The sequence below is a fragment of the Eschscholzia californica genome, unplaced genomic scaffold, assembly GCF_041429995.1.
Source record: "Eschscholzia californica isolate CP2 unplaced genomic scaffold, dmEscCali1.0.p SCAF_5, whole genome shotgun sequence".
NCBI classification, from domain to species: domain Eukaryota; kingdom Viridiplantae; phylum Streptophyta; class Magnoliopsida; order Ranunculales; family Papaveraceae; genus Eschscholzia; species Eschscholzia californica.
In genome coordinates this window covers 18,663,818-18,735,906 of record NW_028238472.1, presented here as the reverse complement: position 1 = coordinate 18,735,906, position 72,089 = coordinate 18,663,818, and the positions used below count along the sequence as shown (strand labels likewise).

At 36.7% G+C, this 72,089-nt stretch overlaps 3 protein-coding genes, 1 long non-coding RNA gene, 1 other non-coding gene and 1 pseudogene across 10 annotated transcripts; 2 read left to right on the top strand and 4 right to left on the bottom strand.

The window, feature by feature from the left end:
• Positions 1 to 1,615: 1,615 nt before the first annotated feature.
• Positions 1,616 to 3,207, bottom strand: LOC147537637 (uncharacterized; annotated as a pseudogene).
• Positions 3,208 to 22,730: 19,523 nt separating this feature from the next.
• On the top strand, positions 22,731 to 25,436 carry LOC147537636 (uncharacterized). Its single transcript, XR_015225838.1, has 3 exons — positions 22,731 to 22,920; positions 23,522 to 23,879; positions 24,682 to 25,436. It is a non-coding gene; the product is annotated as an uncharacterized LOC147537636 (long non-coding RNA).
• Positions 25,437 to 28,134: 2,698 nt separating this feature from the next.
• On the top strand, positions 28,135 to 33,543 carry LOC147537635 (bifunctional riboflavin biosynthesis protein RIBA 1, chloroplastic-like). Of its 3 annotated transcripts, none has more exons than XM_086640794.1 (7): positions 28,135 to 28,580; positions 29,379 to 29,700; positions 29,789 to 30,010; positions 30,569 to 30,891; positions 31,168 to 31,297; positions 31,763 to 32,059; positions 32,943 to 33,543. In XM_086640794.1, the coding sequence occupies exons 1-7, from the start codon at positions 28,528 to 28,530 to the stop codon at positions 33,186 to 33,188; spliced, it is 1,593 nt and encodes a 530-aa protein (XP_086496920.1). In that variant the 5' UTR covers positions 28,135 to 28,527; the 3' UTR covers positions 33,189 to 33,543. The 3 variants fall into 3 exon arrangements, 2 of the variants coding, with proteins under 2 accessions (XP_086496920.1, XP_086496921.1); XR_015225315.1 differs by having other exon boundaries at positions 28,258 to 28,580; positions 31,763 to 32,277; positions 32,331 to 33,543; XM_086640795.1 differs by having other exon boundaries at positions 28,291 to 28,580; positions 29,388 to 29,700.
• A 500-nt stretch (positions 33,544 to 34,043) lies between these two features.
• Positions 34,044 to 35,447, bottom strand: LOC147537634 (blue copper protein-like). The gene is made up of 2 exons (XM_086640796.1): positions 34,896 to 35,447; positions 34,044 to 34,643 (listed from the first exon to the last, which is right to left on the bottom strand). The coding sequence occupies exons 1-2, from the start codon at positions 35,059 to 35,061 to the stop codon at positions 34,246 to 34,248; spliced, it is 564 nt and encodes a 187-aa protein (XP_086496922.1). The 5' UTR covers positions 35,062 to 35,447; the 3' UTR covers positions 34,044 to 34,245.
• Positions 35,448 to 39,629: 4,182 nt separating this feature from the next.
• Positions 39,630 to 50,933, bottom strand: LOC147537632 (uncharacterized). 4 transcript variants are annotated; one of them, XR_015226072.1, is made up of 6 exons: positions 50,565 to 50,933; positions 50,344 to 50,427; positions 50,176 to 50,261; positions 48,359 to 48,561; positions 40,072 to 40,173; positions 39,630 to 39,918 (listed from the first exon to the last, which is right to left on the bottom strand). XR_015226072.1 is itself a non-coding variant. In XM_086643678.1 (5 exons), the coding sequence occupies exons 1-5, from the start codon at positions 50,762 to 50,764 to the stop codon at positions 39,817 to 39,819; spliced, it is 675 nt and encodes a 224-aa protein (XP_086499804.1). In that variant the 5' UTR covers positions 50,765 to 50,925; the 3' UTR covers positions 39,630 to 39,816. The 4 variants fall into 4 exon arrangements, 3 of the variants coding, with proteins under 3 accessions (XP_086499804.1, XP_086499806.1, XP_086499805.1); XM_086643678.1 differs by lacking the exon at positions 40,072 to 40,173 and having other exon boundaries at positions 50,565 to 50,925; XM_086643680.1 differs by lacking the exons at positions 39,630 to 39,918; positions 40,072 to 40,173 and adding an exon at positions 40,744 to 40,768 and having other exon boundaries at positions 50,565 to 50,931.
• TRNAE-CUC (transfer RNA glutamic acid (anticodon CUC)) lies at positions 40,297 to 40,369 on the bottom strand. Its single transcript has one exon. It is a non-coding gene; the product is annotated as a tRNA-Glu (tRNA).
• Positions 50,934 to 72,089: the final 21,156 nt, after the last annotated feature.

The window sequence follows — 72,089 nt, the reverse complement described above, 5'->3', positions numbered from 1 at the left end:
CAACTACTTCGTCCTCTTTTCTATTTAACACATCCTCACTGACTGCCCGAGTATCAAGATTATTCTCCTCCGTTTCTTCATAAGTTTCGATCCCTTTGATGCCTTTATTACCAAATTCTCCCAAATTTATAGCAAATGTTCCAGAATCTCTACTTGTTTCTCTTTCGATATTGTTCCAGGTCCAGTTTTTCTTTTCATCAAAAATCACGTCCCGACTGACTATTATCTTCTTAGTCATAGGATCATACAAGCGATAAGCCTTCGAACCGGGTTCTGTTCCCAGATGTACCAGCGTTCTTGACCATCGTCTAGCTTTCTTCTCCCAACAGCCTCTGTTCTTGCATATCCGACACAGCCAAACACTCTAAGATGCTCGAGATTTGGTTTCTTCCCTTAAAGCATCGCATACGAAGTTGATTTAGTCAGCGATCTTGTTGTTATTCTGTTGATCAGATATGTAGCATGTCTCACAACCTCTCCCCATAGATAGTTTGGTACTTTCATATGTTTCAAGATACTCCTAGTCATCTCGAAGAGAGTTCTATTACGTCTTTCCACAACTCCGTTTTGTTGAGGAGAGTACGGGGCTGATAAATGTCTCTTGATTCCATATTTATCACGGTAAGCTTGAAACTCATGAGACACAAACTCTCCACCTTGATCTGTTCGGAATGTCTTTATCACAACCTCTGTTTCTTGTTCAACAAGTATCTTGAAAATTTTGAATTTTTCAAATGCTTCGCTCTTCTCCTTAAACAAGATAGTCCACATATATCGTGAGCAATCATCAATGAGAACAAAAATGTACCTCTTATGAGTCGCAGTGGGAGGTGTGATAGGCCACAAAGATCTCCATGAATGAGCTCGAGAAGTTGAGAGGCTCGATATGTGGTTGTTTGTGGAAAAGATTTCCTTGTCTGTTTTCCGAAGAGACATGTCACACACATCTCGTTCTCTACTGTGATCTTTGGTATACCACTCACTAGCTCTTCATTGATCATCATCTTCATTGTCTCCAAGTTAACATGACCCATTCTTACATGCCATATTGATGATTCATGCAACGTCGTTAGTTGTAAGCATTTAGTATCTTCGACTTCCAAGATAACTTTGTATAAACGATTTCTCGATCTGGTTGTTCTCACCATCAATTGTCCCAAACGATCATATAACATCAGCAAGTCTTCTTTCATTCGAACCTCACACTCTGCTTCCGTGGCCTGACCCAAACTTATAATGTTACTTCTTAGCTCCGGAATAAAGTAAACATTCTTTAATACTTTCTTCTCATCATTGTCGAAAACAAAACGAATTGACCCTTTCCCTCGTATATCTATACGAGAGTCATCACCAAATCTCATTTTCCCATAATTGTCTCATCAAGGTCCATGAAGAAGCTTCGATTTCCACACATGTGATTGCTGGCTCCATTGTCCAGATACCACACATTATTTATGTCTAAATTGGCTTCAAATATTTTGAGGTTTACATTCTTCTCATTCAGAAAGACCACTTCGTGCATCATTAACTCATCAGCAGATTGAGTATCTTCATCTTTCTTTTCCATTGCCTCTTAAAGCTTAAGTAGTCTATCAGGACAATCAGACACGTAGTGTCATTTCTTATCACAACGATAGCAAGTTATCTTTGACCCATACTCCTTGTCTCGACCCTGTTGATACCCGAACCGACCACGTCCTCGACTTTTCCAGGAAGAGCGACCTCCACGTCCTCTTCCTCTATTGCCTCCATAATTATACTGAAACGGTTGTCGTGATGAATCACCATCGGCATACATAAGCTTACCATGATCTTCATGTTGCTCTTCTTCTTTTTCTTCACTGATCCTTTCTTCATAGGCTTTTATTCGACCTATGATGTCTTCAAAGCTTGTGTTATTGAGGTCTAACACTTGCTCGAGCGATGCTACGATATGTATATTTTTTTTCGAGGAAGACTTGACATAAATTTCTTGACCATCTTAGGTTCTTCTATTTCCTCCCCTACTGCAGCTGATTTTGATGAAATTTCTGATAATTTTTCGACAAAGTCATCGATCTTCTCTGTAAGTGGCGAAGCCAGAAATTTTTATGAGTGGGGGCACCTTTTTGTTATAGCTAATAAAAGAATTTCTTAGTACGCGATTAAGCTAGAACCGAAAAGCAAATATAACAAATTTTATTTATAGTTTAGATATTCAATAGTAATTTTGATACATAACAAGCAATCTCAAATTTTCTCATCAATATGGTTCAAGGATCTTTCCCCAACTGGATTCCCAAAAGATATTGAAATAAAAAGTAAAGGAGGGGATGAAGAGATATTGGTGAAGATTGAGAAGAAACGATGGTAGATGATGACGAGGAAGTGATCGTAATGGAAGAAAAGACGAGGATAAATTTTTCTTTCTAATAACATATTTACTATGACAAAAAATGTAAAAAAGACAATTTTGAAGTCCAAAATACAAGTCATGGAAAAATCACACAAAATCAAAATTAATGGGGTTGTTTAGAAAACTCTTCATATGCCATTTTATTTAGTTGGTGACTTTGAGTAGGTCAAAATTGAGTTATCTCAATTAATAAGAAGCAATTTTAAGCCAAGCATACCCTTCGTAATATATTTTTAGTGAAAATTTTCAACTAACTTAAGTAGTAGACATTCTAGAGAAACATATGTTAGTAGAAATTCTAGAAAAAAAGTGATTTGCATGGTTCTCGATCCCTTAACCTTTGTGATGTAACTCCACTGTTTCACCACCTAAGCTAAGAAAGGATGGTAGTTAGAAATTGAAATAGAGATATATATATAATATAGTAGGACATGAAGTATAACATAAGCGAGTCACATTAAGGTCGTGGGGGCCTGCGCCCCCACGGGCCCCTATGTGGACTCGCCCCTGTTATCTGTGTCTTTCATCTTAAGTCGGTTGAATTCTGCCATTAGGGTCTGTAGTCTTGCTTCGTTGACCGTGTCTGCTTCTAGATGTCTAGTTTTTATAGCTTCCCGCACTTCCTTGGCTGTCTATAGGTCACCGACTTGAAGAATAAGAGCTTCGGGGATCGATTGAAATATTAAAGCTATAGCCATATCATTCTTTTTCTCATCGAAGTTTCCCTTTTCTACAACTTCCCAAGCTTTATGAACTTTGAGTAGGATCTTCATCCTCATGGTCCACACCGTATAATTACTCGAATTTAACATGGGACACTTAATTGAAAGAGATCCTCTTTCGTCTTTGACATCGTCGATGTCTCTTCCTTCTTGTCCCCGTCTGCCATCGTTGTATCTTCCTAAAGTCCTGATACCAATTATAGAATCTCAATATGAACTCAATGAATTTAACAAGAATAACTCTCTTATTAATCGTAAGGAAAAATCACCCAAAAACCTTAAACTCTCTTATATTATTCTGCCACATCTTAGCACATCCTTATATAGAGAACCATAACTCAAAACCCTATTTCAGATAACATCAAAATAAAAGGAAACCTAACTTTAGGTTACTTCTAAAAAAAAAAGGAAAGTTTCACAAAACTATGTATATTTAGATTCTCCTAAATATACTTTATCTTGAACCCCAAGATGTTTTCAAGCTTATAACAACAAGAATGTGTGAAAATTTTCAAACTCCGGTCATAATTAAGTTATTATCTTTACGATAATCTCAATTTTTAAATATTTAACAAACTCCTCACAACAAATGAACTTTTGGTATATATTTAAAAGCTCATGAAACTTTTAGACAAATCAATTGAGTACTTGAATAAAATGACAATATATTTTGACAATGATAGTAATTCTTACAGAAAAAATAAGAAGAAATGAAAGCTATAAGAGAATGTTGAAAATTCCAAAAAAAAAATTAGATTTCAATTTTTTAATTACAACCAAAATATAACAACACAAAGGAGAAAAATAAAATGTTAGAAAAGTGCAACGGGCACAAACAAGGGTTCATTTAACAATAAACATCTCAATCTCACACGAATTATCGAAAATTAAACGAAAAAAACTAGAGAAAAAAGGGGCCCGTGACTCGAACTAGCAAGGTCCCAGATGAATATTAGCCGAGCTAAATTGAATTTACTGTTAGAAAAGGTACTTCTAAGTTCAACATAAAATGTTCAAAAAAAAAAAAAAAAAAAAGTTCAACATAAAATACATGGCCACAACCTAGTCTTTTCTACTCGTAGTTTCTCCTATATCTACTAGTAGCCCGTAATATAACGGATTAAGTTACGTAAAAGAAAATCTAAATTTGTTAATATATGTAAATCTGATTTTCTAGAACAGACAAAAAATTTGCAAAAAACAAACAACATTTTATATCTAACAAACAATAGAAGAACAATTTTGACATTATTAAATATATGAACTTCAATTAAGTTGGTGAAAAAATTTATTGTGAAAACTTCCATTTAGTGGTCTAAACTGCATTTAAACTGTATTATTTTTGCTTTTTCTGCCATATTGAAATACCAATGGCTTATTTTGTCTCTATACCAAATTATTTTGCCTCAAAATGAAATATTTTTCTATGAAAAATATCAAATAACAAATTTTGTGTTATTAAAATTTGTTCAAAACTTTAGTAGACAATCACAATCTCTTGAATAAATCAAATATTTAGATAAATGTAATCTTTTTAATTAGTGGTAATAATGAGGAAATAGATGATTTCCATTTTTTGTTTTAGATTGCGATTTTAAATTCATAGCTTATACATCTCAAACAATTTCAACAACAACAACAAAAAAAACCTAGACGGGAACTACTATGAAGCAATCGGTGAATTCTATATACTAGGTGGCCCGCCCCGCTCGACGGGCGGGGTAGATCCCTCTTGGCTAACGCCGTTGTGGTAAATCAAAAGACTACTATTCACTTCTCCAGAAAAGTAGATGACAAAAAAAATAATTTTTTTACAACTAAAAGAGGAAAACAAAAATAAATTTGTCTAAAGACATAGACGACAACTAATGTAAACCAAAACAAAAATATTTAAATAACAAAGAAAACAAAAGTACAAATAATAAAGATTAAAGAAAATATTTCTACATTTTTTTCTCTACTTCACTGATCTTTTTGTGGTTGAACAAAGAAAACAAAATACTAAATTGAAGTTGACCGGGAGATATAAAGTAGATGAAAATGTTGAAACTCCTTGAAAAAGATACAAAAACTTTGTTAAGATAAAAAAAATATATATAGCAGCAAGTGATATTCACTTGAAAGCGGTTACAAAAGATTTTCTCTCCACGAATCTCTTAATCCCACGATCTTCGTAAGAAAGAAATATCAAAAGACTTATAAATAGAGAAAGAAATACGTGGGTAGAGAGAAGTATGTGGGTAGTAGTTATTGTAGAAATATTTTAACCAATTTTAATCTATTTACATAAAAAGGAGTTCACATCATCCGTTGGATCTCTAAAATAAAAGGGACGGTCAGACTTATCCACTGAATAACTGATTGAGTTGTTTTAATATAATAGATTTTAATCAATTTTAGTCTATTTATATAAAAAAGATTTTATATCATCTGTTGGATATGTTTCTAACCAAATCTCTAAAATAAAAAGGACGGTCAGACTTATTCCATAGATAACTGACTGAACTGTTTTAAAATACGGGAATTTGGCCAAAACTCCCTAAGAAATTATGACTTCGGTTAAAAAGGATTCATCAAAGTTTTTTAGGCTTCACCTCCCTGATGGCAATTATGTAACTTTCAATTTCAGTAAAAAGACCAACCTAACCCTAGTCTAAGAAAATACCTTGCAAACACCTTGCACTGCCTTGCAAACACTTTGCACTGCCTTGCAAACACTTTGCACTGCCTTGCAAAGCCTTGCAAACACCTTGCATGATTTTTGCAAACACCTTGGATAGCCTTGCAAACAAATTGCAGAGCCTTGCAAAAACTTTGCAGAGCCTTGCGAACACCTTGCATGATTTTTGCAAATACCTTGCACAACCTTGCGAACACCTTGCAGAGCTTTGCAAATACCTTGCAGAGCCTTGCAAACACCTTGCAATGCCATGCAAATGGTTTGCAAATTAGTTTTTGAATTGATTTAACATGAAATTTGTTACAAATTATTATATATTGTCTAATAGAATGTTGTATCGAAAAACTAGCTAACACCCCTACAAATTCATAATAGTCATTTTATAAGCTCTAGCACCATCATTTTACATTTCTCCGAAAAACTTCCAAAGCTTTCATGAAATTCTCAATTTGAACATAAATACCAATCATGATTGTCCAAGAAAAAATATTTCTCACAGGCATTTCATCTAACAACTTTATAGCTATTTCAACCAACCTAAGTCTTGTATAACCAACTAACGTTGCATTCCAAGCAACAACATCTCTTTCAAGCATTTTATCAAACACATTGCTTGCATCAACTATACTTTCACAACTTCCATATAAATCTAACAAATAAGTTTGAACATAAACATCAAAACTAACAAATTGTCATCCATCATTCATAACTCAATGAAAATAAAGCAATAAAGAAGTTGGATTACACCTTGAAACACTATCAAATTCTCCTTCCATTGAAAGTATATAAAACTTTCTCTCTTTAGAATTTAGAACAAAAAACTAAATCAAACCCTTTAAAAGCCTCTTCAAACAACAAGCAAATAGATTAAATCACCAAAACCTAACAACATCAACCTATCTTATAGCCAAAATCGATTCAAACCCCAGAAATTCTAATCGACGTCGACAATCCAACTCGGTTCGTTCATGAGAAAAACTCAAGTTCCTGATTTATTAGTTAGATTATTACTAGGTATTTTTAATTGAATGAAGAGTACTTTTTACTCTTAAAAAGTTGGTACTTTTAAAAATGTCTTTCAAACATATTTTTATAACTGACGTGGGGCCTTACTAGTTAAAAAGATGAGATGTTTTTTTAACAAAAAATACAAGAAATTGGGCCTCCGCCCCAACTTCGTGTTTAAAATAATAGATATAAATAGATATCCCAAAAAAAAACAATAAAAATAGGCTAATAGAATTTGGAACAACCTTTCAACATTTCCAAAGTGGACAATTTCTTTTCTATGTCGGTCAAAATATTATTATTTTTTCTTAGTTGACGTACTGGTCAAAATATCCTCTGTTCAAACAAATACTTCTAGCGGCCCACGTTCTTGTGACGCTTTCAGGTTGCCACGTCCCCAACATCATGTGACTTGTAAAATTGGTTTCCATCCAATCAAACAAACGCGCCCATCTAACTTTATGTAGGCCCACCGCCCACCACACAACTCTTACCAATTCAAATTGGATAAATTCCGTTTTGCCCCCTAAACATAATCAACCACCAAAATGGCTCCTTACATGTGACCTACTTCCAGTACGACTCATTTTTCTTTTTTCATTTTCTCATTAGTCCATCAGTCTATTTTAACAATTGGCTTTACTTTTATATATTTACCCTTATTTTAAGAAGTGTTCATCTTTCTATCATGATCTCTATTCTTCGTTGATCAAATGCTAGCCGACCTCGACAACCCTTCATTTAAAAAATTCTTCTTATGTTCCTTCTTCTCCTCCCCTCTTCTTTCCACCACCATCGTCCTCCCTCTTTTTCTCGCCCGTAAAAGCCAACATATCTGAGATCAGCTAGGGGATGAATACAAAGGGGACAGTCAAAGCTATAGATACGGCCCACTCTAATTTAATCAAGAAATCTTAGCCTTGTAATGCAAATTTAGTAGATTCCTTTCAATTTACAGCTCGATTTGGTCATAAGAAAAACATTCAGCTTTTTTGAGATTTTTATATAGAATGATTAAAATCTTAAAAGGAAAAAGGGAGATTTTAAAAGGCCTCCCCGTTTTTGTTAAAAGGCCTCCCCATGGTTTCGTTGACTTAGTAAAATACATTTGACTTAGCTTGGTTAAAGGACCCCCCTCTTTGAATGGGTGAAAAAAACCCCCTTTAAAGGTGTATTTCACCCACATTTTCTCTCCATCATTTGACCACGCCACATCATCATCTTCTCCGGCAGGGTCGCCGGCCGGCCAAACTTCCGGCCGGCGACCTTCAATTTTTTTTTTTATTCTCTCTCTCTAAAAACAAAATTTTTTTTTTTTTTCTAAACTCTCTCTCTCTCTACAGAGAGAGAGAGAGAGAGAGAGAGTCCATTGAAGGTCTGCGAACAGACCCTTTGAAGGTCTGTTCGCAGACCCATTAGAGGTCTGCGAACAGATCCATTGAAGGTCTGTTCGCAGACCTTCAATGGATCTGTTTTCTCTCTCTCTCTAGAGATCTAGAGAGAGAGTTAAAAAAAAAAAAAATTTGTTTTTAGAGAGAGAGAATAAAAAAAAAAAATTTTGAAGGTGGCCGGCCGGCGACGACCCTGCCGGAGAAGATGATGATGTGGCGGTCAACATCACCGGTCTTGGGTTAAGTTTGACCTAACGGCGTTAACTTTGCCGTTAGGTCAAATATTGATGAAGGAGGTGCTCTTTTGTAGAGGGGGCCCTATAACCAAACGGGTTATAATGAGGGGCGCTTTTAGCGGGGAGGCCTTTTAACAAAAACGGGGGGGCCTTTTAAAATTTCCCTTGCTCCCATTTTTACTTCGTCCAACTCCTGGCTTTTTCTTCAAACCCTCTTATCACTGATGTGCAAATGATCCAATACCATTTCCAAAAGGGACATTGGCCTTAGATCCAAAACAAAACCAAAAAAGGGATTACTCCTGTCGATCCATACCCGCATGGGCAGAGAACCCGTCACTGTCTCGGCTGTGCTACCGGAGGCTCTGGGGAAGTTTACGCCAAACATAATAGAAAATGGGTACCTGACCCTTTTGCCTTTCCCATTTTACCCTTATTTTTGGATTTCAAGACACGACTATCCACATCTAGTTTATTCTTCTCAGCCCTCTTCTTTCTCCCACCAAACCTTCTAAACCAAGAAACCACTTTCAAACCACCTTCTTATTCTCTTTCAATCAAAACCAAAAAAAGGTAAGTCATTTTAGTCATCTTTATCACCTTATCTCTCTTCTATCTAGGGTCAACTTTCATCATAACTATGTGTTCTTACCTCCATTAGTGTTTTTTCTTTTCATGTTTAAGCTTTGTGTTCTTACCTCCATTAACGGGTTTAGAAATATCGTTTACATATTTAAATTTTCTTTGCTTGATGTGTACAAATTTTTTTCATATATGTTTCTTTGTAAAGAACATCATTTATATTCAGTTGTATTTTAGTAAGATAAACATGAGATTTGAAGTAAAAAAACAAAAATGAGCAAGTTTTGATCGATTTTGTTTGTTTTTTTCTAGAATTTCTCATACTAGAAATACTTGTTTGCTTGAGTAATAAGGGCCACATAAGACAATAAATGGTTTTGTTAAATTTTTATCTGATGCCCCCTCCCCATTATCGCAAATTTGTATGTTGAAAGGGAAATAGCATGTCATGGTTTACAATAAGCACCCTTAGGTTAAAGCCCTTATGGCGTTACCGCTTACACTTTTTGTCACAGTTTGGGGCATCTGAAATAGTTTTCGGGGTATAAAGACTCGGTCAATCAGGGTTGACCACTGGTAATCCAAAAATAAACTTGATTATATTTTTTCTCCTAATCTTCAACTCACCTCCACTACCACAACTTTCGATCACCACCACCACCATTTTTTTCGCCCTCTCTCTTTCTTTCACCATACTAAAACACCCCCTATCAGCTCTTTTTCACCATATTACAACTAAATTACAACTTCCATCACCTCCACATATCACAATATTAAAACCAACTTCAAACATATAAGTGCAAACACTTACTGAGTCATAATCACTTAGTAAGTGATATCAATTGTAAATACGTCGTTTGTTTTCATACCACTTCTAAGTGCATGATTTTTTTAAAAAAAAAAATTTCAAGTGTTATAAAAAGAGTCATTGTCTATTTTGGTGTTGAAATATTTAAAATATTAGCATTTCATACGAATTCATTAAGTTCATGATTTTAGCTAAAATTTATAAATACTTTGTGTTAATTGCAGAAATTGAAAACAATTAAGAATTAGGAGTAGGGCGTCAACGGGTCGGTTGCGGTTAAGATATCTAACTACCCAGAACCAAAACCATTAAATTTCCCGGGTATCCATCGTGTGACGCCCCAAGCCCAGCAGTTGCCGATATTGTCCTCCCTTTCACCAACACCCTCGCACGGATGGTAGGAGGTTTTGTTCTTGGCAAGAGCACCACAGACTACCCCCAAAAGGTCTCGATACTTACCAAGCATGAGCACACACCTATAGCCCAGGCTCCGGATACTCTCGTGAGCGCTGTGGGACTATCACAATCCCCCACCCTCAGAGAAGAACCGTCCTCGGCTCTGATACCACTTGTGACGCTCCAAGCCCAGTAGTTGCCGATATTGTTCTCCCTTCAGCCACCACCCTCGCACGGATGGTAGGAGGTTTTGTTCTTGGCAAGAGCGCCACAGACTCCCCCAAAAGGCCTCGGTACTTACCAAACTTGAGCATACACCTATAGCCCAGGCTCCGGACACTTTCGTGAGCGATGTGGGACTATCACACATCGGGTATCGGGTGCCCATTGGGTATTAACCACATTAATTTAAATATTGTATTATTTAAGTTAAAATAAAAGGATTTGCATGAATCCGACAAATAAAACATCAATTTTTAAACATTAAAACAAAAAAAAACATGAACCACATAAATTCTTAAACAAATATTACCTGAATGGGTAACATAGTACCAATTAAACAACCAAATGAGTAAAGAGCGTGCTAAATTGACAAAAAAATCTAACGTTTTGTTGCAGCTAATCTACCCGCTACCATGATATATTTTGGCGAAAAGAAAACTTTAAATTCTTGTACTTTTCTATATGGTGTATTGACAAAATAATCACCAATTCTTGCAAAAAATTCAATTACAACTATATTACTACTCCAAATAACTAAAAAGGTTAACAGTCATAACAATATTTATATCAAAAGGAGATTGTACCTCTCTAATATAAGCAAGTGCCCCTTTAATCCTGTAAAAAAAACTTCATAAAACATAATATGTCCAAAAGAGTTATCTATTTTCACCGACTCCTGCAAATACAACATAAATATGCGTACTTAGTTATGCTCGAAATCAACAAATATAAGTAACAAATCTTAGTTAAGTAAAAAATGAGAATTATCTACCAAATTGCATAAAAATGTCAATCTAACAAATTGGTAGAATCATTTGGTGCATCAAATTCATTGACATTAATGGGATTATCCCCCACAACACAATTCACTTGTATTGTACTCATCAACAACTTCTACCAAAGTATCGAAATCAATATTTTCTTTAGCACGTAGCTCTTCATCTAATATAAAAGAAGAAGTTCAGTAAGTTGACGTAAAAAAATATAATATTTAAATTACGTTAAAGTAATGGCATACCTTCTAAGTCTTTCTGAATCCTTTTAACTTTGACGCAAAAGAACTTTAAAAACTGATAATTCTATTATTATCGTAAATTATTGTTGAACTTCCATTACCATCGCTACTAACATTAGGTACCTGGTCTGAAGGGGTATATCGTGTTGTGTACTCATTATAAAGAATCGTTAACACACCTTTCACTTCAAGTACCTTACCCTCTGTGTTATCACCATAAATTGTGGGAAGTAGTAAGTGATTGATCTCATTTTAAACCGTGGGTCTAGTATTGAAGCTATAGCAAAAGTCATACTGGAGTATTTTGCAATATTTCTCAAACTTTTCTTGCATTCTAAAGGCCATCAATGAGAGAAAAGAATCAATTGATTCACGCCACTCAAGAATTCGTATATATGTACATGCTATGTCAAAGTATCGAGTAACTATTACATACTTGATGCTTGATAGAAGTAAGGTTGCATCATAAAATACCTTCAAGCACGTAGACAAAGTGGATGCATTTTTCCAGTCCACCTCAGAAGGATTACATTTAAACTCATATTCAATTTTAGCATACCTATAAAAGGCACTCCTAAACTCAATAGTAGTTTCAAGCATCATATATGTGGAGTTCCACCTTGTAGGAACATCTTGAACTAACTTCTTAGTAGGCCTCCCACTTGGATGCATATGCCTTCGAACTTCACTTGCCTATGTGACGAATACCTAATGAATTTGATTGAATCTCGAATATTTTGTGTCACTTGTTCTATTTCTTTAAGTCCATCTTAGACAATCAAATTAAGAATATGAGCACAACAATGCACCTGAAATAACTTACTATCTAAAAGTAGAACTTTATTGGTTATAAGTTTTTGAATACGTGCCAATGCACCATTCATGGTACAATTGTCTAACGTAATTGAAGCTAATTTTCTATATATGTTCCAATCATACATCTTTTTCAACAATACTTTAACAATATTTTCAGCAGTATCTCGTTCACCCCGCATCGTGCAAAAACTTAAGATCCTTTTCTGAACTTTCCATTTGTCTTCAATGTAGTGAGCTGTCAAAGACATATAATCTATATTTTGTTCTGAAGTCCACATATCACAAGTAAAATTTATGTGACTTTGAACTTTTCCCATGATCTCATACAAAGTCTTCTTTGCCTTCTCTTATATTTTGATGCAATTTGACTTGCATTGATTGTATTTCGTGGTTGCTTCGAATTTAACGCCCTCTTAAATCCAACATAATGAACTATTGAAAACAAAAACTCATGCAAAATAATCATTTATGCTATAAACCCACGAGTCCTTTCTTGACTAAATCTGAAGTTAAAACTTCTTATTGATCCACCACCTTTATCATTAGCTTGTATGAACATTTAACCTTATTTTTGCTTGCTTTCATTGAAAAATTCCACAACCCTTTAAATGCTTCCGCAAATTACTTATCCCTTGCTTGCTATCTGCCCCGTGACTTTAGAGCAATGCATACATTTATTTTGTTACCTTCACACCTTCTTCAATTTCCTCAAAGGCAGTCCATACATCTGATTTCTTTTTTCTTTAAATCGGAGCTTTTGGAGACTCTGTGGGGTTGATATCTACTCCTTTACCTTCTGTCATTGTAAACTATCTAAGAAAAGCGACGATAATATGTTATCAATAATGATAATTAACATCTAACAAATAATATGGAAAATGTTACAATTAATTTAATCAGGAAGAAATACTTCAACACATCGGTGATCCATATAATAAATAAACACTATCAATTTTTGGAAAGAAACTAACCCAATATTTCATTATAACATATCTTTTAGCAAGAAAAAAGTAGTTCTATTAAACTAACTTAGTATTCCATATCCTTGAAACATGCTAGAATGATATCAACTCCACATTCTTACATTCTGTAGACTAGGGGTGAGCAATGGTCGGTTTTTTCGATTTTAGCTTGAGCCGAAGTCGAACCAATAAGTGGCGGTTTCACTAAATCGTCGGCCGAAGCCGAGTCGATTATTCGACCGACATGGTTCGACCTGATTTGGTTCGGCTCGGTTGATTTCGGTTAATCGGTTTAACCGAACACAATTTCATTGCATAAAAAATAAACTTCTTATTCTTGTTTAGGGTTCTTTTAATTTCTTTTCCTTTTCAGTTTAACACTTTTTAACTTTACTAAACTATTATTAACTTAAGATAATAAAGATAATTCGGAACTTCTTACTATGGTTTAGTATTTTTTACTCTCTATTTCTATATATAATATTTTGGTACGTTAAATTCCTTAAGGTTCAGTCGGTTCGACTTGAGCGGTTTCTAGAAACTCAAGCCGAAGCCAAAACAAATCGATTTAAGTTGTTCGGTTTTCCGACCGAACCGAGTCGAATAGTGATCGCTTCGGTCCAAACATTGATGAGTCTGAAGCTAAATAAACCAAATGTTAGGTTGTATTTGTCTTTATTTTATGGAGTAATAAGATTGACATGTTTTAAGTCAAATTGTCTCATTGCATGAAAATAAACCAAATGTCTTACGAAAATAAGTCAAATCCCATTAAGCTAAATAAACCAACTCCTCAAATTCTCAAAAAATAATAATAAACTAAATTAACCAACATGAAAATAAGATGTAGTAAATTTCAACTTTCATCTGAACTATAATTTCCTCGTTCGACTAGTTGTAAGAGTTCCCCAAAGTTGAAATTCGGTGACGGATACATTTCATATTGTGTTTCGACCTATTACAATAAAAGACAATTGTATTATATTAACTTATAAAGATCTTAAGGATTATCATCTATGTATTGATATAATATAGAAACACTCCAACTTCCATAAGGATAGAAATGGATATTGTCCATATGTTTGATAAATAATTGTTTCCTTGAGTTGATGATGCATCATTGCTTCATTGAGTAGCTAATGCACCCGAAAAGGTTGCACACCCAAGCGGAGGTATCAAGTAGTAATCCGGCAAAGCCGGGATCGATCCAAGGATAGGAAGGTAGTTTGGATTCGAAGGGTTTTATCCCTCGGTCTAGCTATTAAAAGCTAACTTAGACTAAAAAGGAAAGGAAACAGATAAATGGGGGGTTTTGATTGAATAAGCAATAAGTAAAACTTTAAAACAATCAAAGTAAACGGGCGAGAGAGATTCGAGAGAAGTGTCGGAGGAAACAAGAGTCGGGAGGCAACAAGAGTCGGGAGACAAATAAGTGAGAGAGGGTCGAACCGAGAATCCGATAATGATAAACCTACGACTACGTGTAGTCCGATCTAATGTTTCAAGGTATGATCGATGTTCGACTCCTAAAGTAGATGTCTCTAAGTACTACGTATATCCAGAGATCATACTTAGTCAAACAAACGTCTAAATCAGTTGATCCCGAGTCAAAGAAAGTGTTGTCTAGTCGCCTAACTTTGTGAAATGCATGACAAGACACATGAAAATATGACTTAGACTACAGTCGAAATCGAATACTTCATTTCGTCTATTAACTATGTGAAGTGTTTGACAAGACACATGAAAATACGATCAAAACGATAATCGAAATAAATGAACATCAATTTATAATCAAAACACCAAATCATGTTAAACATAATCACAAATTCATCACATTTCATCTCATATAATCGACACACTAAAGTTAGCTAAACATGGTGAATGAATAAGAAATGGAAAGAAGATGATGAGAAAATCCCCCTTTTTCGATGTGGTTTGAGGCTAAGATCGTCGGAAAATATGAGTTTTTAGTTGCAGCCGATCTCCCTTAGAAATTTTCTGGGTTCCCACATAGCGACCACCATCATCTTCTCCATTTAGAACACAACCTCCATTAAAGCTAACCCTAACTTTCTCCCTCTAGAAATTTGTAGCCCAAAATCAAATCAAACCACATGAGAAGCAAGCCAAGGACATGAGAAGTAAAAGCCCCATGGTTTCAGATCAAGAAGGTTGCCAGAAAACTCATAAAAAGTCTGGCCAAGATAAGAAAAATCCGGCCAAACACCAAGAAGATCCGGCCAAAATAGCTCCTGCCCGAGCCAAGAGCTGCTGTCCCGTGCAAGTGTGCGCGTCCCTAGCAAGCAGCCGCATCCTCCATAGCTGCTGCGGAGCAGCTGCTGCAACTCGGGAAGCTTGCTCGAGCTGCTGCTCCAACTCGAGCATCCGGCCAGCTGCTTTACCCGAGCTCTTGCCGTGCTGCTGCTCCATCCCGTGTTGCAGCAGTCCCGAGCTACTGCTCGTATTGCAGCTCGGGCTGTTGCTCGGCCGGCCAAGCTAGGCCGGCTTATGCTTGGCCGACCCTCCTCCTTCTTCCTTCTCTCTTTTTAGCTCTCAACCCTTTAGAATCTTCAAGAACAAATCCTAGAACAACCCTAGCCTCTTTCTCTCTCTCTCTCCTCTCCAAGATAGAAGATGATGAATAGTAAACTCTAACTTGTATTTACTACTCAAACCCTAAGGTCCCTTGACTTAGTCAACTTCTTTAGACTATGTTGACTTGGATCCATAAAGAGAGGGTGCCCATATAATTCTTCCTTGTCATTCTTCCTTGGGCTCTTGGGCTTTGATTTAGAAACCAAGAGAGTGCCTCCATCCTTGTCTCTACATCTTCAAATTCTCACAAAGGACTAGAATACCCTCAGACTTCTTTCTTTCATATCTTCCCCGTCCGAACTCCGAATTGAATACCGTTTTCACCGTCAGACTCGTCATTGACTATACTTGTCATTTGATTTGCTTGAAGTATTTTTATCTCATTTTTGGCACATGAAATGATAGTGATAATTCGCTCTCTTTATTCCAAATTACATGTTTAAATCCAAAATAGGTACCTAACATGAAAAACACATAAAATATTATCGATAACACTCGAAAAAAACTAATTAGTCTAAGTTAGGCGCTCTAAATGTGACATTTTCGTGTCACATCAGTAGCCGACATCTTAGATGGACCACCATGATTCTACAAAAAAGAAAAGACATTCTAGAGTTACATGTTATGAACTTCAAAATAAATAATCGAAAAATTTTCGATTAGAAAAACATTACCGAGTCTTTCTTTTTGGACGCTTTGGAATTGAAACGTGTAGATTTCAACAGTCTAGACCTAGGATTCCCCTTACGGGTACTGCATTTTGGATCACGCAATGTGACTTCAGCATCATTAGCATTAACATTAACATTCAAAGGAGTTGGATCACCACTAGAGCTATAAATAGGTATTGATTTCTTTTTTTTCCACACCATTTAAGGTATCTTTGACATCGGTTGTCGTCGTCACAAGATAAGTCAGCTAGTTCTTCAAATGACCTACATAGTTGATCATAACGAATAAGATCGGGACTTACCCTCTAATCTTCACCGTACATGCATCTTTGTGTGTGCTCTCTTCACATCTTTTCTCTATCGACGTAGAATAACTTATCTGGAAGGAGATCGCAACCAATGTTTACCATCAGATATATATCATGCCTACAATATATACCTTTAAATTCGAACATACAACAACTACATGACATTGTCTGTTGTGGTTGACTAAATGAAACAGTGAATGTCACTGTTTTACGATATATTTCTCCAATCAAAACTTGATCTAGTATGTCATATCCTACATACTGGTTTAATTGACGAACTCCCCGTAGAAAAATATATAACAACAAAGTTAATTCTTGTTGGAACTGTTGGAATTCTTATTTGTGTAGACTGCTTGAGTTTGTTTCTCCATTCAAAATCATGTCACACATGGGATCATCTGTGAGTATGATTTAAAGTTAGCTAATGCTCTATTTTCTGCTTTGTCTCTTGCTGCACGACCTTATTGCTCAACAAATTGGTGTAAAGATGTTTTATGATGCACATAACCATAAAAAAATGCATTTACACCTTCACTTCTTTTCGTACTTGACATACCGGCCAAAAAAAAAGTTCTTATACTTGGACCCAACTATGTCTTAACTCATAAATTTCATAAAGCCACCTATGTTGATGCAAATAATACTTTTGAAGCATTTAAACCCAACCTTGCTCAAAATCAGCTTCGTACTGTGAATCATGTACCAATTCGTGTATTGTCTGATTAATAACCTCATAATTTTTGTTATTACCTAATTTTCCAAGCAACTTTTTGGGAATATGCCATAAATACAATTTATGCCTAGTTCTAGGAAACACTTATGCAATGGCAACTTTCAATGTTGCGTCTTGGTCGGTGATTATTCCTATAGGATGATGACATTCATGCATGCAAGTAAGCCAAGTCTTAAATAATCATTAAGATGATTTGATATCCTCATGCGAGATTAGACCACAACCAAGTAAGATTGTTTGACTATGATGATTAACTCCAACAAATGGAGCAAAAGGCTTGTCATACCTGTTAGTGAGATAAGTCGTATCGAATGTGAGCACATCTCTAAATTCTTTACAACAATTCCTGCTCTTTGTGTCTGCCGAAAACACTCTTTTCAGATGACCATGTTCATCATGGTCCATGCAATAGAAGAAATCATTATTTTTCGACTGCATCTTCAAAAAATAACTTTGTACTGTAGCAACATCACCTTCCCCGAGATGGGCTCGCCTAAGAGCATTTATATAATTTCGTTCATCTCTTTTTGTGATAGGTAAATTTTCATACCCATGTGCCTCTTCAACAATCACGCCGAAACTCTTATTTGTTCGAATTCTTACTCTTTTGTGTGATTCTAATTTTCTTCTGACGAAAGCATTAATGACTCGATTGCATTTGAAGAATATAGATTGGGTAGGACAAAGAACATGGTTGTGATCAAGCTGTGATGTAATAATTCTCCATCTCATATCTACGCCAAAAGTGATTCTGATCGAAACTTAGAATTTGTATGACACTTTACTCCAGGTCCCAAGATATTTTAAGTTTTCCTAGGTCTATTTCCTTCTCGACCACAAGTGAAAGCAATGTATGCAAAAACTCCATCAACATTTCTTTTACTACTTCACCTCCGGATTGGAAATCCCATCATAGTCCCATACTTTCTGAAATTTTCGTACACTTCGGCGGGATCATCATATTGTGTTCCAAATTGGAAGGTCGTTCGTAAATCCTCTAAACTAATCTTTGAACCATCCACGTCTTTTTCACTTCCATCAAAATCTTCTTCTACCTCTAAATCATCATCCGACTTTTCTACAACTAACGATTTCCCACGTACATACTCCATGTATGTTATCTAATCTACAAAATAAAAACAATAAAATAACATGAAAATGTTGGAAATACAAGAAATTGCATGAAAGGTTTGAAATAGAAAGATCATATAGTTTATGTAGCATCTTTGACATACAGAATGGAAGAAATTTTAACAAGTAGATTTCAAATGTTGAAGAAAGAAGAACTTGAAGTTATTAGATTAAAAAACTAACTTTTGGAACAAGGATGAGTGATTAGAAGAAGGATGAGTTGTGACGCCTCAAGCCCATCAGTTACCGATATTGTCCTCCCTTCCGCCACCACCCTTGCATGGATGGTAGGAGGTTTTGTTCGTGGCGAGAGCAGTCCCAGCTCAACCAAAAGGCCTCGACACTTACCAAGCTTGAGCATACACCTATAACCCAGACTCCAAACACTCTCGTGAGCGATGTGGAAGTATCACAATCCCCCACCCTCAGCCAAGAGCCGTCCTCGGTTCTGATACCACTTGTGACCAAGCCCAGCAGTTACCGATATTGTCCTCCCTTTTGCCACCACCCTCACACGGATGGTATGAGGTTTTGTTCGTGACGAGAGCACTCCCAGCTTCCCCAAAAGGCCTCGGCACTTATCAAGCTTGAGCATACACCTATAGCCCAGGCTCCGGACACTCTCGTGAGCGAAGTGGGATTATCACATGAGTGATTAGAAGAAAGATGAGTGTTATATAAGTCTGAAATTTGCATAAAAAAGAAAAGAGTATGAAAATTGAGTTTCAATCGAAGCCATTGATTTCAATGATCACAATTGAAAATAAAAAATCGATTTTTTGGTAATTTAACATCAATGCTTTTAATCCTAGCCACTGATATAATTAGTGGCTAAGATTAAAAGATCTTTAGGTCAGAAAAGGACGGATGGTACATGATATGACATAAGTGATTTGACTTCTCTGAAAAGAAAAAAGAATAAAAGAGAATTGATTTGACAATTACACAAAAGGTCATAGATACCCCCCAGATCCAGATATATTCCTACACATGGCCTCTGTTATCTCTTGAAGATTGTAAACAACCGGACTTGACTTATCTCCATATTGTTTATTTGCTTTAGTCTTAAAAGTAACAAATTAGTTTCTCTTTTGTCCAACTCACTCATGGAGTATACAATGGAGTCTCCCTATCACTCTCGTTTGTCATTTTGTGTAACTAATTTTTTTTATTTTTTCTTTAAACTTTAAATCTATATAACTTTTTCTTGAGATGTCGGAATTCTATGATACTTATATATTTAGATAAAATTTTTCATCATCTTTCTAACAAGATCCACTTTCAATACCTTTTTTTTTAAAAAAAAAAATTCGGAAAAAATGACGTTTTTCCTTTCCGTTTTTCTGCAAACTGCTGTTCCAAAATGTAAATTTCAAATTTGGTTTGCAAAATGTAAATTCCAAACTATGGTTGCAACATGTAAATTCCAATCTGGATTTGCAAGCTTTGCAGAATGTAATGTCGGACTACAGATCTTGCAAACTCGCTTCGCAAATTTAGTTTGCAGATTTTGCAAACTCAATTTGCAAATCGATAATAAAAAAAACCGAAGTTTCTAATTCAAATCTGAAAACAATTATTTTTCACTATCATCAGATAAATTCATCATCAACATAATCATTAAAATTGTTTGGTAGTTCTTCAATGTTTAGGGAGCAGATACACAGATTGATTAGAGAAAAAAAAAACTCGAATAGATCTACAAATTCAAAGATGAAAAACTCATAAATTTGAATTAAGAAATATGTTGATCTAACAAAACTCGAGTAAGTCTAGAAAGTTAAAGAGATCCTCAAACTAAAAAGAAATCAAACAGTTTTCAAGCACTTCATCTTCGTCAAACGAAACTTTATTTCAATCGCACATTGATGAACTCATCTTCGTTGAATTTGCTCTAAACTCGGATATATCTGGTTCATTAAAACATAAATCGAGTTCTTTCAAGACTTAGATAGATGTATATTTTCTTCAATTTAGTGTTTCTAATCACTTCATCTTCAATCTCCCAAACTCAATTTCAGTGACGATCTAGGTTTTAATGGAAGATGGAGAGAAACAAAGAGATATCAACTAAGGAGAAGATGTAATTCTCAACCTTGCAAGCTTGGTTTCTGTGATGATCTACGTTTGATGAAAGATGGAGAGAGAGAAAGGATGAAAGAAAAAAACGTCAAAGGGCAAAGGAAAAGAACAAGATAGCTGGGAAAAAGATGAGAATAAACCTCAAATTAATTTAACATATGGAGGGGTATATTTGGAATGAGAAAAATTCTAAAATGGCCTTAATGACAATTAGAGATATTATTTTAAACCTAAACTACAACTACCAATAATAAAGATGACAACTTCAGTTATTTCAAAATGTTGTTGGATTTTTTAGTTATTGTGTATTTTATTTTGAGCCAAATAGCCATTTTCCCTTTCAGTAATTAACATATCTATCTATAATCTCTACAAACTACAAAGTATGTCACTATCTCTAAAAATTATTCAATTTTTAAGATGAAGACTAACATATAATGTACCATTCATCTTTGTTCCCTCTTTAAGAAGCTAATATTCAATATAAAAGAAGAACAGTGAAGAATATCCTTCATCAAATCAACATAAATATTAATTGGGGAATATCAATTTTTATTGATTTAAAAAAACCAATAGTATAAAACAAACATGTATATACAACCAATGTAAAAAATATAGTATATTCTTGAGTTAAAATATAAATAAAATACATACCTCATAAGATGATGCTAGATAATTAATGAGTACATAAGATTAAACCTTTAACGTCGGTTTGGTACGTGTGAAAATAGGATGGGGAAGTCGACTTTCCTAAGAAAACCCATTTTCCATTGTTTGATTGAGTCCCTAGAGTGAGAAAGTACTTTTCTATTGGAAAAAGCTGGAAAATACTCTTTTTTTTTACCATCAAATAGGTGAGAAAGTCACTTTCTTCCACACCCTTTTTGCGCTCTCTCTCTCCTCGGCTAAATAAATTTCGCTCCCACTTCGGTGCTGTTTGTTTTTTTATATGTCTGAATCTGAATTGGCTGAATCTGAAATTGGCTGAATCTGAATTTTACAAATTTAGTGTTTGTTTTTTAAATCTGAAATGTTAAATCTGAATTAAAATAATGACATTTATGCCCTCATTTGGTATTTTCAAAAACAAGAAACCCTAATTTCTTTTTCTCTCTCAATAAATAAAAGAATGCCATAAAAAAACCCTAATCCCTCCCTCACCTCTTTCTCTCTCTTTCTCAACAGCCACTCTCTATTGCCGGAGATGGGCAAAGCTCTGGCGAGGGTTCAATCACGGTGACCCCCACCAGATCCGAAAACCTCTTTCTTCTTTTCCCTGTCTCTCTCTCTCTCTCTTTATTCTTAATCTCCCTCTCTCTCCCTCCAAACCGGATCCCAGTGGAGCAGTTCAAAGGAACCAAAGCATACCATCAACGAGTTATCCGGTTAGTAATCCAATCATAATCACAACCCAAATCGATTCAATACATAGTAAAATGAGTGAGTGATGTTTCAATAATCGATTCCATAAAATCTCTCTAAATTCCTAATTCCGTTTCTCTCTCTACCTTCCCTTCCAACAAAAATAAATCTGGTGGTGATGTTGTGGTGGTTATTGTTGTGGTGGTGCTGGTCTATGGTGATTGTGTGGTGTTGTGGTGATGGTGTTAACTGTGGTGGCGCTAACTGTGGTGGAGCTAACTGTGGTGGCGCTAACTGTGGTGGCGGTGGTGGTGGTGGCGTTAACTGTGGTGGCGGCGGTGCTGGTGGCGTTAACTGTGGTGGCGGTGGTGGTAACCGTGGTGGTGGTGGGGTTGTGTTGCTGGATGGAAGAGGGAAGAAGATGGATTTAATTAGGTATTTTAAAGTTTAACAAGGGTATATATGTCTTTAGCATGTTTTCAGATCTTGGGCTCAATTTTCAGACTTGTTTTGTAGTCTGAAATGTGTGGGTCTTTATTCAGCCAATTCAGACCTCTAATAAATTCAGATACAATTTCAGATCTAACTAAATACAAAAACAAACATCTGAAATCTGAATTGGGTGAAAATTAAAAAAAACAAACAGCACCTTTGCGTCAAGTTTCATTTCTGCCGCCTAAATTACTATTTCCTTCTTGAAATCTCTAGACTACCAATCATAAATCTCTGTTAGATCTCCATTATTAATGGCTTTCTTACCTTCAACAGAAACAAAGAAGCCAAAAAAAAAGGAAGATAAAATCAAGTAAGCATTTTACCTACCTCTCTCTATTTCTAAACCTCTCTCCATTTATAAATCTCTATCTCAAAATCTCTAATTTCTCTTTATGTTGCCCTAAACTTGAACTAACTTTATATATTACTTTCGTGGGTGCTTCTTAGTAGTCATTTAACTTAATTTGAGATGGATTATGGTGAGTTTTTTGCCAGATTTACTTCATACTAAAAATTATGAGATTTTGTGTTTTTGGATGCTTATAGGTGATTGTTAAATTTACTCAATCAATATTTGGACAAATTTTGCAGAACAATATGTGCCTATTAGGTGTTTGTTAAAAGTAACAAATGAAACTTTAGACAAATATTCAGGATGAGTGGTAGCTTCATTTGGATAAACTATTGGATAAACTATTGCAAGAGCATTGAGCTAAAATTATTAGTAATGTAGATATGTAATTAATCTATTTTCTTTGTGGCAAAGAATTTCATATTAAAGAGTTGTCATATATATATTTTGATCTTTGAGCCAAGTATGGATAAAATATAAATTTGTGTTTCATTGATCTCATGTAATCTGCATTATACGAAAGTCATCGCAATAATCTTATTTTTTCCTTGTCTCATAGATGCGGACAATGAATATGGACCAGACGCATCATCAACCCTTGGTAGATGGCAGCGGAAAGGGGACACTTCATGTATGATGGACTAAATGGCAGGCTCATGATTGATGTTCTAATTGAGCAACTTGCCCGTGGAAACAAAGGAGACAATGGGTAGAAACCAGTTGCATATCACGCAGTGTGTGGTAATATAAAAGAGTCAGTCGGCATGAACAATACAGTAAGTAATATACCAAACCGACTTAAGACATGGCGAACACATTATTTATCAGTAAAAGAACTGGTCAATCTCGGATTTGGAATTTGTCCACTAACTCATACACTAAAAGCTGATGACTCCGTTTGGTCCGACTATCTCAAGGTACGTTTTAATATTATGTTATTTGGGCCCTAATTTAGTGTATTGGTGAAAAAGAAATAGATTTTTGTAAGTTCTTTTCCTCTTCTCTGTTTTCTTTAAAGGACATCAGGGCCGGCCCAAGTATATCGGAGGCCCCAAGCAAAATTAAAAAATGGGGCCTCATGTAATGGATATTAGAAAAAAATTAAATAAAATTTAAACAATGCAAAGGGTAAGATTCAAACCCTTGACCTTTTATCCAAGATCTAAACTCTTTATCACTAAGCTACGTCTTAAATTATGTTTGAAATTGGTTTAAAGTATAATTAGTTTTTCGAAAGTTACATACGAAATAGGAAACACGAGGCCCTTGATTATTTGGGGCCCAAAGCGACCGCTTTGGTGGCTTTCGTCACGGGCCGCCCCTGAGTGACATGTTTTAATGACAATTATGATGATGAAAAGAAAAGTTGGACCAAGTTAGGAATTAAGAATTATGATTACAACGTTTCTTTGTTGATACAAGTAGCATAGTTGTAGCAAGAAAATTATACTGTTTTGGGTTGTTTCCTTCCTTTTCATGTGGATGCAAAGACAATGGACACGGGTTGTTTAACAATTACAAAGTCACTGCTATTGTGGCCAGTGTTTGTTAGTTGTATCTTTTTTAATTTTCTGTTTTAGCAAAGAACACACAGGTTGTATTTATTGGTTGTCAATTTCCTTTTTAGGTTGTTGGACTTATGTTAGTTGACTATATCTTTTTTCCTCATAACCAATATTTGATGATTGTGTTTGTTGATGATTTTCTCTTGAATCACAGGTTCATCCTCAAGCTCTAACTACCGAAATATGAACTTGACAAACTGGGGTGAGATTGCTTCTTAGTTGGTTCCGATCAAGCAACTGAAACATTTTCAAGACACCCGGACAAGCTGAAGTCGACATATCAGATGTGCCTGATACGCCTATCTCTGGTCCAAGTATTGAAGAAGTGGGGATTGATGATGTTAGGAATGACTCACCTACTCACTCAGATTCTCCTACTTCCCCAGTTCAAGTCGGGGAGAAAAGAAAAAGAAACAAACGGGACAATGTTGAAAAAGAATCATCGATGATAGAATTGACAACTTCTATCGAGACCATTGGCAACCACATAGCTGAAAGGTATAAGAAGCCTGATCCCGAGGTGTTATTGAAGTCTCTACGAAAGCTTTCACATATCAATGCTACCTTACGTGTGAAGCTAGTTGAGGCTCTTGGACAAAATGATACAATGACAAAGATATTTTTCATGATGGATGAGGTTGAACAACTTGAATGGTGCAAGATACGGTTTGGGTCATAGATACTTTCTGAATATCGAGGAATACTTTTTGTGCATAGGATCATATTATATGATCGAATACCTGTTGTGGAAATATCAAGTATTAGGGGGTTTTGTAGCATTTTGTGCAAAAGACTGTCATATGATAGGCGTGCTTTATGTATAGCACTAGCCTGAAAAACTACTTGAAATTGAATATTAGTATTTGATGTATTAAATGTTTGTTTTGTGTTATATATAAATTTAAATGATGATATATTATGTACAAAAGAACGACACTTAAATTCATGGATGCAATTAGTTAAACCACTTCCGATTTGTCTCACACGTTCAAATTAACAAATGGTTTAACATTTTATTCATAAAAGTTATTTCATAGTTTCAGATTTGTTACTCATAAAACACTCAAACTTGGATTTCTCGGGGAAATATTGAAGTCGTATCAAACGCTTAACTTTGATTTTTTTGTAAGAAATACATTTTTTTTCAAGTGGGAAAGAAAATGACTTTCTTACCCCACATGTTTTCACAGGTATCAAATAGACCCTTATATGAAATTACTCACTTTTAGGGTTTAGAACTTCACCTTCAACTTCAACTTTCAACTACGGGACAAAAAGAACACTCTTCCAAATTGTTACTTTTGGAAGATTTTAAACCCTAATATAAAAGAAAGTCGCGACTTTGGGGAATAAAAAAAATCTCTGGAGAATAAAGATTTTCTACAGTCAACTGAGATTAACTTTTTTGTTCCTATTTGTTGTTACAGGGCTTTCAATTTTGGGAGTTAAAAAATTAAACTTTTAGAAGATCCCATAAAATAATTTAGAAGGAACTTTCATAAACTTAAACATAACTTTTCTAGGAATCTAAACCCTAAATTCCTTCCAAGTGTTTCTCATTTTCTTCATCTTCTTCTCTAAATCTTTGTTTTCTTCTAATCACTAAACCCTAAAACACATGGAGAACAAACCTAATGATAATGATTCGAATCACAAGAAAAATGGTCCAAATCACACAAATTTCTAGGGTTTAGAAGTGATGAAAAACATGTTTCAGGACTCAAATTAACTGATTTCTGGGGTTTAGAATGTGTTTACCTCTCTTGGGAAGGTAATGGATGAAAAAACTTGCTTTGGACGTCCCATGGAAGATGTATTAAGAGCTTCAAAAGATTTTGTTTGATGATTTCTAGGGTTTAAAATATTTTTTTTCCTCTTTATCTTTCTAACTTTCTTTTTGACTTTAGAGAAGTAAGGGTAGTAGGAGTTGGAGATTTTGGGAACATAAGTAAGAGAATTGATGGAGAAAAAAGAACAAAAAGTATGGCTAGTTATGGAGGATATGAGATGGATGCATTTTTTTCCAGAGAAGAAAAAAGAGGAGAGGGAAGAAGAAAGAGGGGGAAGGGAGTTAAAATAAAAAATAATTTTTTTTTTTACTTAAAGTTAATTTTGTAAATCGTAAATTTTTTCTGCATTCCCCTTAAGAAAATATGTCTTGGAATTTTTACAAAGAAACATGGATTCCCTAGAAAATTTATTCCTCAGAGATTTTTCTTTATTCCCAAAAGCCGCGACCATATAAATTACCCTCTTTTCTGCATTCCCCATAAAAAAATATATCTTGTGTACTCCCGAATATAATTATGTTCTTTTGTCTTGTGGACATACTCGATTAGGACCTGCCTCTACTTCAGACATCCGAACGATCGACTTGATCTTCCGCATTTCATGTCAGCTAAGACCTTCTTCAGCTGTTAAGACGAAGAACTGATTGTCCTTTAGACTAGATAGATAATTGGAGCTTTTTTTCCATTTCTTTCTTTGGCTTAATGTGGAAGAGAAAGAAATTTACTTGAGAAAATTCCACACTCAATTCTGTTTTAACGAGGTCCTTATATAGAGACTACTGGAGACAAAATCCTGATGAAATGGACTTAAAATTCTATTATGAGTAGAGTTTCCAGATGGGAAGTTCTCCCATCTAGGACTTTATATCCAGGACGACCAGGCCAGTACATGGGCCGCCAATGCTCTGGCCCATGCCTTTATAAGGCTGGTCAACTTTTTGATACTTTTGCCTATCTTTTGCTATCTTTGTCCGGGCTTCTTCCGGACCTTTTGGGTACTTTTAGGCGCATCTAGTTAGAGCCCTTTCGTCTCATTCACTCTACTCGTATCTTTCCGATCGAGTCACCACTCTTTGGTGTAACCCGCTGTGGGATATGATCGAAGTTAGTTGTGATTCATCCGAGTAATTCATCGATCTAGTTGATTTCTAGCTGAACATTACAATCTCTAAATTGACTGGATTTGATGATCTTCTTCATCATTTGTCGTATTTGGCAAATGGATTGCATTGTCATCGTGGTGGAAGGACGTCTCTTTCAAAAAGAATGTAGGAGAAAGGTTTAGGTGAAGGATTAGTAATGAAGGGGATGAGTATTGGCTAAAGTCATAAATACGTTTTTTTTATTAATCAACTATTTATTTGTTGTTTTTAGTTATGAATATACTGACTTATTATATTAGAAGAAGGATGAAACTGTCATTTTTGCAGTTACGAAATTAAGAGCAGAAAAATAAGTTCCAAGTTAGAACTTAGTTTTTTCACTTGTTTTACCATGCACCACTTAAAAGTGATTTCACTTACTAAATGAAAATCGAATAAACTAAAATTGATGGTTTATACGTATAACTAAAATCACTTAATAAATGTAAAAATCAAACACCGTTCCAACCTCTCAATCCCATATCTATTTTTTTTGAGAAATCGACTACGATCTACGTTAGTCGCTACAAGGCATAGATACATCATGAAGATGTGATGAGCACGATAGCTGCTGCCTAATTTAAACCATAATGAAAGAGGTCTAAAGCCCGACGACATGAAAAAAGCTTAAAGCCCGACAAATTTAATATATTGTTTAGTATATATATATTGCTTAAATTACATGAGATAAATTCGGATGACAAACTGCTTCCGTCGAGACGTTCAACCACTGCACCAAAGGATGGTGAACCCAATCTCCTCTTTTATATTGCAAGCTCTTCGCCAAAAATAAAAAAAATACAAAGGACAACGTCCCATGAAATTTTGGTGATACGTTTCCCTTATATCTACTCCATCATCTTTTTCTCTTCACCGCTTTTCGTTGGCTGCCTTTCTAGAACAGTCGAACCCATATCTGGGTTCTTCTTCTCTCTCTCTCTGATAAAGTTTTGAAACTTAGCGTTTTGCTTAGGCTGAAGTTAAAGAAAGGAAGAAAGAGTAAAAGAAGATTATAATCAGATTGAATTGTTCAATTGAGCTTTGTTCTGAAAGGAGGAGAAGGAGAAAATGACTTCTTCAATCAATTTATCTTGCCCAACATTAGCGCTCTATCGTTCACAGTAAGCTCTTCTTAATTTACCCTTTCTTCCCCATTTTCACAAATTGTGTTTTGGCATCTTCCAATCTCAATTTCAGTATATATGATTATGTATTTATAGGAAATAGTGTAGTGGGTTCTCTGTTTTTGCCCTAGTTTTGGTTGGGTCTGGTCTTAGTAATCAAAAATTGGGTTCTATATGTTTCTCTTTAATTATGGTAATGAGTTGATTTCTAGCTCTGGTAGAACAGGTGAATGAGATAATTTGATGATTTTCTTTTTTTGGGTTCAATTATTTTTCCTTTTTATTGAGATATAAGTAATTTTTAGTAGAAGGGGAGATTAGGATTAACACAATAACACCACTGAAATTACTAAGCACAAATGAACCCCTTACTCGAATCTTCGAATTAAGTGTGCACTCAAGGAGGGTTAAACCTTAGAATTATCCGGACAAAGTCTTGGGTTGGGAATCGATCAAAAAAGAATGAATTTCGATTATATGTTGTGTCGTTATCTGTACCATTGAGAACATAACAACCTCAGAATTGTTGAAATTGACGGGTGTCAACATCTTTTTGATAAAGAAGTTACCTGTTAAAGGACCTAATTATTTTTTTTTCTAATTTTGCTTATATCGTCCAGAAAAGATGACCCGTATAATCTGACTAAGTTATCATTCCGTTACGTTATAACGTGGCATTCAGTAAAACGTGCATTTATGACTCGCTGGTGGAATGACAATGTGTTTTTGGTTCTGAAATTTGAAACCTTTGGACTTATAATGTCTTCCAACTACTTACCAGCTTTTTTTCTCTAGAGAGTACAGATTCCTCAGTTTTTCCAACGGGTTGCACTTTCAGAATCCATTGGACTTATCTTCTATTAGCCTGTGTAAGAAATCATACGGAAGTCGGAAGGGTGATGTTCGAGTTAGAGCTGCTTTAGTCTCTGGGGAAGGCGACTTTCTATCAAGTGGGGTAGAGATACAACCTGATGCTATAGCATTTGGAACACTTGCAGCGGAGATTACTCCTACCACTGATGATTTTTTCGTTGATAAGGATGAACGAGATCTTGATTCTCCAACATCAGGATTCGCATCCATTCCGGAGGCCATTGAAGACATCCGACAGGGAAAAGTTAGTTATCCTGTTAACTATTTTTTGTTTTGCAGGATATGTCGTTGTTTCTTCATCATTCATTGATAACTTTTGGTTGATCTTGTAGATGGTCATCGTCGTGGATGATGAAGACAGGGAAAATGAGGGAGATTTGATAATGGCTGCGTCATTGGTAAAACCTGAAGATGCGGCTTTTATAGTAAAGCACGGAACTGGCATTGTGTGTGTGAGCATGAAAGGAGAAGATTTGGAAAAGTTACAACTTCCTTTAATGGTAATAGACAAGAAGAATGAAGAAAAACTTTCTACAGCATTCACAGTCTCAGTGGTATGCTACTTTCTCAATCCTGAAATATTCAAGTTTTGATTCAGTTTGTTTTTGGTTAAAAAGCAAATACCATGGACATGATATGGCATGCGAATATTAGTATCCAACACCAGTACAAAGTATAAAGTGTCTGACCTTGCAGGATGCAGATAGGTCTTTTCTTGTATTAATTATTCTTACTACTTATGATCTCCACTTATGATCATCCATTTAGATAATAAATAATAAATAATTTGCAATGACCTAGAGCAGGATTTTACAAGCCTAACGAGATTTTGTGTTAGTAGACGCAAAATGTCCGTCAAATCCTAACAATATACCCACTCAAGTGATTCAGAGTATTAAAAAAGAGCGCCAAAGTACCCAAATTCCGGATTAGAGTTTCTGCATCATACACTGCAAATGTAATCCATGTTAAATAGGCATTCACTGACTGCTACTTACCCTCACAAGGTTTTTTTTGTGCATGGAATATGCTTTTGTTTATATCAACCCAGTAACCTCTAATCATGATAACAAATTTTTTATCTTTGAGTTCACTACAATATGATTCTACAGGATGCTAAACACGGGACGACCACAGGAGTGTCAGCTCAAGATAGGGCAACAACCATAAGGGCTCTTGCATCCAAAGATTCAAAGCCTGAGGATTTCAACCGCCCAGGTCATATCTTCCCTTTGAAGTATAGAGAAGGGGGTGTTTTGAAAAGAGCCGGGCATACGGAGGCTTCTGTCGATCTTGCCGTGCTAGCGGGATTAGACCCTGTTGCTGTTCTATGCGAGATTGTAGATGATGATGGTTCCATGGCTCGTTTACCTAAGCTTCGTCAATTTGCAGAAAGAGAGAATTTGAAGATTGTATCAATTGCTGATTTGATTAGGTATCGTCTTTCTTGACTCGTGGCTCAGGCAAAATAAAGGATGGTATTTTTTATACATTCTTTGTTACAGATGCAGCTTTCCTGCCAGTTCAGTGATATATGGATATATATGCAGAGCCATTTATATACTTTTTTCTTGATTGGCAGTCAGATATCAAAAAATTGTATCTGTGGCCATCTTGTCTTAATCTTGTTAAATATATTATTTCAAATTGATGAATTGCCTTCTCATCAAAAAAAAAATTGATGAATTGCCTGACACAAATTAATTGGCAGATTTAGGAGAAAACGAGATCACTTGGTGGAACGGTCTTCTGCTGCTCGTATTCCCACTACGTGGGGGCCATTCCAAGCCTACTGCTATAAATCAGTGTTGGATGAGAGTGAGCATATTGCCATGGTTAAAGTAAGCTAATCTATTGAATTGAAGTACTCAAACATTTCATTTTACCAGTCTCGCTAAGTTTTGTTTTTATGCATAATATCATTGTAAATTAAAATTGGGCATACAAAATGCTTCTCACATCCTTCTTGTGAACCAAGGATTTCTTTTGGATACTGATTACGTTATGACATCTTTCAACTGTCCTAGAGAATGGAATGAAATGCAGAATTCGGCCCAGGTCTCATCTAGTCATTCTCAATCACTATATCCATCAGATCATGGGTAGTCCGCTAGTTTACCCAAAAAATAAGTATTTGCATCCTTGATGAATCGGTTTAATGACATCCACTTCGGTTTGTTCTTTTGATCTGTCTAAAACATTGGTGGAATAGTAGGATTTTTGGTATTGAGAGAAAATTAAGAGCTTTACTACAAATAAAAATGTTGTCTGGTGTATTTGTTTATCATAAGTTGTTATGTGAACAGGGTGATATTGGAGATGGGCTAGATGTTCTTGTGAGAGTCCATTCTGAGTGCCTCACAGGAGACATATTCGGGTCAGCCCGATGTGACTGTGGAGACCAGCTGGGCCTTGCAATGCAGCAGATTGAGGCAGCTGGTCGGGGTGTGTTAGTATACCTCCGTGGACACGAAGGAAGGGGAATCGGTCTAGGTCACAAACTCCGTGCTTACAACCTGCAGGATGACGGGCGTGACACTGTGGAAGCAAACGAGGAGCTAGGATTACCTGTTGATTCAAGGGAGTATGGAATTGGTGCACAGGTAAACCTTCTTTTGAAGCATTTTAAATTTGAAGGTTTCAGGTACCTCTTCTCTTGGTCCTAGTCCAGTGTAGCACATTTGAGATGCATTTTGATGTTTATCTCTAATGTTCATAAAATTTGGTGCTAGGAACTCTTCAACTCAGATAATAGGATATGGTTTAATCTTATCAGGAGTTATCATTTTGTATTTTATCTAACATAAAGTTGCAGATACCAGTACAGTGAGTGCAAAAATGTCGAAACAGGGATAGAAGTATCTGAGTATCCAGTACATTTGATAAGAATGCTTGAGTATCTAACACCAATATCCAAGTGTCCAACACGAATATTCACCCGGCAAAACACAATGAAATAGTCAAACAGAGTATCAGGTATCCTAGGTGGTGTTTTTTTAGTGTCTGAATTTGACTCCCCAGAATCGAACTTGTCTGGATCTACTTATGAATCTGACTTGTTTTAGTTAGGGGCACAGAAATCATGTCATGTTATTTTAGACAATGGGCTCTTCAGATTTATTATAAGTCTGACTCAATTATACTCAAAATCTGCCTGAGTTAGCCATTCAGACGAGTTAGATATACGGTCAAATAAAGAACAAAAATTCTGAAACAAAATAACCCCCACCTTACTCTATCGTTAATGATTTTTCATTTTGTGTATATACATGATGTGTTTGAGTATTGTTCATTTTCTTTGTTTATTCCAATAATTTGTACATCTCTTCAGTCTTTAGCTTTGGGGCGAACTATTATACCATGTAACGATGATCTATGCCTCCGAGTTGTATTCCATCTAAATTAGTCTCTTATAGAATTCTATTATAGGTTTATCTTTTCTCTTTTAACTGATTAAACTTAAAATTCCATGTAATTGTTATGTAGATATTACGAGATCTTGGTGTCCGGACAATGAAACTGATGACGAACAACCCGGCAAAGTACATTGGACTAAAGGGTTATGGTTTGGCAGTTTCAGGTAGGGTTCCATTGTTAACTCCAATTACAAAAGAAAACAAGAGATATTTAGACACGAAACGGGCAAAAATGGGTCATATCTATGGTTCTGAATCTAACGGCAGTCTTATCAGTAGAAATAGTCAATCCGATGAGAAACCATCTGTCTCATGAGGTTCGCTAAGAAGGGTAAGCTTCAAAAAAAGGACCCAAGGAAACACGAGGCGACGAAGAAGGATCTTTCTCGGAATGCAGATTAGTAGAGCTGGTTTAATATATTTTGGCTTTGTGTGTGAATTCAATTTTCAAGGCATGATTTTGAATAGCTTGAACATTTCTTGCTGTAGTGTGAAATAGAGTTTCTTAGTGTGATGGGCCGGCTTTGTTTAATATATTTTGGTTTATATTATCTGAACTAGTTTTAGGAAGTTAAGGATCTTGAATCCAACCTGATCTGATGTTTGGTTTATTAGTAATGTAATAACAGCCATTCGTTAATAATGAAGTAAACCCACTCCATTTCTTTTTACTCCTGCATATTAAACCTAAGCCTGGGTGGAACTTTGAAAGTTAAGGTATTATCTATGGAAAATGATCCTCATCCCGGCACGAAACCGGGTAGGGTGACGTGTCGGTACTTTCTCTCTCTAGATCACAGCCCGACACGTCACCCCGTCGGGTTTCGGCCGGGTTTCGTGCCGTGATGTGTATCATGGTTGATTATCTATTACTATTAAGTAATTCCCCCGCCGACAACCCTTGGTTGGAGTGGCAAGAGGTATAGTCTTCCACCTTAGAGGTCAAGGGTTCGAGACATGCTGATCAATTCAAAATCCCAATCGAGAAAGGAACGAATAATGCTTTAAGGAAAGTATGTTCATACACGGAAGTGTATGTTCATACACGTTTCAAGTCTCTACTCTCCAAGTCTCTACTCTCCATCACCGATATTGGTAATAAGGAAGAATCAAATTTTTTGAGATGTTTTATGGTTGGACTATCTTTTTCATCACAGATATTGGTAATAAGGAACAATCAAATTTTTTTTCCCCATAGTATTAATTAAGAACTTCTCAACAAAAAAAAAAAAAAGTAAGAACTAAAAATAAGGACATAAGATTGTTACAAAGTATATTATGATCATCCTTAATACAAAAGCAAGAGAGAGAAATAGAGAATTTAACAAGCACTGCCTCCACCCAGACCAAAATACTCTTCTTCTATGAATCTTTTAATAAGAGGACAACACAAATATTCCCAATAAAGTGATCATTAGTAGCATTTTTATTGATGGAGAGAATTTGGTAGATGAAGAGAAGTAGATAGTATTTGGAGTAGAGGGTGTACTTGTGGAAGGAGTGGTTGGTGTAGAAGCTCCACCACCAGGAGCACTACCGCCGCTTGCACCACCTCCTCCGGTGGCGGTGCCGCCTCCAACAGTGATTGCGAGCTTCATTCCACTAGAACAATGACCAGAAACAGCACAAATAAAATAATGTGGGCCTGGTGTTTTGAGAGTAATTGAAGTTGCACCACTACTATCTGAAGTTAATGAATTTCCCACTGTGCAACTTGAGTAATCACTTCCACTCACTTCATCTACTGTATGTCCTCCTCCATAGCTAAACACTAAATAAAGGAAAAAAGAGGTAAAATTACTATGCGATAGTATAAATTACTTGAAAGGGAGATGCTAGAGTTACAAAGGATTCAAAAGAAAGTTCTCAGCTGATATGACGGTTGTGATATTCATCTCTCAACGGCTTAGATTTGGTCAAAAGTTTCAAACCACAACAGCTGGGAACTTTTTTATGTCAAAATCTTTTTTAACTTTATCATTTCCCTACTTGAAATATGAGTCATGAGATTTGAGAAACAAACCTAGAGTGTCACCCACTGCAAATGTCTTCCCCTTTGCCCAAGTACTATAGTCCATACCTATTATCCATCCTTTTGAATCCCCCACAGTATAATCTACTGCCAAGGTTGGCATAACACTACTACATATTAGTAGTATTATGGCACATACAACTCCAACAATAGCCATGTTTTGAGAGAGAGAGAGAGAGGGTAGCTAGCTAGTAAGAGAAGAGGTTGATATGATAAAATGGAATGAGGATGAGACCTTTTTATAATGGAAGGGGATGGTTGGAGAATAAACTTAGTGGTACTAAATTGGGTTACATGATAAATAAAGTTATAATCCAATATATTTGGATGCCTTGAGTCAGACTTTATTCCTTACACCTATATGATGAGCCTTTCTTTAGTTAATGTTCCAATGATATATCAGACTCTCATCAATCTCTCCCAAGAGTCCCAACAAAAGCTTTTTGTCGTCGTACTTTTTTCGGTTGTGCGTACAAAAGAAGCTTTTGAGAATGATGACCTTCCGTTACTTCTCCCAAGAAAAAAAGAGAAGCTCGCTTCTACAAATAAATTAGATTATAGGTACAATAATAAATTTTTAGGCAGAAGTAATTTAAACTTAAGATGGTCCGAGAAAACTAGGAAATAGAGTACAATCCTTAAACGGAATTAGTTCAAATGGAACTCGAGGTACCCGAGCAATTTAGGGTTCTCCTTGGAGAATTGGGTAAAGCTAGTCCGTATGCTTGACATGGTAGTTGTTGATGTAAGTGTTATGAATCTTTGTTAAGTTTAGAAGGATTGTGAAACTTAGAGCAAAAGAAATTAGGTAAATACTTCCAAAATCTCTCCCTACTAGTTAGTTTGTAACACATCAAGTGAAGGAGAGTTGTCATGTTTAGTGTCTTTTGTCAAAAAGGTCATAAGATCAAGTCCTGTCATATCCTAAAATCTAATTGCTTTTATAAGAAGCTAACTATGTTAAAAGTTGTATAGTACAGTATTGGATCTCTCGTTTAATTTATAAGATCATAACCTAATTATTTCGATGTCAAACTATGATGTTTGATATTGCCTTCACATAATACAACTATATATTGTTGGAGTGTTCAACTACATGTTGTTAAAAACCCTGGAGGTCCCAGGTTCTGTTCTCATAAGAAGAGGAATCCATAGTCAGATGAACTTGGGTTATTAAAGGTATAAATAATGTAGTCAGACGAGCCTTAGGCCGTTTATTTCGTTGAGCTTTAGGCCACTAGTTTAGTTGAGGTATAGGCCCGTTTATTTCGAAGTTTAATGCGGTGATTCTAGTGTTTATCACATGTATCAAATGACATTATAATGACTTTAGTAGTCACTTTACAAAAAAAAAACATTTAGATACCTTCAAATAATGTCAATAATCTTCAAGTGATACAATAGATTATCAATGTACGTAGATAACTTCGAGTTTAAACTTCAACACCATTGGTGAAGAAAACTAAAAAAAACTGGAATAACTTTTTGAAGTGATTCAAGTGAAGATATTCATCAAACTTTATCAGACGTTTGAGTGAACCCACCACCTACCTGATGTACTCAATGTTTTACACTTTCTAAGCAAACTCAACATATGCCAATGTAGAATCTTACACAAGTAGTTATACTCAGAGTGATTAATAGCAAATGGCATTATGTGGTTTTTAATTTTTGTGAATTTTATCCAAATTTGAATTTGATAATATTTTATCTCCTAAACCACCTATATAAAAATTATTTTCTGTATCCAATACAAGAACTAATAACTTGAAGCCTTTTTCCATTTATCCTTCAATTCATCCAATAAGTGATTTTTGCACTTATTAAGTGATTTTCACTTAATAAGTGTGGGCCGGCAATTTTAGGCCGTTTGTTTTTTCACTTAATAAGTGAATATCACTTGTAAGTGGGGTCAAAGTAAGTGCAAAAAAGTAAGCTCCAACTTGGAGCTTATTTTTTTGCACTTACTTTCGAAGTGCTAAAAAAACCATTTTTATCCATCTCCAAATATAATAATTACCAATATGATTATAACTCAAAAGAAAATCTTAAACAATTTATAAGTAAAAAAATCTTTTTATGACTTTAGCGATAACACTTTTCCTTCTCACTCATCCTTCACCTAAGCTTTTCTCTTAAATTTTATCACACCTCTTCCTTCATTAGTCACGGAACCACCCAAACTCCATGATGCAACATAAGTTCTTTCTCCTTCATACTTTTAATTATTTGAGGTTAATATTTTCAACACAAAGTATTCATAAACCGTAATTCTCTTGTATCTAAACTCGCGAGTACAATGAATTAGTATGAAATACTAATATGTAAATACTTTAAGGTCAAAATAGACAATTTTTCATTTTTATGACATTTAGAATTAATATAAAAACAAAAATCAAGCACTTAGAAGTGATGGAAAACAAACGCCACAACACTTACAAGTGATATCACTTACTAAATGATTATCACTTAGTAAGTGGTAGCACTTACAAGTGCTAAAAAATCAAACACCCTTTGTTTAACCCTTTCTTTTACCTATCTATTGTTATTTTTTGTCAGAGTTTAGAAAATGTTGGTAGAATTTCAACAGTTTATGCAAAACAAAGAAATATTGCAAGAAATTTGAGGGCATTGCCTACTGCAAAACAAACTCGGTCATTCAAAATTACAAGACGTAAATGATTTTCTGAGTAACTCACAAAATTACAAAACGTAAATATGCTGTTAGAATCAAGAAAATGCTATGAGAATATACAAAAAATTTGCGAAATATGTAGTTACCTTTCATGCAAATTTTTTGGAGGAAACAAGATTGTGTAGAGAAAAACAATGGACAAGATCTAAAGGATTTTTTTAGGAAAAAGATTGATATCCTAGCTTTAAGAATAAGGACAATAAAATCATGCACGATTTGACAATCTTTCGTTGAAAAAAACGAGAATATAGTAAAAGAAGAAATTTAATCTATTGAGCATCATGTTTTTTCTAGGTTTTCTCCAAGTGAAGACTAAAAAGAATGGATGAATTTTCTCTGCGATTTCTCTAGGATTTCTCTCGTTGACCTGATAAAGAGAGAGTTCTGATAAATTTTCTTTGGATCAAAAGATTAGGTAAATATTTCTTTAAACAGAAAGACAACTTTTTGTAGGGATAGTGACTTCTTATTAAGGAATTATTTTCATGAAACTGAAAAGACTATTTGTATCTTCTAACCTGGGTAATTTTATTTAGGGTTATTTCCCTAATGGCCCCCAACTTTGTGACCAGCTTCCCGCCTGGCCCCCTACTTTACGAGAAATACCCATATGGCCCCCTTCCGTTATAACACCGTCACTCTCTCTCCTCCATCATGTTTTCTCTCTCTGCCAAGTCATGCCACATCATCTGTTACGCCACCTCATCACCTTCTCCGGCGAGAGTCGCCGGCCGGCGACTTCAAACATAAAAAAAAAAAAAATTTCTCTCTTCCTCTCTCTCTCTCTAAATTTTTTTTTTCTTTTTTTCTTTCTTTTCTCTCTCTCTAGAACTCAGTTCTAGAGAGAGAGAGGGGACCTTCAACAGACTGTTGAAGGTCAGGTCGGCCTTCAACAGGTCTGTTGAACGTTAGGTTGGCCTTCAACAGATCTGTTGAAGGTCGACCTGACCTTCAACAGAGCTGTTGAAGGTCCCCTCTCTCTCTCTAGAACTCAGTTCTAGAGAGAGAAGAATGAAAAAAAAAAAATTTTTTAGAGAGAAAGAGGAAGAGAGAAATATTTTTTTTTTTTTTTTTTATGTTTGAAGTCGCCGGAGAAGGCGATGAGGTGGCGTAACAGATGATGTGGCATGACTTGGCAGAGAGAGAAAACATGATGGAGGAGAGAGAATGACGGTGTTATAACGGAAGGGGGCCATATGGGTATTTCTCGTAAAGTTGGGGGCCAGGCGGGAAGCTGGTCACAAAGTTGGGGGCCAGGCGGGAAATAACCCTTTTATTTAACCTGGAATAAGTTAGGTACTATTAGAGAAAAGAGAGGTTACAGATGTAAATTATTCATAATGGATTTATTTTCTATTTAATATAATCTTTGGGCTCTAAACCTATTGACCTTGTGATTTTGGACCTAAAATCCATCCACCCTTTTATATTTTGTGATTTAGTGTCTTTATTTTATAATCTTTATACTAATTCATATTTTAATGTTTGTGAACTTGTAGTTATGCCTCTCAATTAATTAGAAGTCAATTAAGTCAACTATGTTTGAGTTTTTTTTGTTGAAGTGTCAACTATGTTTGAGTTACATAAGGATAAATAATTTTGGTCCATACAAGATTTTTGGTTGTCTATTCATCGGCCACCAAATTTTAGATCTGATTTTTATATGGTTCTTTGGGAGGATCTTTTAAAGCAAAATTTACTTAAGACTTGTATTTGATTTCGATCTGATTTAGAGGGATGAAGAGTTTAGCAGGGTTGGATTTGATGAAGATAGATGAAGATTTTTTTTTATCGACTTTGGGGTGGATTGATTTTGTTTGTATTTGTTTGGGATTTGTTTCATTTTTGTATCGATTTCAAACATATATATTTGTTTTTTGATTTATTTATGTTACAGCAATTTCAAACATATTTGTTTGATGTGTTATTTTCTTTTTGACCCCTTATTTTCTGACCAGCTTCCTTTATGGTCTCTTGTCTTTTTTCTCTGTCTATAAAAATGGTAGTCAATAAGCCAAGAGTTGTGATAATTTGAGCTGAAATGGCAGGTTGTAGCTACTAATATGCTTAATGAGGAAGGGTACTATTATAACAAAACTTAGAAAGCAAATTGGGAACAAATTTAAAGATTCTACATGACCACCAGTGCCTATAACTAAAAAAAATTAAGTAATCAGAAGAGTGCAAAGGTTGACCAGATACATCCATTTATTTATATTATGAATCTTTTTTCTCTCCAGACTCTTTTGGTACCACTATTGTTCCTTCATGATCCACTTGCTCCATTAAGTTCTCCATCTTTTTCTCTGCTTCCCGGGCCTGCAAATATTAACAAATTATCAAACTCTATGACCACGGTTTATTCCAACGTCTGATTAACCATAATTGTTGGAATAAAAATAGACGAGAAGAATTAAAGGGGCCTCTGTTAGTGTCAAAGACGCCTCCTTTACGAACTTTTCTCAAATTTACCTCGAGAGATACACCATTAGCACTTACAAATGGCCTCTTTAAACACATTTGTGGTCACCATCACAAAACATCTGTTCCCGATTGACCTCGAGTTTTATGTGCCTGATCTCGTTGCACAAAACCATCCTCGAAGATTTCAGATACTCGATCATTATTTATTTATTTTCCGCGTAACTTTTTGGCAATGAATATAGATGAGATATAAAAAATAAATAAATAAAAGAATTCCATTGCCGGGACTTGAACCCAGGTCTCTCGGGTGAGAGCCAAGTATCCTGACCAAGTAGACTACAACGGATTTATATTCAAAGTGGTTGACAGTTACTAGATGACTAATAGAGGCGCCTGTTTCAACAAGATGACTAACACACTTTACTACTGTTAACTTTCTTTCTCACTATTTGTTTGAAACAAACTAAACTCGAGTATATAGATAATTCTAGTTCAGCAAAAAACTTTTTTTTTCCAAATTCCAAAATAATATGACTTAATATTCTATTCTACTTTAGTGCATAATAAATTTTTTTTTAAATCTCCCACCATTATCTTCATCTAAATGCAATTGATATCAATTTAATTTTCAATAATACCCCCCCCCCCCCCCCCCCCCCCCCCTAAACCAAATTTTCTTCTAACTCTCAAACTTGTAATATTTTTCTGGAAAGCTTCTCCACTTGATGGCTTTGTGAGATCATATCTGCCAATAGATTGTTCATCATGCAACACATAACCTGAATAATTTTATCATTAACAAGTTTCCGTACAAAATGATATCTGATACGGATATGCTTCGTCTTTCCATGAAGTACTAGATCCTTAGTGACAACAATAATTGAGTTATTCCTACAAAACAATGTTATTGTAGTAGTTTGTTCATTCTTTAGACTTTTCGAAAGACCTTGTAACCAGACAATTAGACCACCAAAGCAACAATTATATGTATTTATATATATATATATTTGGACGCAGTTGTAAAAAGAGAAACTACTGGTTCTTTCTTGGGACACAATGAAATTGGTCTGCTACCAAGAGTTAAAATATAACTTGAAATACCTTTACTATCATCTAGACTCCTTGCCAAATCACTGTCTGTATAGCAATCAAGATTAACTGGAATATTTTCTTGATAAAAAATTTCATAGTCAACTGTACCTTTCACATATCGTAAATTCTTTTTGTCGTCTCCCAACAAGTAGAATATGGTTTCTCATAAATCTACTAACCGGACTTATTGCGAACATAATATTTGAGCGCAAGAGGAAATTTTTATTTGGTGTAACTCTATTTTTTGCAAAAGGCTTATCGTTTATTAGTAAAAAGCAAGTATTTCCATAAAAATGGATATCATACCATTTTCTTAACAAATAACGAAAACTAAACAAATTATTTTTAGAGCCATGAACATAATAAACATCCGACATTTTTTCAGTATTGTTAGATTTTGTGTGAAGAAATTTCATCAATACCTCTTATTTTATAAGATCCAACATCTCCAATTTTCACCTGTCCACTGTCTGACTAAATTAAATTTTAGAATAAATTTTCGTTAGTTGTTATATGCTTGCTAGCTCCACTGGCAAAGTGATGGGTCATGAAAATGTCCCATCTGAGTCGTTTAATTTGGCCAAGTTAGTCTGTTTCGAGTCTTTATTGTCTGTTAAATGGTTGTTTTCTTGATTAGATGTCTTTTGCAGATTTAAGTGTGAAAACGGTTTAAAACGAATATAAAAGATATTTTGGTCATTTGGAGTCGAGGATATTTTTGTAATTTGGGCAAGGTCAGTGCATGGGTGAAAAGTAGTGTCCAAGACGATTCAGTAGGAGAAAACAGAAGTCAAATCGGAGTCTGGATGGACAAACTAGGCAAAGTCAAAGATGGAGTCAAATAAGGTTGACTAGTGGGATTATTTCGGGAGACTTTCTGGCGCTCGGTATATAGCGGAAAACGTGTCGAACAACGGAGGCTATTACATCGAAATTCGGTATTCGCGTTGAACATCGAAATGGGCCCTAAGAGCATCATCTAGTGTTTCCGAAGCAACTTAGTTCCATAGTCCCAACAACAACGTTTTAATCTTGTTCGTTCGTTCTGTGTATCCAAGATATGACGGTTGCTGAATGTCTGCTCCATTATTATGCTTCCATGTTACTCGTAGTTGCGTAGCTGTCGTGCTCCCAACCACGTTTCTCCCTCTGAACCATCCAGATCCGTGTTCTTTAGCATCTAACGCTCCCTGTTTGCTGCCGCACTCCGTTTCATTAGCCACTGTGCATGTTAGCATCCGAAAATTCAACCAGAAATCCTAGCCGTTGGGTCACTTGATTTATTTTAGGGTTTTGTTCAATTTAACCCCTAGAATTCCAAAAGTGACCCTCTTTTTTTTAAACCTACTACCATTTTAACCCTAATAAACCCAAGCCATCAACCCACCTATATATAAATCTATTTCTCCTTCATTAAGACCTAGACTTGAAAACCTTCTCATTCCTTCTCTACTTTTCACATACTCTCCTCTTAGCCTCCCACTCCTTTTCCTTCTTGTAGTAGTAAAATCCTAAAACTATCTCCTTCTCCTTTTTCTAGCCTCCATCACTTCTTCTACCCAATTTCTTTCTCTTCTAATTTCTAGATCCACTTTCTAATTCTATCCCATTTTCTTCCTTCATTTCTTTTCTACAACTAATTCCTTTCTAATTTATTTTCTAAATTTTTCTACTTCCACCTACTTTCAAAGTGCTTTTAATTGGATTTGGAGAATAATTTGGATCATACTTGGGAACCATTGGAGCAAAGAATTGGGTGATTTCTTTTCTTTGTCTAATTTATTTTCATGTATTTTATTTTATCAATATATATGTCTCTAAATTCAATGAGTAGATAATCTTGTACCTAGGGTTTGAGAGGAAACTCATATTTGGGCTTATTTTGAAGTGTGTTATTGATTAATAAATCCTTCTATTGAGCTTCAATGCCTATTAATTGTCATTTCGTATAGATTTTATGGTCTTTTCATGGTTCATGCTTCATAGTGAGATATTTCATGCTATTGTTAAGTTATTAGATGGGGTATGCTTATTAGATGATGGATGATTGTTAAGGAATATAGTCTTTATATGATAATCACTTAGAAATACTTGATTTTGAAATGTATTATTAAAGAATATCTTCCGAAATCTAAATAGTTTATTATGTTAGATTTTGAGTTATATATGAAAAAAGGAATTTGTTGATTAAATGCATGTTTTAGATAGTCCATTTATGTGGTGGAATCAAGAACCCTAGATTTCTTTCCCACCTTGATTTCATTCTTATTAGTCTATTAGTATTGTTTTCTTTTTAAAATGGTTTTCAAAATCAAATCAAATTTTCGAAAGGGGTTTTAATTTAAGATTTAAATGAAATTGTTTGTCCCTTAGATCGATTCTCGGACTTATTAGAAGTAATATAACTTGATCCCTGCACTTGCGGAATAGACCTTTTTTAGGCCTATCACAACGTAACAATGTTTCTTGAGGATCTTTATCATTTGTACCATCATTACTTTCATGCATAACACCAAATTCATCATTGTCATCTTCTTGTTTTACCAACATTCTTTAGCAGTACGACCAGGTTTATGACAATTTTAACATTCAAAATACCATCTTTCTTTTCCTCTTTGACAACCACGTCCTCCAATTCAATTAAAGTTCTGATTTTCTAGAGCTTGTGTAGCATTAGTTTTATTTGAGTAAGACTGACCTCTTCCTCGATTTTTTTTACCACAACCACGGTCTCCGACACTTGCAATTTAGTATTTAAGAGATTGATCAGGAAGGGTTAGATTTCTTTTGTTATTTTTTAACTCATGTGCCTTCAGAGTTCCTTGTAAATCTTCCAAAGAAAGTGAAGAGAGGTCTGTTAAGTTTAAGGCCAAAAATGGCTCAGATTATGCCAAGCGAAATGACCCTAATAGTTGTTTGATTTAAATGGTCAAAGTGGGTGTAAGACTTCTTTGGTTTTTACCTTTAAGATATCTTTCGGTTATGAGCCGGATCTAATGGCTCATCAAAGGGTTCACGTTCTCTCTGTCCATTTCTTGAAGACCGAAGGGTCTAGATCGTAGCCGACTGTTTTTCTCACAAACCATCACCTTTATTCATCCAACCGTGATCAAATGTGTCCCTAAAATATATGTCTATTCAACTCATATAAATATGACCCAAATTGGTCCAAATTTCATTCCGTGTTTCAAAGCATCAAACATCATTAGAATTTTATTTAAGAGAGTCGAAGAAGAATATTTAAGACAATTTTCAAGGAGTCTCATATGAAGTAAGTCAACTCCATTCGCATCAAGAGGTTAGTTTACTTTCGAGTTGACTGCTTTCTTATAAGAGTGGCATCGAATAAAAGCTTAATCGTTATAATGGGAGGCGAACGTCGAATGTGTGGTATTATACAAAGTGTCAATTTTCCTAAGAGAAGACAAATATTGTGCCTCTGTTAAATTGTTCTTTTCTTATCCTCCAATTTTTTTGCTTATCTTCTTTTCAAGTCAAGCGCATTGTAATTTTTCAAACCAAGAAGCAATAAGCATATTGATTAGAAAGTAATAAATCAGAAGATAGAGAAGGGAGAAGGCATACGATTCCTCTTTTCAATTTTAAATTGATAGTGATATTTGACTACGAATAATCTGTCCTAGATAGCAGACGTTGTTGGTTAAAAAGACGCCAGATATTGAATTCCTCTTCCCTTGGTCTTTCGCCATTACTTTGGAACTAAAGTATCTCTGATTTATTACCAATAAAATGAAAGGTAGAACCAATCTCGTCGGTGCATAGGCTAAGAGACTAGCCGAATCAACCACATAACATCGGTATAACGAAACCAGCAAACAAGAACTACAGGAACGGTAGACATTAGAACAACACTGCTATATGATGATGTTCTTAATAGAACGCTAATGGAAGAAGTTTTTTTGCTTTAGTCCCACTTTGTAAAATGATGGAGACCATCAAGATGGGCCTCACGGCTGAACTAGTTAGAGGGCCTCATGGTCGAGTCCATTAGGGTTAGAATTTAGGAGTTTCCATGTTTTAGTATTTCCTACTAAGTCTAGGTTTAGAAGTTTCTATATTTGAGTATCTTTGATATTTAGTAATCCTAATTTGAGTCTATCTAGAAGTTTCTAAGTTCCTATAAAAGGAAGTCAGGTATGTCCTTGTTATTCAGATCAGAGAATATTATGAATCAAGTTTATTGTTAATCAAGTTTATCGTTTTGTTCTTTACTTTATCAGTTTATTTACGTATTTTATCAGTTTATTTACGTATTTTGTCATTGTTATAATGGTGGATTCCATTACTTTTACGCTTCCGCAACAATCTACATCATAAAACCAAGGTAAAATGGTATGACGTCATTTTAATAAGTTGGTGATCCTTCTATTGTAAATTTTATGGAGACTATGTGGAGTGTGTGTAACACATAAACTTGCGCGCTAGACCAGCCGGGCTTAAGGTTTGACTAAAAATAAGTTAAAACTCCTTTGGATATTGGGTTGCTTGTAAAATACGACCCGTTACTCCTTTTGCCAGTCAGTTAACAACTCTAGGTCCATAACTCATTAGCAGACACATTAGAATCCATCCCATGAGCATTACTTTTTTTTACTGATCTTTGGGAGCAACGGTGCCGGTATCACTAGTTGGGGTCCCTCCTTATAATAAAAGGACTCCTAGTTGGAATAGGATTTCCCTTATTCTTTGTTTGGGGAAAAAATAGAAGTTTCTATTTTGTCAAGCCTAAAAAAGAATTCCTATTTCTATTGGTAAACCTCCCTATTTATCATTATAAAAGGGAATGAAAGGGAAGAGATTATTCACAACAACTTCCAGAACAAAGAGAAGTAAGAGAAAGAGAGATTTCTGAAGTAGTCCTGTCAAGAGAGAGAAGAATATTGATTTGAAGAAAAGAAGATTATTAATTTTGTGAAGCAATTTAGTTTGTGGTTATCTTCTTCAACCTTTAGTAATCTAGAATTTGTTCAAATCCTAAGGAGTAAGAGATTTCTATTTCTTTGTTTCTTTGTTCAGTTTATCCACCATAGTTTTGGTGAAGAGTTGTTATCCAAGAGTGTTTCTACACATCTTGAAGAATTGATTTATCCACCATAGGTTTGGTGAATAATTGTGTAACCCATTATTATCATTATAGTGGAAGATTTCTGGACTAGGTCCCGTGGCTTTTTTACCTTCTATCTTGGAGGGGTTTTTGCCACGTTAAATAATCTTGGTGTCTCTACTTTTACTTTCACATCGTGTATCTTCATATTCCTGAACAAGTTAATTAGCTTATTTTTCCTAACATCACTTTCAAGTCTGTGGAAACACAACTTCATTCAATTCGTTGATCTTTCTTATTATTTTCAGCAAAATTTATGATATACATCTAAGATGAAGACATTTGCCATCCTAGGCGCACAAAGTGCTTTTTCAGTTGGACTCGAGATTTCTTGTATGTTTCTCGCATTAGCTTTACAAGCGGGTGGAAGAAAAGAAGACGTCATCGATTTTTAGGCTTTGTATAATACAATATGACCATCTATTCGTCCTCAACAATGGGAGACCTCTGGTTTTTTATTTTTTATTTTACCACTCCTGTTACATTGACCAGAAACGGACCCTTTCGGATTATCATTCTAACTTTTAACACTTATAAATGTTTTTTGAAAGGGTACTAGAATTGCCCGACGAGATCTAACAAGAGGGACATTTTATGAAATTTCAAGTTCAATTAGAGACTAGAGTCTCTTCAAACAATATAGGTAATACTTCTTAAGTGAGCCTCCCTGAGAGTTCCTATGTTACGATCTGAGAAAGGCTTCTTTTCATCTACAACGGTGATAGTATATGCCCGTCCAAGTACCTCGGTCAGGATTCGACCGGGATACTAGCCGGGCATACCATCATTTTTGTTTCATATAATCGTACTCGAGACCAGTCTTTCCTGGAAAGTAAGGGAGGCCAATGTGTCCACCTTATTAGGAGGAAAATGTTAAATCACTCACCTTTTGTTATATTCACTCAGATCTCCTCTTAATTGAAAAAAAATTACCTTTGGTGTGAGTGTATATAGCAAAAATTGTGATTGCATTTAAAATTTTCCTTACTAGGATTCCCCTATAACTATAAGAGAAACAATTCAAAGGATTTTACAATTAGATTTTATAAAAAATTTTAAATTCTCATTCAAATTCACGATGTATCGCATATTATAATCATGATGTATCAATGTCATTCCAATGTAATGACTGTTGGAATCTCATCTCCAAAAAGAAATTCACAGGGGACTTTAAAAGAGGGTGGCACCCTTAGGGTTAGCCATACATCACAAGTATATCTTGATGTCCTAGTATTCTTTACCATCAAATCAATAAATTAAAAAGTACCAGGGTGTTTGATTTCTTTAACAATTATAACTCCAGTGACTTACTAAATGATAATCATTGAGCAACTAATATTAATTCTAGTTATGACATTTGTCCCATCACTTTTAAGTGCATGAGCTGTCCCATCACTTTTAAGTGCATGAGCCTTGTCTTTTTATCACTTCCAAGTGTAATAGAGAATAAGTAATTATCAATTTTTTTTTCCAAAAGTGAACTATTGAAATGTTATACACATTTTTTTACGGATTCAACAACCTTATGATCCTAATTGAAAAAGAATTAACGATTATGAATACTTTATGCTGAAAACATAGATATATATGGGAAGGAAAAGGATTTACGATTGAGAAAGGCAAAAGGGATCAAATTACATCGTGGCGTTGAGGCGATTATGTGATAAGTGAAAGAGGAGAGAGTAAGTTGAAGTAGGATTTAGGTGAAGAAGGGGCGATGAATGAGTGAAAGCTTAGCTAAAGCTAAAAAAAACTTCGGATTTATCATTAAATTATTCAAGTTTAAGTTTTTTATATTGGTCATTGTTATTAGATGAAGAACTATTATGTTTTTTTAGCATTTTTAAGGTGCAAAAAAATAAATTGCAAGCTAGAGCTTACTTATATTTGCATTTATTTTGACACCACTTAGAAGTAATTTTTACCTATTAAGTGAATGAACAAAAAACTTAAATTTAGTGATCCGCACTTAATAAATTAAAATCACTTAATAAGTGCGAAATTTTTTTTCTTTGTTCTGACGCCTTTTCTTTCATAACTAAAATTCCTTTATTATAGTGTTATGTGTCCCGCAATCAAGTACTTATCCATAACTACAAGGACAAGGAAAAGGGGTACCTTGTGAATGAAGTCTTCAGCTAAATCTGCACCTTTAATAGCCTCTTCAGTTGCATGTTCAATTACACGAAGTTTATCCTTAAGCTCAGAATCTTCTGGAAGTTTTTCCTCAATGTCCTCGACTACCTCCTCCATCTTCTTCGCCACATCTTCTATCACTTCTGTGGCACACTCTACTGTTTCTATGGCCGTGTTTATATTCTCTGCATAATTAATTTTCTAAGGCAATCAATAGAGGTAAACAACAAAACTAAACATTATTAGCATTATCCACATTGCATGTCCAACTCTTAGGTTGTGTTTGCTTTTCAGATGTTTGTTTTTTAATTTAAGAAAATCTGATAATGTGGCTGAATTAGCTTGTGGTCTGAATGGGTTGAAAAAGCGCCCACATACTTCAGACTTCAAGCCAAGTCTGAAAAAGAAACCTAAATTCGATCAAATGACCCTTATACCCCTCTTATTTACAAAAATATATATCATCCAAATATTTCCAAGCACCCCCACAAACTGCCACCACCTCAAACCACAACACAAGAGTCAGACCACCACCATTACCAGAGTTAGACCAGCGCCAGAGTCAGACCACCACCACCACCACCGCCAAAGTCAGACCACCACCATTACCAGAGTCAGACCACCACCACCACCAGAGTCAGACTACCACCACCGCTAGAGTCTGACCACCAACACCACCACTTTCAACACAACACCTACACATATCACGACAACCACCACCACTACACATCACGGCCACAACCACACATCACGACCACAACCACACACCACGACCACCACCACGACCACCACCACAACCAGAAGGAAATAAAGAGGGAGGGGGAGAGAGAGACCCTCGTCGGATCTGGCGAGGGTTAGATTCTTTTACCTTCTTGTTAGAGAGAGGAAGATCAAGAGATACCCGCCAAGTGTTAGCAACAAACCTTCAGTTATAGACAGAGAGAAATCCGACGACGGGGAGAATAGATCTGGCGAGGGAGAGAAAGATCCAGCGATGGAGAGATCGATGGAGATCCGACGGCGGAGAGAGAAATATTTGGAGAGGGAGACCTATTTTTCCAAACCTTCCTCAGAGAGAGAGAGAGAGAGAGAGAGAGAGAGGGAAGCTGAAGGTTTTCATGGAGTAAAGAAAGAGAAAACCCTAGGTTTTCAGGATTTTCTTAGAGTTATTTTATATTTAGGAGAGAGGGACAAAAAAATGTAAGATATCTATTTAAGATTTTGTTTTCTGTTTCCAAATATTATTACTCCTATTAATCACGGGGTATAAAAGTCAATATTTTGAGTCTTAAAAATAAACATGATAACTTGTTAACCTTTTCAGTTGATTTAGACTCGACCAATTAAGTCACCCGGTTTTAAAAAGAAACTATCTTAGGCAATCATTTCTTTGCAATTGGATTTGAAAGAGAAGTGGGCCTCATAGACTATAAAACTGTATATGAGTCGTGATTGCATTATGAGAGCTTTGACATTGATATCAGGTATTAGTGTTATCTCACATCGATTGGACATTGGACAGCTTTCTTGCCCAACGTGTTGTTTTGCAATGAGAGTTGGTCAAAATGGGTTGTAATTAATATACAGACAATAATAGTTTTTTAAGATCAGCAAATCCAGTGGAAGACCCAATTTTAATGAAGTTAAAAAGACTAGTTTTATTTTTTTATATTTTTTGCAAAGTACGTAACTTGTTACAAATAAAAAAAATGCACAGAAAGTCGAAGACTAGAAAAATTGACTACTTATATAGATTGAAATCACTACTAAAAATTAATGTCTAATTAAAAAAATCTTACTCTTAATTTCGAGGAGGGGTCCCCATTTGTTCCTCAAGAAAGGTAAGAGCATGGGTATCAGCGTCCACAGTAACCAGCTGGGTGACCTAATTAAATCATCCATATTAAAGATATTCAAGAATTGCACCATATATATTCTCAAAGAAGAAGAAGAAGATTATATCTCACCATCCTGAGGGAGGATTAGGTCCTGGAGGGGAAGAATTAGGAAGTGAGTTTCCATCTGGAAGGTTGTTTGTTGCATTCACTTTCCTGCATCAATAATATTAGTTATCTAAAACCCAACATTACTTTATGACGAGTGAGATGGAATTAAATAATGATCGGTATAATATATGTATACAGAGAGATAGACAGACAGACGGACAAACAAACACAGTACTGGGTACCTGGTTGTAGTGCTCTTTGGTTGAAGCACTACTCTATTTAGATTAATATTCTGAAAGGGAGTTTGATTTGCAGAAAATGGTTTTGATGGAAGACAGGAGAGACCACCAACCCCAAATACATGATGATGGAAGCGGCCATGGAAGTTCACGACCGAGTATTGTTGACGAGGTGAAGTGAAGCAGATTATCGATGTTGACATACTCTATGAAGTTGGATGATACATCTACTAACTTCTAGATGTATATATTTCTATTGGGTATGAGAAGAGATTGGTGAATAGATCTGGTATTTAATAGTTGACATGATTATTCATAAAACAGTATGTTGATAAAATAAATAAATTATACATATAGACAGTCGAGGATCATTAATTAACAATTTTAAATAGATTAGCTTGTATTAATGTTCACATTCACACTGGCAGCTGTATAATATATACTAATATAAGGTATTAGGTATGAGACTTTATTTTCACATGCCATAATGTGATCGTTTTCCGCCGCTTTGGGGAATAAAGACTAATCTCATAGGAACAAATTCGGAATCCATGTTTTATTTTCATACATTTTCGGTGGCATATTTTATTTTAATCTAAAAATTCACTTGATCAAACGTTGCCTCCTAATTTTCATCTTGTTTATCACTTTCACTATAACAACTTCCCACCACCACCATTCTGACCACCATTGCCACTTCTCTTTCCTCTTTTCTCCACTCTAACTCATCTTCATATTGTCTATTATAGTTGTTGGGTTTTATGCATGCTTGGGCCTAATTTGACGTTTGGTCCACTTGCATATTGTAATTAATTGTGAGCGAGCCTCACCCATTCAACACTAGTCAAGACTATATCTTGTCTTGTAGCTAGCACATGGGTGGGGCCCACCTCTAGAGGGAAAATGGTATTGATGTGACACGAAAATGTCACATTTGGAGAGCCTAACTTAGACTAATTAGTCTTTTTCGAGTGTTATCAATAATATTTAATGTGTTTTTCATGTTAGGTACTTATTTTGGAGTTAAGCGTGTGATTCGGAATAAAAGGAGCAAATTATCACTATCATTTCATGTGCCCAAAACGAGAGAAAATGACTTCAAGCAAATCATACTACAAGTAGAGGCAATGACGAGTCCGACGGTGAAAACGGAAGTCAATTCCGAGTTCGGACGGGAAAGTTATGAAAGAAAGAAGTCCGAGGGTATTTTAGTCCTTTGTGACAATTTGAAGATGTAGAGACAAGGATGGAGGCACCTCTTGATTTCTAAACCAAGCCCAAAGCCCACACAAGCCCAAAGAAGAATGACAAGGAGGAATTATATGAGCACCCTCTCTTTATGGATTAGAGTCAACAAAATCTAAATGAATTGACTAAGTCAAGGGACTCTAGGGTTTTAGTAGTTTAGGCTATTATTCATCATCTTCATCATTCATCAACCAAGCAACAAAGTAAAGAGAGAGAAAAGGATAAAGGAGGCTAGGGTTGTTGAGGGTTCTTCATCAACAACCTTCTAGGGTTTGAGTGGAAGAGAGAAAAAGAGAGCAAGAAGGAGGATCCGGCCAAAGCATAGGCCGGCCAGCACACTAGGCCGATCTAGCTTTGGCCCGCCGAACTGCTGCTCGGGCTGCAACACGAGCAGCAGCTCGGGATAGCTTCAGCACTAGGCCAGAGCAGCACTTGCTTGTTGCGACCAGCAGCATAGGCCGCGTGCAAGCAGCTCAGGTAGCTGCTGCTCCTGGCCGGACGCAAGGAAGCTGCTGCTAGGGACTCCTAGCAGCAAGCACGAGACAGCAAACACGCTCGGGACAGCAGCATATGGCACGGGATGGATGCATCCGCCTCGGGAGAAGCATGTGTTGGCCGGATTTTGATGATTCGGCCGGATTTTTGTTAATCCTTTGGCCGGACTTTTCTAGGGTTTCCGACAACCTTTTTGGTCCGAAACATTAGGGTTTTTACTCCCCATGTCATGATCTAGCTACCCATGTGGTTTGATTTGATTTTGGATTAGAAATTTCTAGAGAGAGAAAGCTAGGGTTAATTACTTTAATGGTGGATGTTCTTGAGATGGAGAAGATGATGATGGTCGCTATGGGGAACCCAAAAATTTGCTAAGGGGAGATCGGCTGCACCTTTAAGACTCATATTTTCCGATGATCTTAGCCTCGAACCACATCGAAAAAGGGGGATTCTCTCATCATTTCCGTTCCATTTCTTATTCAATCACCATGTTTTGCTAACTTTAGTGTGTCGATTATATTAGATGAAATGTGATGAATTCGTGATTATGTTTAATATGATTTGATGTTTTGACTATAAATTGATGTTTATTTATTTCGATCATCGTTTTGATCGTATTTTCATGTGTCTTGTCAAGCACTTCGCATAGTTAATAGACGAAACGAAGTATTCGATATCGATCGTAGTCTAAGTCATAATTTCATGTGTCTTGTCATGCACTTCACTAGTTAGGCGACTAGACAACACTTTCGTTGACTCGGGATAAACCGATTTAGACGTTTGTTTGACTAAGTATGATCTCCGGATATACATAGTACTTAGAGACATCTACTTTAGGAGTCGAACATCGATTGTACTTTGAAACATTAGATCGGACTACACATAGTCGTAGGTTTATCATTATGGATTCCCGGACTTCGACACCTCGCTCACTTATTTGTCTTCCGACTCTTGTTGCCTCCCGACTCTTGTTTCCTTCAACTCTTCTCTCGGATCTCTCTCGCCCATTTACATTAGATTATTTAGTGTTTACTTATTCGACCAAATACCCCCATTATCTTGTTTCTTTCCTTTTTAGTCTAAGTTAGCTAGTGATACCTAGACCGGTGAACGAGACTCCTCGTTATCCGAATCACCTTCCTATCCTTGGATCGACTCCGGTTTTACCGGTTACTACTTGATACCTCCGCTTGGGTGTGCAACCTTTTCGAGTGCATCAGGTATTCAAAGCTTTCTTTCTCTAGACAATTGTCCCAGATCTTCCAACTAGTGAAACTAAAGATGCCTTATAATGAGTTGCTTGACAACTCATAGTAAAACACATGGTAGAGTAGTGAAAGTTCCCACACGGGTGCTCACACATGCGAGACAATTAGGCTTTTGGCCATTTGGTTCTTTGGGCACTTTGGTCACATGGGTCTTTGGGCACTTTGGCCACATGGGCCTTTGGGCACTTGGGCCTCTTGGGTAATGGGCCGGGAGGCCCGTGAGCCCGCGAGCCCGTGAGCCCGGGTGCTCGGGTGTTTGGGAGCTTAAAGTCAAATTACTCTTTTGCCACGAAGAGTAGTTCAACTTTGAGTTAAACTCGGATTATGACTAAGTCGGTGGGATTACCCTAATCAGTTTGAGTTTATCTCAAACTGATTTCTTGGGAGTTAATCTGATTAGTTTCCGAATTTATCTCCTCACTTCTCTATCACGTTTCCTAGGCGGTTAGGGTTTTCTCTGATGCTATATATACTGGCCGAACCTGAGAAGAGAAAACACACAACTCAATTTCGGCTATCTTTCTATTTCTCTCTACTTAAGTTTCGAATCCTGCAATCTCCATTACTCTCTCTGTTAGTGCAGACAGAGAAAGTAAGTTGTGGTCAATCCTCGGGGAGTGTTCGGAAGTCAGTAATTTAGCACCCTGGTTACTCTGAAATCACTGTCAAGGCAGTGGCCTCCACACCACGATACAACGAATAAAATTTTATCTACTCAATCGTGTCATTGATCTATCCCATATTTCCAACAATTTGAAAGTGATTTTCTGATAATGGCTGCTGTTAACATCAAAACCCTACCGGATATGTCAAAGATGACCCCTCTTGACAGAACCAACTACAAGAGATGGTCACAGGAGCTGTTTATCTTCTTCGAACAAAAGGTCATCTTCTGAATCACATGGATAACAAGTTATTCAACTTGTTAACAACAACCATTGATAAAAAAATCACTTTCAAATTGTTGGAAATATGGGATAGATCAATGAAACTGTTGAGTAGATAAAACTTTATTCGCTGTATCGTGGTATGGAGGTCACTGCCTTAAAAGTAATTTCGGAGTAACCAGGGTGCTAAATTACTGACTTCCGAACACTCCCCAAGGATTGACCACAACTTACTTTCTCTGTCTCCACTAACAGAGAGAGTAATGGAGATTGCAAGATTTCTGGTATATCCTGAAAAGAAATACAGAGCTGATGATGCTGGAAGGAAGAAATACATCGTAGGAAAGTGGTTACAGTTCCAGATCAACGATGAATCTTCAATCATGGATCAGGTTCATGTCTATGAAAACCTGGTTGCGGAAATACTTGCTGAAGGGATGAAGACGTGTGAAATTTTTCAAGCTAATGTTCTGTTGGAGAAGTTTCCTTAATCCTAGAGTGACTACAGAAACCATCTGAAACAAAAGAAGAAATACATGTCCCTTCAGGAGCTAATCAGTCACATGAGAACTGAAGAGGCAAATCGCCTCAAGGATAAGTTTGCTAACCTCTCTTTAAATTCTTCTGATGCTAACTTAGTTGAATCTTTTCCTTCTTGAAACAAAGACAGGTCTAAGATTACTAAGAAGAAAAAGAAGTCTGGTAAAAACCAGAAGAACAAGACAGGAGGAGTGAAGTCCAATTCTAAGATCCAGAAATCGAAGGGTCTTTGCTATGTCTGTGAAAAAACAGGACATAAAGCATACCAATGCAACCAGATAAAGGACAAGAACTCAAACACTGCTGCTGTGCTGAACGTTGCTGGGTCTGAAGACATCATTGCTACAGTAGCTGAGACCTGTTTGGTGGACTGCAAACACGAATGGGTGCTGGACACAGGAGTTTCCAGGCATATGTTTGCTAACAGAGAGATGTTCCAGACCTTCCAAGAGATGAACGACGGATCCAACGTCCACATGGGCCATTCTGCAAAAGCTGGAATCGTAGACAGGTTCTTCTGAAACTTACCTTTGGAAAGAATCTGTCTCTGAAAGATGTTCTCTACGTGCCCACCCTAAGGAGGAATCTGATCTCAGGATCTCTTCTTAACAAAGCTGGATTGAAATTGGTTTTTGAGTCTGATAAAATTGTAACTTCAAAGAATGGGATTTTTGTTGGGAAGGGGTATCTGAGTGGGGGGATCTTTGTAGTGAACGTCGATTCAGAGATTAATAATAATAATTCTAGTTCTGCTTATATCGCTGAGTCAGATTTATGGCATAGTAGATTAGGAGACGTTAATTATGCTTCCATTAAACAACTTAAACTGAATGGAATCATTAGTGCAGACGATCTTGATGATCATACTAGATGTCCTGTATGTGTAGAAGCTAAACACGCGAAACTACCCTTTAAGAATGTCACAATCAGAAAGACAGAACTAGTACACTCAGACTTAGCTGACTTCAGAAACTTAGCTAGTAAAGGAGGTAAGAGATATTACATTACCTTCATAGATGATTACTCTAGGTACGTGAAAGTTTACCTCTTGAGGTCTAAGGATGAAGAAGCTTGTCTGAACTATAAGGCTGAAGTAGAAAACCAACTAGACAGGAAAATCAAGAGATTTAGGTCAGACATGGGAGTAGAGTATAACTCTCACTCCCTTAAAGTTTTCTGTAAGAAACATGGAATCATTCATGAATTCAGTGCCCCTTATACACCACAACAGAGTGGTGTGGCTTGAAAGGAAAAATAGGACACTTAAAAACATGATGACTGCCATGCTTTTGAGCCCAGGCTTACCCGAGGAACTGTGGGGGAGGCGATCTTATCCGCCTGCCACATACCGAACAGAATACCTCAAAGAGGGCTAGACATGACACCTTACGAATTATGGAAAGGTTTTGCACCTAACCTAAAATTTTTAAGAGTGTGGGCGTGTCTGGCTAAAGTGGGTATACCTGACTTTAAGAAAGTCAGTGTCGGACCAAAGATAGTTGATTCTGTGTTTGTTGGTTATGCTTAGAATAGTGATGCATATAGATTCATGTTTTTAGAAGATGATACAATAATAGAATCTAGAGATGCTGAGTTTTTTGAGCGTGAGTTTCCTCTAAAACTGTCTGTTGAAAATATTCCCATTAAGGATTCGTCACTTACTGACTTACCTGTGCATAAAGAAGCACCTAGTAATATGTCTCCTTCTAATCCAGCCATAGATGATGAAGGAGATGAAACATAACTTAGGAAAAGTAAGAGACTTAGGATAGAGAAAAACTTCGGCCCTGATTTCATTACTGCTTTTCTATTTGAAGGTGGTGATTGGTTGAATGATCAGTTTGTGTCTAGTTTCTTAATTGAGACCAACCCAAAGACGTATCATGAAGCAATTACTTCAGTAGATGCAAGCTTATGGAACGAGGCCATTAAGAGTGAGTTAGACTCTATCCTTGTCAATCATACTTGGGACCTGGCAGACTTACCTAAAGGATGTAAACCCATTAGCAGTAACTGGATCTTTAAGAACAAGATGAGTCAAGATGGGACCATAGACAAGTATAAAGCCAGACTGGTAATCATGGGCTTTACTCAAAAAGAGGGACTTGACTACTTTGACACTTACTCTTCAGTGACTAAAATAAATAAATTATACATATAGACAGTCGAGGATCATTAATTAACAATTTTAAATAGATTAGCTTGTATTAATGTTCACATTCACACTGGCAGCTGTATAATATATACTAATATAAGGTATTAGGTATGAGACTTTATTTTCACATGCCATAATGTGATCGTTTTCCGCCGCTTTGGGGAATAAAGACTAATCTCATAGGAACAAATTCGGAATCCATGTTTTATTTTCATACATTTTCGGTGGCATATTTTATTTTAATCTAAAAATTCACTTGATCAAACGTTGCCTCCTAATTTTCATCTTGTTTATCACTTTCACTATAACAACTTCCCACCACCACCATTCTGACCACCATTGCCACTTCTCTTTCCTCTTTTCTCCACTCTAACTCATCTTCATATTGTCTATTATAGTTGTTGGGTTTTATGCATGCTTGGGCCTAATTTGACGTTTGGTCCACTTGCATATTGTAATTAATTGTGAGCGAGCCTCACCCATTCAACACTAGTCAAGACTATATCTTGTCTTGTAGCTAGCACATGGGTGGGGCCCACCTCTAGAGGGAAAATGGTATTGATGTGACACGAAAATGTCACATTTGGAGAGCCTAACTTAGACTAATTAGTCTTTTTCGAGTGTTATCAATAATATTTAATGTGTTTTTCATGTTAGGTACTTATTTTGGAGTTAAGCGTGTGATTCGGAATAAAAGGAGCAAATTATCACTATCATTTCATGTGCCCAAAACGAGAGAAAATGACTTCAAGCAAATCATACTACAAGTAGAGGCAATGACGAGTCCGACGGTGAAAACGGAAGTCAATTCCGAGTTCGGACGGGAAAGTTATGAAAGAAAGAAGTCCGAGGGTATTTTAGTCCTTTGTGACAATTTGAAGATGTAGAGACAAGGATGGAGGCACCTCTTGATTTCTAAACCAAGCCCAAAGCCCACACAAGCCCAAAGAAGAATGACAAGGAGGAATTATATGAGCACCCTCTCTTTATGGATTAGAGTCAACAAAATCTAAATGAATTGACTAAGTCAAGGGACTCTAGGGTTTTAGTAGTTTAGGCTATTATTCATCATCTTCATCATTCATCAACCAAGCAACAAAGTAAAGAGAGAGAAAAGGATAAAGGAGGCTAGGGTTGTTGAGGGTTCTTCATCAACAACCTTCTAGGGTTTGAGTGGAAGAGAGAAAAAGAGAGCAAGAAGGAGGATCCGGCCAAAGCATAGGCCGGCCAGCACACTAGGCCGATCTAGCTTTGGCCCGCCGAACTGCTGCTCGGGCTGCAACACGAGCAGCAGCTCGGGATAGCTTCAGCACTAGGCCGGAGCAGCACTTGCTTGTTGCGACCAGCAGCATAGGCCGCGTGCAAGCAGCTCAGGTAGCTGCTGCTCCTGGCCGGACGCAAGGAAGCTGCTGCTAGGGACTCCTAGCAGCAAGCACGAGACAGCAAACACGCTCGGGACAACAGCATATGGCACGGGATGGATGCATCCGCCTCGGGAGAAGCATGTGTTGGCCGGATTTTGATGATTCGGCCGGATTTTTGTTAATCCTTTGGCCGGACTTTTCTAGGGTTTCCGACAACCTTTTTGGTCCGAAACATTAGGGTTTTTACTCCCCATGTCATGATCTAGCTACCCATGTGGTTTGATTTGATTTTGGATTAGAAATTTCTAGAGAGAGAAAGCTAGGGTTAATTACTTTAATGGTGGATGTTCTTGAGATGGAGAAGATGATGATGGTCGCTATGGGGAACCCAAAAATTTGCTAAGGGGAGATCGGCTGCACCTTTAAGACTCATATTTTCCGATGATCTTAGCCTCGAACCACATCGAAAAAGGGGGATTCTCTCATCATTTCCGTTCCATTTCTTATTCAATCACCATGTTTTGCTAACTTTAGTGTGTCGATTATATTAGATGAAATGTGATGAATTCGTGATTATGTTTAATATGATTTGATGTTTTGACTATAAATTGATGTTTATTTATTTCGATCATCGTTTTGATCGTATTTTCATGTGTCTTGTCAAGCACTTCGCATAGTTAATAGACGAAACGAAGTATTCGATATCGATCGTAGTCTAAGTCATAATTTCATGTGTCTTGTCATGCACTTCACTAGTTAGGCGACTAGACAACACTTTCGTTGACTCGGGATAAACCGATTTAGACGTTTGTTTGACTAAGTATGATCTCCGGATATACATAGTACTTAGAGACATCTACTTTAGGAGTCGAACATCGATTGTACTTTGAAACATTAGATCGGACTACACATAGTCGTAGGTTTATCATTATGGATTCCCGGACTTCGACACCTCGCTCACTTATTTGTCTTCCGACTCTTGTTGCCTCCCGACTCTTGTTTCCTTCAACTCTTCTCTCGGATCTCTCTCGCCCATTTACATTAGATTATTTAGTGTTTACTTATTCGACCAAATACCCCCATTATCTTGTTTCTTTCCTTTTTAGTCTAAGTTAGCTAGTGATACCTAGACCGGTGAACGAGACTCCTCGTTATCCGAATCACCTTCCTATCCTTGGATCGACTCCGGTTTTACCGGTTACTACTTGATACCTCCGCTTGGGTGTGCAACCTTTTCGAGTGCATCAGGTATTCAAAGCTTTCTTTCTCTAGACAATTGTCCCAGATCTTCCAACTAGTGAAACTAAAGATGCCTTATAATGAGTTGCTTGACAACTCATAGTAAAACACATGGTAGAGTAGTGAAAGTTCCCACACGGGTGCTCACACATGCGAGACAATTAGGCTTTTGGCCATTTGGTTCTTTGGGCACTTTGGTCACATGGGTCTTTGGGCACTTTGGCCACATGGGCCTTTGGGCACTTGGGCCTCTTGGGTAATGGGCCGGGAGGCCCGTGAGCCCGCGAGCCCGTGAGCCCGGGTGCTCGGGTGTTTGGGAGCTTAAAGTCAAATTACTCTTTTGCCACGAAGAGTAGTTCAACTTTGAGTTAAACTCGGATTATGACTAAGTCGGTGGGATTACCCTAATCAGTTTGAGTTTATCTCAAACTGATTTCTTGGGAGTTAATCTGATTAGTTTCCGAATTTATCTCCTCACTTCTCTATCACGTTTCCTAGGCGGTTAGGGTTTTCTCTGATGCTATATATACTGGCCGAACCTGAGAAGAGAAAACACACAACTCAATTTCGGCTATCTTTCTATTTCTCTCTACTTAAGTTTCGAATCCTGCAATCTCCATTACTCTCTCTGTTAGTGCAGACAGAGAAAGTAAGTTGTGGTCAATCCTCGGGGAGTGTTCGGAAGTCAGTAATTTAGCACCCTGGTTACTCTGAAATCACTGTCAAGGCAGTGGCCTCCACACCACGATACAACGAATAAAATTTTATCTACTCAATCGTGTCATTGATCTATCCCATATTTCCAACAATTTGAAAGTGATTTTCTGATAATGGCTGCTGTTAACATCAAAACCCTACCGGATATGTCAAAGATGACCCCTCTTGACAGAACCAACTACAAGAGATGGTCACAGGAGCTGTTTATCTTCTTCGAACAAAAGGTCATCTTCTGAATCACATGGATAACAAGTTATTCAACTTGTTAACAACAACCATTGATAAAAAAATCACTTTCAAATTGTTGGAAATATGGGATAGATCAATGAAACTGTTGAGTAGATAAAACTTTATTCGCTGTATCGTGGTATGGAGGTCACTGCCTTAAAAGTAATTTCGGAGTAACCAGGGTGCTAAATTACTGACTTCCGAACACTCCCCAAGGATTGACCACAACTTACTTTCTCTGTCTCCACTAACAGAGAGAGTAATGGAGATTGCAAGATTTCTGGTATATCCTGAAAAGAAATACAGAGCTGATGATGCTGGAAGGAAGAAATACATCGTAGGAAAGTGGTTACAGTTCCAGATCAACGATGAATCTTCAATCATGGATCAGGTTCATGTCTATGAAAACCTGGTTGCGGAAATACTTGCTGAAGGGATGAAGACGTGTGAAATTTTTCAAGCTAATGTTCTGTTGGAGAAGTTTCCTTAATCCTAGAGTGACTACAGAAACCATCTGAAACAAAAGAAGAAATACATGTCCCTTCAGGAGCTAATCAGTCACATGAGAACTGAAGAGGCAAATCGCCTCAAGGATAAGTTTGCTAACCTCTCTTTAAATTCTTCTGATGCTAACTTAGTTGAATCTTTTCCTTCTTGAAACAAAGACAGGTCTAAGATTACTAAGAAGAAAAAGAAGTCTGGTAAAAACCAGAAGAACAAGACAGGAGGAGTGAAGTCCAATTCTAAGATCCAGAAATCGAAGGGTCTTTGCTATGTCTGTGAAAAAACAGGACATAAAGCATACCAATGCAACCAGATAAAGGACAAGAACTCAAACACTGCTGCTGTGCTGAACGTTGCTGGGTCTGAAGACATCATTGCTACAGTAGCTGAGACCTGTTTGGTGGACTGCAAACACGAATGGGTGCTGGACACAGGAGTTTCCAGGCATATGTTTGCTAACAGAGAGATGTTCCAGACCTTCCAAGAGATGAACGACGGATCCAACGTCCACATGGGCCATTCTGCAAAAGCTGGAATCGTAGACAGGTTCTTCTGAAACTTACCTTTGGAAAGAATCTGTCTCTGAAAGATGTTCTCTACGTGCCCACCCTAAGGAGGAATCTGATCTCAGGATCTCTTCTTAACAAAGCTGGATTGAAATTGGTTTTTGAGTCTGATAAAATTGTAACTTCAAAGAATGGGATTTTTGTTGGGAAGGGGTATCTGAGTGGGGGGATCTTTGTAGTGAACGTCGATTCAGAGATTAATAATAATAATTCTAGTTCTGCTTATATCGCTGAGTCAGATTTATGGCATAGTAGATTAGGAGACGTTAATTATGCTTCCATTAAACAACTTAAACTGAATGGAATCATTAGTGCAGACGATCTTGATGATCATACTAGATGTCCTGTATGTGTAGAAGCTAAACACGCGAAACTACCCTTTAAGAATGTCACAATCAGAAAGACAGAACTAGTACACTCAGACTTAGCTGACTTCAGAAACTTAGCTAGTAAAGGAGGTAAGAGATATTACATTACCTTCATAGATGATTACTCTAGGTACGTGAAAGTTTACCTCTTGAGGTCTAAGGATGAAGAAGCTTGTCTGAACTATAAGGCTGAAGTAGAAAACCAACTAGACAGGAAAATCAAGAGATTTAGGTCAGACATGGGAGTAGAGTATAACTCTCACTCCCTTAAAGTTTTCTGTAAGAAACATGGAATCATTCATGAATTCAGTGCCCCTTATACACCACAACAGAGTGGTGTGGCTTGAAAGGAAAAATAGGACACTTAAAAACATGATGACTGCCATGCTTTTGAGCCCAGGCTTACCCGAGGAACTGTGGGGGAGGCGATCTTATCCGCCTGCCACATACCGAACAGAATACCTCAAAGAGGGCTAGACATGACACCTTACGAATTATGGAAAGGTTTTGCACCTAACCTAAAATTTTTAAGAGTGTGGGCGTGTCTGGCTAAAGTGGGTATACCTGACTTTAAGAAAGTCAGTGTCGGACCAAAGATAGTTGATTCTGTGTTTGTTGGTTATGCTTAGAATAGTGATGCATATAGATTCATGTTTTTAGAAGATGATACAATAATAGAATCTAGAGATGCTGAGTTTTTTGAGCGTGAGTTTCCTCTAAAACTGTCTGTTGAAAATATTCCCATTAAGGATTCGTCACTTACTGACTTACCTGTGCATAAAGAAGCACCTAGTAATATGTCTCCTTCTAATCCAGCCATAGATGATGAAGGAGATGAAACATAACTTAGGAAAAGTAAGAGACTTAGGATAGAGAAAAACTTCGGCCCTGATTTCATTACTGCTTTTCTATTTGAAGGTGGTGATTGGTTGAATGATCAGTTTGTGTCTAGTTTCTTAATTGAGACCAACCCAAAGACGTATCATGAAGCAATTACTTCAGTAGATGCAAGCTTATGGAACGAGGCCATTAAGAGTGAGTTAGACTCTATCCTTGTCAATCATACTTGGGACCTGGCAGACTTACCTAAAGGATGTAAACCCATTAGCAGTAACTGGATCTTTAAGAACAAGATGAGTCAAGATGGGACCATAGACAAGTATAAAGCCAGACTGGTAATCATGGGCTTTACTCAAAAAGAGGGACTTGACTACTTTGACACTTACTCTTCAGTGACTAAAATCACCACTATTAGGTCTCTCATTGCATTGGCTGCCTTGCATGACTTGGTAATACATCAAATGGATGTAAAAACTTGATGGGCCTAAAAAGGTTACCCTAAATAGGTCTACACCCGCAAGTGCACGGGTGTCAAGTTGTAATAAATTCCGGTAAGACCGGTTCGTTCCTCAGAGACTAAGTGAAATCTATTCTAAAACTTAGAAATCATACAGTTTTGTTTGAAAATTGGTTTTGTGGTTTTGGTGATAAAATGATAAAGAACAAAATAATAAAGTACTAAAATAAATTAAATAAACAAATCAATGGGGAGAAGGCCTAGGGTTTTTGGAATCCACCGAATAATTCACTTTCAAACACACAAAATTAACCGACTAACTCTCTCGTTTTATAACTCAGAATTTCGGATAATGAACTATCCTAATTCCGGGAGATGTTTTCGTGTAAAACCGATTAACTATAACGTAATTGTTTCGTTTTGAAAAAGAGATCTCTGAACTATTATCTATCAATTAATAAGTATACACCATCAAACGATTTAACCTAAGTATGATGCATCAAATCCAAAAGCATAGACAATGAATAGAAAATCGATTTAACTAATTAAAACAATCTTAAACTTTCAAACTTATTCAAGAGAATTAATCAAATAAGAACGTGTCTCTAAAAGCTAGAAAATGAAGTTTCATCATAAAACCCTACAAAGAGACTTAGCTACACATCAAATTCATCAGAAAAAAAGTATGTTCTAGAGAAAAGTAAGAAATCACCAAAAGAAGAATGATCCTGGTATTTGAGCTCTTTGTTCCCTCTCTTTCTTTATACTCTGTTTTTGTTATCCATCTCTGTTAACTCTCTTTTCCCTCTCACAAAGAAAAGGTGTTGATAAAGATCCTCAAATGATGAAGAAAGGAACATGAGAATGCTCTCTGTTAAAGATAATGAACAATTATTTTTTCTTCTTTCTCTCTATCTCTCTCTAAAAACACTCTCTAATCACTCCCTTTCTCTCTCACAAAGAAAAGAAATAAATGAAGAAAACTTTCACAGCAAAGATGATAAATTGATGATAAAGTAAAGATGAAAATACAATGCTTCCTTTCTCTCCCTGTTTACAGTTCTCTCTAAGAAGAAGACAATGGTAATTTTGTTTCTGTTCTTCTCCTCCTCTCTAAAATGATGTCTTGAAGCCCAGAGAAGGAGAAGAACAGGTTGCAATTCTGTCCCCGGTGTTTTTCTTGAAGAAAAGATGATCTCCAACCTCCATGTTTGCTCTTCTTTTATAAGAGAAGAAAATAAATCACTCCCTTTCTTCTCTGCTATCCTCTTCAAATCCAAATCCATCATATCCTCTAATAAAATCATTCCCATAAATCATTAATATCTCTAACTCTTTCTACTGTTAGCTTGAGAGAAGATGTCTTCACGATTCTCTCTCTCTAGAAATATTTCTCTGGTTTCTAAAATTCTAGAGATAAGATATCTCTCTCTCTCTCTAAAAATCTTAGTCCAATCTTCATCTCTCTAAAATTTCCTTCTTAAGCCGAGAGGATGAAGAAGATAACCTCTATCAATCTCTTCCAAAAATATTCAATCTCTGTTATATAACCAAGAAGGAGAAGAAAATCACCTCCTCTCTCTCTAAAATATCTTCAACTATTCTCTATCTTGGCTGTTTAATTTTCTAGAGAATCAAATTCGAAATCCTCAATTAATCAACACTCAATCGAATCCTTTCCAAACATAACCAGCTCTCTTTCCCTTTCATGCTTTCTCTGTAAATATTTTGATTAAAGAACAAGTTCCGGCCAGTTTTCTCTTTCTAAGAAATCTTCCTATTTCAGCCGAGAGATTTCTCTAAAATCATCTCCCTGTAAATTCATTTGCTGGCTGAAAAGAAGTTTGATTCAGTGCTTCACGAAGTAAGTTAAATGACGCTAATATGGTTCCTGATGTCAACACGTGTTCCAAGTAAGAAAACTGCCGTTAGATCAGTCCGAACCACCGTAGTGTTATGCTTCTAAGAGCACTATAGCGCCAACCCTTAGATTCCCGTGATTCATAGTTGGCATCAAAGGAAAAATTCAGTGTAGCAGAAGCAACTTTGGTACCGTGTTTTGCACGTTGATTGGTTGATCGCGTCCTCAAGTCTTTGAACACCATCCGATCTTAAAGGTTATTTTAATAAATTGCTTCAGGTCACACCAGATTTATAGCTGGTTTAAATTCCCGGATGACTCCCAACACGCCCAACAGTGTACCGATATTTTAAATTCCCATTCTGGATGCGCGCCAAGTGTCACATAGTCAACGGATTTGGAACCACACTTTAACCCATCCTTGTTTTCGCATCCGGACTCCGAATTAACTTCCGCTTTCGCCGTCGGATTCATTTTCAACTCTACTTTCCATCCGAGCACTAAAGTTTCCAGAACACAGTCATCTCCAAATTACCGAAACGCCCTCAAGTGTGTCTTTCTCTCCGATTTTAACTATTTTTCACACCGAACTCCGTAAAAGACACCTGAGAAAGATAATCAAACAAATCATCAGAGTAACCGCTCGAACTGGACTAACTAACCCGAGTTAAGAGATTCAGATGGGACATTTTCATGTCTCATCAGTAATACATCAAATGGATGTAAAAACTGCCTTTCTAAACAAAGATCTAGATGAGGAGATTTACATGTCTCAACCAGAGGGATTAGTGATCCCTGGTCAGGAGAGTAAGGTGTGTAGACTGAAGAAGTCTCTCTATGGTCTAAAGCAAGCACCTAAGAAATGGTATGAGAAATTCGATGATACCATGTTAAGCAATGACTCCACTGTGAATAATTCAGACTCGTGTGTATATTCTAAACAGTGTAAGACTGGATATGTGATGAGTCATGAAAATGTCTCATCTGAATCTCATAACTCGGGCTAGTTAGTCCAATTTGAGCCTTTACTTTGATAAATTGCTTGTTTCTCTTACTCAGGTGTCTTCTACGGAGTTCGGTGTGAAAAATAGTTAAAATCGGGAGATTAACACGTTAGGGGCATTTCGGTCATTTGGTGGTAATGGTGCTCTGATAATTTGGCCAATATTGATACTCGGATGAAACTGGAGTCAATGACGAGTTCGTAGGCGAAAACGGAAGTGAAATCGGAGTCCGGGAAAGTAAAATAGAGCGAGTCAAAGTCGGGGTCAAAATCAATTAGACCAAGCCGTCAAAGACACATGGCATAAACATGGACGTTAACTCAAAATTTCGGTACACTTTCGGGATAAATAAGAATCCACAATCCAGGTACACGTGGCCGGAGATCCAAAGGCGATGGAAACATGTGCGGTACACTGGTGGAGTGCGTGGGATGATGCTCGGGATATATTTTGAGACATGATTCGGTGCTTTACAAATCCATACTACGGTATTCCCACCAAAATCTAACGACGACTGATATGCACACGCGTTGATTAGTCCATCCGACGGCTTCTCTACTCAATACCAGTACTCCCTATTGCACCCTAGCTTATCCGAATTTGAATCCAGCGTGGCATGATAACCAGAAAGGACCAGAAATACGTGAACTTCTCTCCTCTTTCTCTATTTATCTTCTTAAATTAATTTGGAAAGAACAACAGAAGAAAGAGAGAGGGACCGTGAGCTGTCGAGAGAGAAGAAAGGAAAGGGAGACAGAGATGAAAAGTGAAGATTTTGGATCATGTAGAAATGGAATGAAAAAAACCGAGAAGGAAAGAGAGAGAGATTTGGGATTTGATTATCCTTCTCTCCTTCTATATAGTGAACACACGGTTTTGAGGTACACATCTTCCCACGGCTAGAAAAACAGAAAGCATGGTTTAGAGAGAGAAATAAACAGAAACAGAAACAGAAACCAAAAGTCATCTATTATCATCACTCTTGTTCTTTTACTTTTCTTTTCCCATTTTTATGTTCCTTCTTTGTGAGAGAGAGGGAGATTACAGAAAGAGAGAGAAATTATAGAGAGAGAGAGAAGCAAAACAAATTACAGAAAGAAGTTGTTCTCGGATTTCGCTTATTGTTTGTTATTTGATTTACTGTTTTCTTAATGAGAAAGAGAATACAGAGAGTTCTAATATTAAGAGAGGGAGAAACAGAAACAGTAGAGTGAGGAGGGTTAGAGAAATTAATTGGAGAAGACGAGGAAATAGGTGAGAAAATAATTTTCTCACAGGGAATCCATTTCCGGGAAGACGAGAAAATCAGTTTCCCTGAGGGTGCGTTTGGCAGAATTCTAGGAAAAACAGAAGGAAATCATTTCCCTAAGGCCCTGTTTGGTTTGGAAATAGCAAAATAAGTTAAGTTTTCTTACTCTTTTACTTATATAAATTTAAATGTTTATCTCTTCCAGCATGATTAGCTAAATCTTGTCTATCTAGGGTTTAGATGAAGTCCAAAATTAGTTTTACTAATACGATTTATATGTAAGTTAATCAACTTTTAGAATAAATTTCCTATATTTTAAATTCTTAATTTCTTTTAAACGATGATATATTCTGGATTTTACACCATTAATGTTATAAAACCCGAGTCAAATGGAAAACTGATTAACTATGCAAATACTTCATACTTAGAATTGATTATATGGATGGATTTGAAAATCCTAGGTTCCCCTTTTCTGAATATCAAGTTAAGTGTTATTTAGAATTTAATTGCTATTTTTTTTATTATTTGAAAAATATTACCAATCAAACCACTTTTTGAAGACATAATAGTTGTAAGGTTAGAATTTGAGTTTGACTTAGTCTCTGAGGAACGAACCGGTCTTACCGGAATTTACAACTTGACACCCTTGCACTTGCGGGTGTAGACCTATTTAGGAAACTTTCTAGGCCCATCAATATGTCATCATCTGTTTGTATGTTGATGACATGCTTATCTTTGGTGCCAACATAGATGATGTGAATGAGGTCAAAGCCTTTCTGTCAACGAAGTTTGAGATGAAGGACTTGGGAGAGGCAGATGTCATACTAGGGGCTAAAATCATGAGGACCCAAAAAGGCATCTCTCTAAGTCAACCTCATTATGTTGAACAGATACTGAGAAAGTTCAATGCCTATGATGTTAATTATGTGAGAACCCCCTATGATCCCAGCACAACTCTAGTGAAGAATATAGGAGATAGCGTCTCCCAGTCAGAGTATGCTAAGATCATAGGAAGTGTGATGTTTTTGATGAATCACACTAGACCTGACATAGCCTACGCAGTTAACAGACTTAGTAGATACACACATAACCCTGGAGAAGAATATTAGATTGCACTTCATCGCCTACTTAAGTATTTAAGAGGATTAGTTGATTTAGGCCTGCGTTATGGCAAGTTCGCAACTGTGCTAGAAGGCTACTGTAATGCCAACTGGGTAACTGATAATGATGAGGTAAGTTCGACCAGTGGATATGTTTTTGTATTGGGTGGAGGTGTTGTGTCTTAGAAATCTTCCAAGCAGACTTGTGTAGCAAACTCCACTATGGAGTCTGAATTTATTGAGCTAGAGCTAGCTGGTCAGGAGGCTGAGTGGTTAAGAAGCCTCCTAGAAACATACCACAATGGGGGAGGGAGACGACACCAATTCCCCTTCATTGTGACTCACAGGCTGCCATTGCAATAGCAAAGAATAATGTATTCAATTGCAAGAAGAGACACACCAGAATAAGGCATGCTACAGTAAAGCATATGTTGAAAAGTGGTGTCATAGCCTTGGATTATGTGAGGTCAGAACAGAATCTGGCAGACCCACTAACTAAAGGCTTGACGAGAAGACTAGTTCTCAGAACGTCTAAGGGAATGGGGCTGAAGCCCCTGTGCTGATTTTCTATTCCTACGGCGTAAAGTGGAGTTAGCTAGAATGGACCTAGCAAAACTTCGCTAAACAGGTCAGAGTTGGACCCAAGGTTGAACTTGTGAAAGTTCTTAATGCGTTTATAGCCCTCTGGGGTGGTCCTATTGAGACGGACTTGATGAATGCACCGACTGATGAATGTGTTCATATCCTTCAGGGCGGTCCTAATGAGACAGACTAGATTGACACATTGTTGCTGATCTTGACGAGGATGAACTCACCAAAGTTCTTAATGGTTTCATGACCCGTGTGAGGAGTCAACGTCTACGTTGAGGTAGACTTAAAGAAATCACTTGCGTGAGTCCGAGGGTGGAAGGCCGCCTTTTATAGAGGACATACCACAGTCTTCTTAAAAACTCATTAGTCCCAAGGTATGTTCAGGGCCTACTAAATGTTTTGGGGTCTCAACTAAGAATCTCCAAGTTCAAGAATCATTTCACTTTGTTGTTTTATTCTTGTTGTTGCCCCACTCCACTATGTATCAATTCAAATCGAAAGATATTGAACACTTAAGTACATGTCCCACTTCAGCTTAGCAGACATAAGTCTTTGATAGCCATCTTGTGGGGGATTGTTGGGTTTTATGCATGCTTGGGCCCATTTGACGTTTGGCTCACTTGCATATTGTAATTAATTGTGAGTGAGCCTCACCCATTCAACACTAGTCAAGACTATCTTGTCTTGTAGCTAGCACATGGGTGGGGCCCACCTCTAGAGGGAAGATGGTATTCAAAGCTTTCTTTCTCTAGACAATTGTCCAACATCTTCCAACTAGTGAAACTAAAGATTCCTTATAATGAGTTGTTTGACAACTCATAGTAAAGCACATGGTAGAATAGTGAAAGTTCCCCCACGGGTGCTCACACAGGCGAGGCAATTGGGCTTTTGGCCACTTGGGTCACATGGGCCTTTGGGCACTTGGGTCTCTTGGGTAATGGGCCGTGAGGCCTGTGAGCCCGCGAGCCCCGGGTGCTCGAGTCTTGGGTGCTTGGGAGCTTAAAGTCAAATTACTCTTTTGCCACGAAGAGTAGTTTAACTTTGAGTTAAACTCAGATTATGACTAAGTCGGTGGGATTAACCTAATCAGTCTTTGAGTCTATCTCAAACTGATTTCGTGGGGTTAATCTGATTAATTTCCGAATTTATCTCCCTACTTCTCTATCACGTTTCCTAGGCGGTTACGGTTTTCTCTGAGGCTATATATACTGGCCGAATCTGAGAAGAGAAAACACACAACTCAATTTCGGCTATCTTTTTCTTTCTCTCTGTTTAAGTTTCGAATCCTGCAATCTCCATTACTGTCTCTGTTAGTGCAGACAGAAAAAGTAAGTTGTGGTCAATCCTTGGGGAGTGCTCGAAAGTCAGTAATTTAGCACCCCGGTTACTACGAAATCACTTTCAAGGAAGTGGCCTCCACACCACGACACAACGAATAAAGCTTTATCTACTCAACAGTTTCATTGATCTATCCCATATTTCCAACAATATTTGTTTTCATTCTGCTAGCTCTTGAAGAATACCTTATCATCTATCGCTTAAATGGATAAAAGAAAACAAAATCATTATCAAGTAGATCTATGAAACATGGGAGAAGAAACTCCTATGAGTAAATAAACCACTCACATTCTCCTCCTCTCCTACTTATCATTTCTTCTACATGCCAAATTTAAAATTACCAAAATCATCCTAACTAGTAGTCACAATCTGGCTCTTCAAAAACAATATCTGGAAAATATTTGAGATTAGAGTCATCATCAACAAACATTGCTCAGTTTTCTTTTCCAAAAATAAGCTTAAAAGTAACAACGCCACCTTCGCTTTCAACTAAACTATCACCGCCTCTACCCGAAATGACCACATTACTTGGTCTTGTTTCAACTCTAGATTCAACATTTGGGTTAATGATAATCGAAGTAGGGTTTAAAGCACCACTACCAGGTTCGTTGATTCTGTTAGTTGTATTCTCCATTTGAACCTAACTAGAACTACCCGCTAGAATCAAAAAACCTTTTACTGAAGTAACAGAAACAAACCCGTGGTTTTTCTCAAGTTCTATTAGAATCTCATCGTTGTTATCTTCATCTGAAATAACATCATTGATGGACCTAGAAAGTTTCCTAAATAGGTCTCCACCCGCAAGTATAAAGCTTTATCTACTCAACAGTTCGTATGTTATATGTGATTGGTGAAGTGGACTGAGACGAGTCATGAGGGTCTTGGCAGTTGTAGTGCTCCACTCGCTGGCCGAGATTCTCGTTTAGGTTGGACTCTCGAGGCTCAGGGATTTGCTACCCTTGACCGCTCGATTGGACTGTAAGCCTGTTTATTCTTACCCTCGGGGCTCAGAGGCTGCACACCTCGGACCGCCCGACTGGTTTAGTGATTGGGATCCCTCTGCACGTTATGATATGACTCTGTGTTGTGTGCCACTTCTGTGTGACAAGATAAATAATGTTTTAAAAAGCCTATCTCAGTTGAGGGCATAACGGGCGAGTTCCGAATCGACTGAGAATGCGGGTGAATGATGTTTTCACAAGAAAAGAATATCACTTCTACTTTCGAGAGACTAAATAATTTTCCAAAACCAGATAAAATAGTTGCATGCTAGGGTACCGAAGAGAATGAGGTTCAGGTCCTTCCATGGTAAGTGGGGTGATGAGACATGAAAATGTCCCATCTGAATCTCTTAACTCGGGTTAGTTAGTCCATCTCGAGCGGTTACTCTGATGATTTGTTTGATTTTCTTTCTCAGGTCTCATTTACGGAGTTCGATGCGAAAACGTCGTGATAAAGACATACTTAAGGGGCATTTTGGTCATTTTAATGACAAGGGTATTCTGGTCA

Coding starts and splice junctions, on each gene's coding strand:
- LOC147537635 (XM_086640794.1), top strand. CDS start 28,528: ATGACTTCTTCAATCAATTTATCTTGCCCAACATTAGCGCTCTATCGT. Junction 30,011..30,568: donor CAGCATTCACAGTCTCAGTG/GTATGCTACTTT, acceptor ATGATTCTACAG/GATGCTAAACACGGGACGAC. Junction 30,892..31,167: donor TCAATTGCTGATTTGATTAG/GTATCGTCTTTC, acceptor ATTAATTGGCAG/ATTTAGGAGAAAACGAGATC.
- LOC147537634 (XM_086640796.1), bottom strand. CDS start 35,061: ATGGCTATTGTTGGAGTTGTATGTGCCATAATACTACTAATATGTAGT. Junction 34,644..34,895: donor TGCAGTGGGTGACACTCTAG/GTTTGTTTCTCA, acceptor TCCTTTATTTAG/TGTTTAGCTATGGAGGAGGA.
- LOC147537632 (XM_086643678.1), bottom strand. CDS start 50,764: ATGTCAACATCGATAATCTGCTTCACTTCACCTCGTCAACAATACTCG. Junction 48,562..50,175: donor ACCCCTCCTCGAAATTAAGA/GTAAGATTTTTT, acceptor TTAATTATGCAG/AGAATATAAACACGGCCATA. Junction 39,919..48,358: donor CTGAAGACTTCATTCACAAG/GTACCCCTTTTC, acceptor TAATATTTGCAG/GCCCGGGAAGCAGAGAAAAA.